The following is a 72,089-nucleotide window of genomic DNA, read 5'->3' as shown; positions in this document are numbered from 1 at the left end:
GCTTTTCCTTTTCAGGAAAATGGAAGGGAAAGGAAAAAAGCACTTTTAACTTCACTGTAACTTTTAAAACTATTTCTTATTATGCATACAGAGAATAGATTCATGCACATTTGCTGGCCCATATCAATATGAAACTAATGGTTAAGTACTCACACCCCTATATGTTTACTTTACTAGTAACACTCAAGGATCCTAGTCAGTTTTGTAATAGGTCTGCAGTGGGAGCCTTAGTAACAGAAAAAAATCTAAAGTACCTAAAAATGTTTACATAAAGCTCAGGATATGATGCAGTCAGTAAATCTGACAAAGTAAAACAGCTGAAAAAAAGCAGCTAGGTAGAAAAATGTAATATTATTTTTCCCTATTTTCTTTTTTAATGATTTAAATTTAACATAAATTCAGCAGTTAATAAAGTGAGCACACCAGGAATCCATTTTTTTTACTAAATTCATATGTGAATGCTGGATTTTGATCTCTTTATCTATAGTTTGCAGTGATAGAGGGAATACGGTAGAAGCTAAACTACAGATGAGATCCAGAATTAGCAAGGAGGAAAGGCAAAGAGCAAGATTTCAGGAGAGAGTTGAAGGTTGAGAGAAAGACAATCGCCTCTCTCAACCAGCTGGTGATGCTTTGCCTGATGTCCCCCAGGACACAGTTGGCTCTCCTGGCTGCCAGGGTGCTGTTGACTCATGTTCAACTTGCCATCAACAAAGATCTCCAGGTCCCTTTCCACGACACTGCTTTCCAGCATCTCATTCTCCCATCTGTATGAACATCCAGAGTTGCCTCACACCAGGTATAGAATCCAGCACTTCCCCTTGTTGAACCTCCTATGGTTGGTGATTTCCCAGTCCTCTAAATTGTCCAAGTCTCTCTGCAGGACCTCCATGCCTGCAAGGGAGTGAGCAGTTCCTCCCAGTTTTGTGTTGTCTGACAGTTTGCTTAGTATCCCTTCCAGTCCTGCATCCAACTCATTTACAAAGATATTGAAGAGTCCAGAGCCCAAGATGGAGCCCTGTGGAACCCCACCTGTGACAGGTCACTGATGTTACATCATGCACCATTACCCTCTGTGCTTGACTCGTGAACCAATTGCTCACTCACTGCATGATGTGTTTATCCAGCTGTGTGCCAGATATTTTGTCCACAAGGACACTGTGAAAGACAGTATCAAAAGCCTTACTAAAATCCAAAAGGATTACATCATCTGGCTTCCTTTGATCAGCTGTGTGGGTTACCTTGTTATAAAAGGAAATCAATTTTGATAAGCAGGACTTTCCTCTCCTGAAGCTGTGCTGGCTGTGACAGATGACTGCATTGTCTTTCAGGTGTTTTTCAATACTTCCCGGAATAATCTTCTCCACAACTTTATCAGGCACTGAAGTGAGACTGACAGGCTTGTAGTTTCCAGGTTCCTCCTTCTTGGCCTGCTTGAAAATCAGGACAATGTTCACCAGCTTCCAGTCAGCTGGGAGCTTTTTGGATTCCCAAGACTAGTCAAAAATCATTGAGAGAGTTTTTGCAATGACATCAGTGAGGTGTTTGAGGATTCTGGGAGGAATCTCATCAGGCCCCATGGATTTGTAGGGATCCAGTTGGAGCAGCAGATCCCACACAACTTCAGGGTTGACTGGGAGATGATCATTCTCACAGACACAATCCCTCAGCTCAGGGCACTGAGTTCCCCTTAGTTCATCATCCATGCTGAAGGCAGATGCAAAGAAAGTGTTAAACACCTCTGCCTTGTCTCTGTTTCTGTCTGGGAGGTGACCACTCTCCTCCTGTAAGGGCCTGCTATTATTTCTACACTGTGTATTGCCATTAAGATATTTGAAAAAACTCCTTTTATTGTCCCCCACACTTCTGGCCAGCTGCATCTCAGCTGATCTTTGGCCACACGAATTTTTTCCCTACAGTGGTAAGCAGCATCTCTGAATTCATCCAGTCTCACTTGGCCATGCTTCCACAGGACTTAAGCCTTTCATTTTTGCCTTGTTTCCAAAGAAAAACCCTGATCAGACAAGCTAGCCTTCTGCCTTGTCTGCTTGACTTCCAACATTTGGGAATTGCCTGCATCTATGCCCTTAAAAGGTGGTTTAAAAAGTGACCAGCACCGATGGACCCCAGCACCTGCAACAGTTAAAAAAAGGTGAACTACTGAGGTAAACTATATCTCCTAGTTCAAATACTCTAGAATATAAAAATGCAAAAAAGATTTTACCAACCTAATCTAATTTGGTTGAGAGGCACCTTCAAATAAAGAAACAGACTAAAGGTGGTTTTCAAAGATTTAATGAGTGCATTTCAGAAAACACTAGAATCATGTCAGAGATACCAAATAATCTTTTAAAGTGAATTTATCCACCTTATGTTTGCTCAGATAAAGGCCCAAATAACCCCACATATATCCAGGGACACTTTTCTCTAATTATATTTTGCCAAATTGCATCACGGAACTGAATATAAGACAGTGAGGTAAACTCATACATTAGGCAAGCAAATATAATTTTAACATCTGGCTCAATTAAATGCTACTGTAAACTGTGAAAAGAAACAGCAGAAACAGAGCAAGAAGAATTCTGCGATTTCTCTCATCTATGCATCAAAACAGGAATTAAATACTGGATTCTCCCATATGGGAATGACTTGAAGAACACTGCAGGCAAAGAAACCACTTTGTGGGTAGAGGGGAAAGGAAGTAATTTCTGGTTTCTTCATCAAAGTGGAATCAAAAAGAATCTCCCCTTGTTGTTGAAATCATACACCTGTATATGAAAGAAGGAGAAGGGAGACTTATATGAAACTATGTAAACAATCACTGAGCCCTTAGTGCTGATCCCATGTGTAAAAAAAGTCCTACAGGTCAGAAAAGGACTGCCTGGCTGGGCTGCACTTTCAACAACACTAATTAAACAAGAACACCTCCCCTTCTGCCTTAGTCACAGCATGACATAGTGTAATATGTCCACCTAACACACAGACATATATCTCATATTTCACAGAAAGCAGGTGGATATATTGTATGAACAGAGAGGATATACGAACATGCTGAGCCTTTCCTGTCCCAGCTATGGGGCATAAAGGAGCAGCAGTTGCAGATCTGGGAAAGGGTGAGAAGCCTCTCACCTCTCAAGCAAGTAGATAGGATGGCAGCTCATACAAAAAACAGATCCTGCTTCTGCGTGACGAATTCGTCCCATGGGACATGGCTGGGCGAGCTTGTCACCAGGGTAGTGTAACTACAGCCACCACCACAGTGCTGCACAGAGAAGGGAAAGAAAGTCAAATCCCTCGTCTCATTAGTATCTGTCTGCTCTCTCTTGAGCCTGCTACATCCTTCCCCTGAAATATCACTGAAAGCCTGGCACAAAGGGGAGCCAAGGTTAGAGACAGCTCTATACTGACCATTGATGTGTTTGTATCTCCACTAAGGGAATCTGCCAGAAGACAGCCCAGTGATTTAAGCCCTCCCTGATTTAAGGTAAAGGTGGAAGCCTGCAAGCTGTTGACCAGGAATCCCAGTGCCATCAGCACCCTGGTGGGGAGGGATTGACTGGCATAGAGGAGAGCTGTCTACACAGCCTGCCTTAATCACAGGTTATTCAGAAAACCCCTGGGAGACCATACTGAAGCAGGAGAGAAAACCATATATAATAAGGAAACACATAAGGTGCTTTCCTTATTATAGCTGATGTCCATTTTCTAAGCTGTCACAGAACCTAGGGCATACACTGTATGCCCTATGTATGTACATAGATAGATAAATAGATAGATGGATAGATTTATTCCTAGTCCTACCTAATGATGAAAGTAATATATAACAGGTAGATGGTGGGCACTCAGTTTCTCTGAAAACTGCTGTTTACAGTAAGTTGTCACCATATCTCAGAGTATCTCACTTCCAATGCACATTCCTCTGTGTGTGAAAATGACAGAATAATTTCTTTCTACTGTGGAGAAAAGTTCATTTGGGGAAAGGAAATGCTGAACACCAAGGATCTTATTTTGGCATATAATATTAGACACTAAGTTTACAAACTGAGAATACCCATCTGCATGATGCTATTCAGCAAGCAGGAGCAGCAATGGAACAGACAGAGCTGTCAGTCTGCTATTGCATGGTAGGACTGAAGCCAATCTTGACAATAGGAAACTGCTTATCAGAAAAGAGAAATACACTCCCATAACTTTATTTTAGTTGTGGTTGGAACATAGCTGATTTATGCTTCACCAGCATTGTTCTGTGTGGTCATCAAATACAGTGGAAGCTGTCAGAATAGTGTTATACATGGGCAACAAGTCTATGCTTTTAAAATTACATCAGACATTTTAGAGTTTTAATTTTTTACAACTGTAAGGACCTAAAGAGGTCAGCTGCCTGTCTAAAACACTGTGAAGCCACAGAAGAAACTTGTCATAAGATAAGCCACCACAGATAAGAAATTATGAAAGAAAAGTATTAATTCCAGGCCTGGTGAAGTGAGATCTGATTAGAGCATCCTGGTTAAAGTACCCAGATAAAAATTCCCACTGTGGCTAACTGTGGGAAAGGAATGAACTGCTTATACACACACCACTCCAAGTTATGGGAATGGCATCTGTTAACACCCTGTGGATACACAGAACTTGGACTGTATACAAGTGGTACCCCCACCAGGATGGCACAGGGACCCCCACCACCACAAAGCCCAGGGTGAAAAAGGACTGATGGGATGCTGCTGGATCCATGGCTGGTAACTATCCTCTGCTTTATCTGTCTCTCTCTGTCTCTGTCATTTTGTCTGTCTCTCTTTTCTACTACTTTCTCTCTCTCTACCTCACATTTTACTGTTAAATAAGATCGGTACTATTGACTTCAGTATATGGTGTTCTTTGCACCTTAATTCAGGCAGAGGTATCTGTTGCACTCTGGATTAAGTTATAAACTTCCCAGAATGGTTACATTTTAATTTAAGACTTTTTAAAAGCCTTTTGTTTCATTATAATCTCTAATTAGCATACAGAGAAAGAGTCATACATTCTTCTCTAAGAGAAATCCTTTTTAAGTTAGTGAGAAAAATAAAGTATTTTGGCAAAAGGTTTTTACAGGAGTAAAATACAATCAAGAAAAGGATTTCACTAAAACATTCATCAGAAAGACCGATTCCACAGGAAACACCCACTGAAACCAATCCACATGCCAGCTTTAGTAAAACACAGTTCATTGGTTTTAAGTTATTCACAAGAGAAGGAAAGGAGTAACAGAAGAAAACAGCTTAAAAGGTTTAAAGAAAGAAAGAAGGAGGGAGAGAAAGGAGAGAGAGAAAGAAGAGAATAGTTACTGATAAGATTTGAAGATTCTCATGATGCCGGCTGGAGAAGGAGAAGGGAGACTGCATGGAGTCTCATGTAGTTATAGAGTTCAGTATTCCCTCCCAGGCTGGATATCCGGGCAGTGCCTTCCAGGCCAGAGTGAGCTGTGCTGTAGCAGTCACAGGCTGCAGGGGCGCAGTGTGGATGGGCTGCCAGCCAGGTCTGCCTTGACCGACAGCCCGGCTGCAGGGCCTGCAGCTCTGCCCTGCCCTCTGTATGGGCACCAGCCCTTGCCTTCAGCTCTGCTCTGTGCCCTCAGCACAGCCTGATGTACAGGTTTTACCATGTTGCTGCAGGTCCAAGGCCCAGCCCTTCCCCAGACACACGCACACAGTGAGTTGGTTCCTACCCATATCCAGGATCTCACAGCATCTCTCACTAATTGGATCATAACAACAAGCAACACCATGGCTTACAAGGTGTTGGGAAAAAATATCCTCAATGTTTTTCATATGATTCCTTTAAACCAATGAATGAAACTTGCAGACTTTCTAAAATAGCCTTTATCCAAGATATCTGGATGCATGGCTCTATTTGCAGAGTGGTCATTAGGTAATTGAAAAAAAAAAAATTAATTAAAAAAAAATTTATGAAATATCATATTTACCTTCAACTACCAAGAAATTAACCCCATGTTAATGAAAATGACATTTTGCTACATGTTGTCACACTATAAGGATCAAATTTTTACTTTAAATAAGTTATATATTAGATTGATATGATGTTATGAGTGGATATTGGTGTTTTCCTGGAGCACTGGTCTTCACACTTTAGGAATTTCTGAAATTATTTTATAAGATTTTGTTTCCTACAGTTATTACATATCCCTTTTTATTTTTCTTCTACTAATTTTTCAAGGCCTTAAAAAAGTTTTTATCTAGTTAGAAAACTAACATATTCCCTATCAGAGACGCAAACTAATGGTCTTAATGCTTGTTTAGCCCATTCTCTCTCTTTTGGTTAGCTCATTCATAAAAGTAGTTTTTAGTTTGTGGATTAATCACTTGACAAAACTACCTGTACAGTTTTGTAGTCAGAAAATTCAAGATTTTAAAAAGATTGTTTTCATGGGTAGAATTGATATTGATTGAAAACTATTGCTCTAAGGTTTATGCAATTTAAATATCTCCAATGTTATTGTTTTGTTTCCTGCTCCAGCATTTTTAGACAGTTGGTAATAAATATTATTCACTACTAACTACATACTGTTTGCGTTTTTTTCTTATCTATTTGCAAAAAAGAGAGGGAAAACATGTTCCGGTTCTATTTTTTTGGAAGTTCTTCCCAGTGGATTAAAAATTTGCAGTATTAAAACCTCTACAACTGTGGAGAGCTGCCAAGGACACAGACAAAGAAGTTAAATGGTAAGTGATGAACATTATTTACTGAAAACCTCATTAGTTATATATGATATCATTTACACATTATAACAATGAATTTAAGCAGCAAATCAACCACAAGTTTTGAAAATTCTCTTTTCTTTCACAATTTCAAAATCAAGTCAACAATATTTTTCAAAATGTACATATCTGTGACATTTCCAACACAGACAATACATAAACAAAAACAAATACACAAAACTTTTCAACTGTAGTGTTTCATAATTTTCTATGACCATGCACTGCAACTGAGATATCCTATCTCAAAGGAAAATAAAATATTCTAATGTCCTGTATGAGTTCTTTCCTTTAAATCTTCATGTTAAACAGGATAAAATAATCAGACCCTTGAAGTGCAGTTCTCCAGACACGCAGGAAGACAATATTCATTTCTACCTTGAATTATTATTAATACCAAACATCTTTCAGCTCTTTAAACTAACATGAAATATTCTAATAATGTAAATACAAACAAAAACTCCAAGGAGAATGTTTACACCCAAATATGACACTAGTAGTGCTTTTGGGTCCTAATCTTAGCAACATTTCTCTTTCTACTCTATCTGCAGTCACAGCTTCAAGAATCGGAGCGATGAAACACCTTTTCTTATAAGTACCAAATAATAAGAATAACATCTCATTTTCAGTAATAGCAGTCTGATGAGCAACATCTAGTCTTGTTATTGCTATTCATATTGGCTGTTACATGCTCTTCACTGCATATACGAGTATATTATAAGAACACATTGTTTGCTGAAAATCAAAGTTCTTCACAATAATTTCAGCTGGTGGATTCCTTGCCGTGTCTCCTTTCTATTCATGATAGAATGAAATACTAAACCTGTTAACAATGAAAAAACCTTTAATATCTCCATATAATTTTCACTCCTGACAGAACAAGAAACCCTTATTAAGGTCTGTACATGGCATAAACATGCCCCTACATTTCAGGGAATGAGACTGCGCTAAAACTGGTTTACAAATCCAATTTACTCCAGTACTTCTTAAAAAACTGAGCAGGATAACCAAACCATAAAACATTTTTAAAATCAGTTTCTTCACTTGATCTATAAACAATCTTCCATTTCCCAAGGAATATCCAATGTTTTCTTATTATGAAATTCTAACAAAGAGTGAGTTAAAATCTCAGTGCAAATCACTGCTTAAGGGTAGATCAATCCCAGCTTGTAGGAAAAGATTTATCTTAAAAGCATGGAAACATTAGAATGCTGGGTCTCATGTTTCACTTCAGTAAGACTACTGATAGTCTTTTCTTTCTGGTCTAGAGACACAAGCAGCCCAAAAACTAATCCTATTAGAAGATTTCAAATAATACACAGTTCAAATTACTTTTTCCACATCTGAAGTCCATAGACAAGAAATTTTATCTAAGAAAAATAAAACAACTTACACTGCATTCATCTTTTCTTCCTCTAATTTATAATATAAGATGCACAGCACCCCAGTTGCACATATGTCTAGCAGACACTTAAAGAAGCAGTACAAAAGTCAAGTATAAAGCCTACTTTCCTTTGATTTATCCTACCAGGCTCTCACAATTGATTTAAAGACTGTTTGAGCTGGAAGTTGTTTCTGGACCATTATGGTTTATGGGGATGCATATATGCTGGGGAGTTTTTGCAAGCTTTTTTAAGTAAGTGCCATGATTTAATTAGGTGGAGGTTGCTTTGTGATGTCACAGAATTTTTTTATACTCAGATATGGGTAATGTTTTTCTACTATACAAAATGGAATCTCATTATACAGAAGTGGAATTCCTCAGTGGAATTACATTTATTTTTTAGATGACATTCAGTTGACTAATTTTGTTGTTATTACAATTGTGAGTTATTACACTTGTGAATTATTGAAATCCAAGTTCTGAAAAAGGAAATAAAATCAAAACATAAAAGTCAACCTATCTCATTGGAATAAGTGACATCAGCTCGCACATCTATCCTGTTTTTCCACAAGACCTGTCAAACTATGGATCTGTTTTACCTTGGACCCTGTGGAGGCCGATACAAGTATCCAGTGATAAATTTACAGAGAAGATTAGACAGTAGACATTCTTATGCAATATTGAGTGTCTCTATGGCATAACACAATTCTGGTGACTATTTGGGAGAAATTAGTGCATATCTGTCTTACCTCTATTCCCCATATATGTTTTTTTGCACAGGAGATATTCCTTTACCACTCTGATTTTTTAAATTTATTTCTAGTCTTTAAGAATGCATATAAAGCATTGCTAGCTAAAAGTGATATTGTTATAGGAGGTAAATTTTCTTCGTAGTAACAGGCAAAATATTTCTTTTCTTTTTCCTTTTTAATACTTCCACAAAGACTTTATATGGAATCATGCAGCTTTCCCTGGGCTTGGTCCTAGTTTTCCCATGTACAATTTGAAACCTTTGGCCAAGAATATATGACCTGCAGAGAACAAGATACATGCAGGATTTAAATATAACTGACTCTCACAAACTTTATATACATCTGTGTTTTCAGTGAACTGCTCTTCTAAGAAAAACAAAAAGATATTAGAGACAAAGTTTCAAGCTTTTAAGGAAGCAGTTAACTGAATACAAAATGCTTTCTGTTCTAAAAAATATCCCCCAATAAATATCCATAATTTGAGTAACCTGTTGACACAGATAACACATTTTCACATTGTCTTCAAATGCAAGACATATGCAATGTTTTCTTCTGAAGCTTCCACGACACAAAAACTGAAGGACGTGGGCTAATTCCATGCATAGGAAGATTTACAACAAACCTAGTCAGTTCTGCACTTGCAGGAACGTGTTTGGGTTAAGATCCATGCTTCTGTCCTTCATTCTCCTTCATCGCATCACAGTGTGCTCAAGTCTCCTTATCTGCAGTTGTGAGGGCCCCTGGGCATTCCCGGTTGAGGTCCTGGGAAGCATGGATTTCCAGGTGGATAGCCTGGCACTCCATACCTTCTTGGCCCTGGGGGCCTTGTCACAGCTATCGATGGGGGAGGAAGGTTTCCTGCTTGGCTCTGTGGGGGATAGTGGCTGCCTGGTGCAGAGCCAGGATGCTGGAGTGCCTGAGCGGAGTTGGCTTCTTGTGGCTGTCCTGTCTTCTTGGAGTTGTTGCCATCCTGTCCTTTCTTGTTGTCTGAAATATGTTTGGAGGACAGAATTAACAAAAGAGCTTGCAAGTCAGAAATTCCCTGACAGGGAAATCCTGCAGCTGCCTGACCACCCCAGAGTGCAGTAGAAAGTGTGGACCTCCCCTGTCAAAACCTGGGGTAATACATCTTCGTGATCTTTGTGCTGTATTTTCCATTCAGTTATTTCAGTTAATTCTGTGAGAAACTGAAATGGTTAATGGCTTAAACACTATTAAAAGCATTGAAGTATTTGTCCACTGTAGCAAACCATAAAAAGAACCAACTGCTGATCTGTGACTAGGAGCCCACCTACCCAATATGCCTCCTAACTGGAGGACTTGAGCTAAGATAAAGGTGATATTGTTGTCCAGTTATGCCAGGTCTAAGGAGAGGTGAACAAGGCTGGGAGGAGAAGGATGTATTCACAAGGAAAGCCAAACTCAGCTGAAGCTGGCTTTCAACTCAGCTCAGCTGAGAAATCAGCTCTGGTTTGCTTTGGCAGAGGGAGGCCATAGGCCACAAACTCATTTGTTGAGGCAAGGTTTGCAGACTCTTCCTCTCCTGTGAGAGAGTGGACTGTCAACGGTTAATGACTCAAATGGTTCAAATGGTTAACAACTCTCCCACTGGTGAAGGCACCAGGTTGCTTTGCTGAGGCCAGGTGCACATGCCCCAGGGGAGGCTATAAGTGGGATAAGAAGTAGACTCTGCAGAGAGGGGATGATGCTTTTTATCGGTCATTTTCCCTCCATTACACAACTGGAAAACATCCCCCTCTGCCCAGTGAAGGTCTGATGGGGCATAACTGGCTCAACTGAGAGGCAGCTGTCGTGTCTTAGAAGGTGTTATAAACCATCAAAGACCCCCAAAGTGCTCCCCAGAGCCATTCCTGAGGCATTCCACCGAAGGACTGTATGTGACACAGAAGTGTTGCAATAAATCCCAAGTCTGTTCCAAGAGACAGAGTAAAACTTCCACCCCCCTCCCCAGGGGAGGTGTTTGGGCATTCTCACCTAGCCTGAATGTATATTAATCCATTGAACTCTATGTTTCATGAGACACTTAACACTAAGAAGACCAGAGGAAGAGGATCAATGGGACACCACTGGTACCCACATGGTGGCAATACTTTCTGCCTAATCTGTCTCACTGTCACTCTCCTTCTGTTTCCCCCTTTCCTATTTCTTTTTATATCTCCTTAGCTCACATTTACTATTATAATAAAATCCACACTATTTCAGCATAAATCGTGTTTGTACCTTAATTCAGGCAGAGTTATCCCTCTAATAACTTTAATAATCAGATCATACAGGACCCCACAGGGAAAAGTGGAGATTTTTCCCAAGATGCACTTAAATATCATCTGTCAATGGTGATAAAGGCAGTAATTAGACATGGCTCTTCCAAAGACAGTCATCTCTAACCTAGGTTTTCCTCCTTGGCTTGAGCCAGTTTAGCAGCTGTGCGGCATGCATGTATGATGAAGAAAAGGAAACAGACAGCAAAATCCCTTAGGACAGACTGAAACCTGCCTGCCCAAGCTAAGTTTTCTGTTAAGGATTGCTACCATACTGTGTTCTGGCTACACCTTCTCCAGGTGAACCTGGCACAGAGGACCAAACTATCCTGAGTATTTCTGGGTCAACAAAATACAACAGAAGGGTACAAGATTTAGACTTCAAATGATTTGCGGTAGATACGAGGCATCACTGACGTTCAGACCATTCTTCAAGTGGTTTTTTTCAGTGGGACTGGGACCTTCCATTCAGTATAGTTCAGCTTTTTACTTTGGTGCTGCCTGGTGTGGAATAATGTTACGAGATTTCTTAAACAAGCCAAAGAAAGAAAAGAGAGAGATTAGGCTAAGATTACTTGTTATTCAGTATCGTGAAGATATTTCAGGAGTTTAAGGCAAAGGGAGCAGTCAAAGCAGCGAGGAAGACTAGGATCACACATGCATGAATTCCTCATACTTAGACATTCAAACCAGTCCTTACCTTGGTTTGGAGTGGATTCATCTTTCTTGCCTTCTTTAGGCTTTGGCGGTTCTGTCTCAAAAGGATTTTCTTCTTGTTCATTTGATTTTTGTGCCCTTTGTTTATTTCTTCTTTTATTTTCTTCTGCTTGCTAATGATGGGGAGAGAAAAGGCATCTTTCAGTAATCCAAACGGCTTCTCTAATATTTAGTAAAACCAAAAAATCAATAATTCTCTATTCCTTACACTTTGTAACTTCTTTTTAAGTTCCAGGTTAGCTTCCTTGTAAGATTTGGATGTCGCGTTGAGATAATAAATACTCAGGCTAAATTTAAAGAAAAATAGTTTCTTGTTAGACAAGGATTTAAATAGAAAGACTCAGAACATTCCTACATACAGTTGTGATAATATAAAGTCTATATCTTTATGTATCGTGCCTAATAAGTACTAGTATTTTGACAATGAAAAATGAATTATGTGTTTCCTTACAGTATGAAGGCACTGTTTTTTGAGGTGAAAAAATAAAAGAAATTATCCTCTCTATTAATACTCTACCTTCAACCTTACAGTGGGTAAGGATATTCCATAAAGCAGTGCTTCACTGTGAAGTATCTCTTGAAGAATAACTTATAAAAGTTAATTAATTTTTATGATATACTTTAAAAATTACTGTTAAATTAATACAGTAGGCAATCTGAAATACTGTGGTGAAAAAAAGCATAGTTTTTTATTTTTGCTTTTAATTATAACCTCTTTGTTCTAGTAAACAAAAACAATACTGCATAACATAATGCAATTTTCATTTGTTAGTGTATGGAATTACTGTTGTGATAACTAGAGAATTAATAGTTTTCACCATCCTGATTTAATTAGAAATTAATCTGATATGCAGCCTTTTGTTGACATAATCAGTACATAATTAATTATATATATATTATATTATATATATATATAAATATATATATATATTTATATATAAGTATATATATTTATATTATATACATAAATAATGATATATTAAATATCATATTATAAAGATAATATGAATATATGGTATATATGGATATATAACATTTACGTTTTTATATAATAGATAGTATGTTTATTTTATAGTTATATTTTCTATGTATATAATTAAATAATAATAATGATGATGACGCATATGCTGTTTCCTCTGCTTTGCCTGATTTTGCCTTGTATTTTTCCTATGTTTTTTTTTCCTCTCTATTTATTTTTGGTGTCTTTGCCCTTTATAGCTAAGGTTTAAAATAGAATATGGTGTTAAGTGAACGTTGGCAAAATTTCATCTCGTAATTTCGTTTTGCTCATGCAAAATCCTTCTGCGAATTTTCTTGTGTGTTCTTGTTTCTACTGAACTTACTAAGGATATATGATGCGCTATTCTGTGTACAGGACTAGCTGATCTATGCTACAACACTTCAGAGCCCCTACAGCCTTTTCATATTTTAATAGTTTTGTCATTATTGTGGCAGCAACATTTTTAAAAAGAATAACAAAACCAAAAAGAAAGCTATTAAACAAAAAAGAGATATCAAGGTTTCTGCAAATGGACATTAGGAATGATCAAATAAAACACTCACAAATTCTTCAAGTCCTGACCTCTGGACAATCAGTACTGTACTTAATTAGATATTCAGGCAGTGAAGATTCAGAGTGAGAGAAACTTAACAGGCCTTATAGTTAATATTCTATACATACACCATCAGCAGTATAAAGGGTAGGATGAGTCCAGGGTTAGAGGCATAGCCAAATACTTTCCCAAACCAGGAAGGGAAGTCATGCTCCAGAGTTTCTGAGATGACTTCAAACATTCTAGTCTTCCCACTATTAAACAGAGAAGTTGACAATATGTCACATACTAATATTATGGCAACTATGAATATTTATGCTAATCACATCACATCGAACTTGGGAAACAGACAATAAACTGTATGTTAACATTATTTAAAATTTTGCACTCTGGAAGGAATAATATATTAAGTAATATTTATGTATTCTAGAGGGAAAATAGACACCAAAATTCTTATTGTATGCTAATAGTTTTCACCTACAGTTGCCACCAGGATTACTCCTCAAAGAATCAGTGCACTGAGTTGTGAACTCCTTACCACCAGCCAATGAATGAAGTGAAATTTGTGCTCTGTGAAGACATGGGGGAAAAAAAAAACAAACCCAAAGAGTCACAAATTTCAAAATAGATGAGACACTGAGCTACCAGCAGGAAAATGTTTTCCTTTTTAAATGCAGAGCCATGTCTTAGCAGTATTTGTCCACTGGTTGCTCAACTTTGGCATTACCCATACATAGTTTGAATGAAACTTCACTACTTTGAAGTGCTCCTCATTAACAGTTACATTGAAGGTTTCACATTTTTTATGAAGAAAAGCTTATCTCTCATATGACAAAGTGGCAAGCATCATCTTTCTCAATTTGACAAGTAATCTTACCATTTCATTAATATCTTTTTGAATAACTGCTTCTACTCAGATCTGACTCAGATGTCTCCCTTTGTATTTTTTTGCTATGACTCAAATAAAATATCTTAATTTGTATCTTTTGCTCTGTTATAATTTCTTCTGTAAATTTAAACGATTTTCTGTTCTCTCATAATTTTTGTCATGTCATGCAGTTCTCCCTTTTAGGTACCTGCGGCTGTTGCAGGTGCCTAGAAACAATCTCATTTTGCCTTTGGCCAAAGTGAATGTGTTGAGACTTCTGCTCCTTTACAAAGTGCACTGGAAATCATGCAGATGTCATTTTACTTTACTTACAACAGTAATGTATTATCTAAACCGTTATTGCAAACAGAATATCTCTTTTACTATTCCTCTACTGTTGCTTTGTTAATGTTTTGTTTAAAACCAAAGACTAAAGACTTTTAAAATTTTTAATTTCATATCCTGGCTGTTGTTGTGTAATCATTATATAGTATTTCATGCTACCTGGCAGGTAAAGATGATGAAAATGGTCTCAGGCAGTGTGCATAGCAGGAGAAAGTGTGGCAAAATCTAAACTAACTTGAATGCAAGGCATATGTTTGCATAGGGAAGGTGTGGTAGCTTTAATCTAGGCCTTCCTTGGTGACCAGTTTGTAACCAAGGAAGGGGCAGTATTCCCAGTATTCCATGTGATTTTTACATAAATCGAGGTATAAATAAAAAAGGGCTGAGAGGCCATTGCTCTCCTCTCTTCCAGCGAGGTTCGGGAACAGTGGGTCCCTACATTAGTCTCGCTTATCTAAGGCTGAGGCCTGCAGCATCTGCTGGCCTGCCAAGTGAGGGATTGGAGAGTGTTGGCTGTGTCTACCAATCCTGCTTTTCTAAGGGATGTGGTGAAATTTGTTTTACTAATTATTTTGTTAGTTCTCGGGTTTGATTGCGCATATCTATTCGGTGTCCTTTTTTGTCCCCTTTTGTTCCTTTTTCCCCTTTCCCTATCCCTTTGGGGAGTGTTTGGATTCCCTTTTGCTGTGTACATAGCATCTTAACTGTATATAACTGTAATACACATAAAATATGTATTTTTTATATAACTAGCTTGATTTTTGAGTTCTTCAATTTGCGTAGTTTTTTTCCTTTGCCCTGGGGGAAGAAGGGAGGGGGAAGGGGGGGCTACTCCTGTTGGTTTGGACATTTGGCAGGGAGCCAAGTCCGAACCATCACAGCAGGGCAAGCCAAAGTGTATAGAAGGAACTAATGAATATGGAGATCTTGAAGACTTCAGAAACAAATTCAGCTTGACAGTGGTAATACAGACACATGAAATTCTGATTTGGAGAGAGTCAGGACAGTCAAAGACTGAAATCCCAATACCTTTAGCACACCATCATACATTCTGATATGCCCTTCCTACATGACACAGATGTTTCCTAAAACCCATCTCTTTTAAGCCAACAGACTGATATTCACAGCAGGTCATTGCTCTACTCCTTAAGAATAGTTTGTCTTTAGTGCAGCAGTATTGATAATTTTTACATTAAAATTAATTAAAAGAAAGGATCTTCTGTTCTACACCTCAGATAAAACTTTTTAAGGAATTACTCATTTTTCCAGGATTTCAGCTTTAAAATTATAACACTTAGGCAATCAGGTGCTAATGCTTATTATGGAAGCACTTCTTTACTGCATTCACTGTAATGTTACAAAGCAGTTCGCTACAGCAAGTACAAAAAATGGTTGTAAAATGCAAAGAACCTGAAAGGACCACAGTCAAAAGATGGTGGGATGGAGACAACGGTGTATACAACAGGCAGTGTGGAGAGAAAGAGGATGAAAAGCAGCATGGCCATGTAGAAGTTATTGGATCTGGAAGCTTTGAAGACCCTCTCTTGGGGGACATTGCAGCACATCACCGCCCAGCACTGCAGGTACATCGATGTATGGAGGCGAAACACATTGATTGCTGGGAGACATGGAGCATAAAAAGATCCCATCCTAGAAAAGAAACAAATAAAAAAATAAACACATTGTTACAGGACTTCTGTCTTCCGAGATATGCCACCCATTCACTACGTCGATGTGCTTTGTAGCAATACAAACTGTGCAGTAAGAAATTCATAAAATCATCTATCTGGGGTTTTGTTACTGGTCTTTGCTCTTTATTTAAGAACTGGAGAGAAATCTCTATATGAACCTTTTGTTTCAAAGTTTTAAAGTCCTCTTTCTCTGCAAATTAAATGATCACTTGATGAAAAATCATTTACTCTTAATTTGTCCAGTAGTATCTTGCTTGTTTTGTGTAAAAACTAAATATTGCCAACCCTGACAGCTAGGAATAAACAAAATAATTAAGTTTAGTATTTTTTTAATACACTAACACAATTTTAGGAAGGATATTTTTAGTTAGTTTAACTTTACTTACTCTAACTTTATTTTAACTTCTGTTGTCATGATCATTTAGCCCTTCAGGCCAACAATATGTTTATAGATTCTGCTAAACATTGTTTCTTTCCCTATTACATGTGGTTGCATGGTTATGACACTGACACAGTTGGCACCATTTTAGTTTTATCACACCTTGTTTCTTGTGTCATGCTGACTGAAGAGCAGTTACATTCATTAGCTTGACCCTTTCTTCTATTCTGTTTGAGATGCGAAGAAGCATGCAAAATACAAATTTGACAAGCTCAAATAAAAGAGAAGCTAATTTATCTTACACGTGTATTAATTATAAATACGTTTTGGGCAATGTGTGCTTATTATAATTCAGCCAACCTTTTTTAACTCATCTGATATGTTTGATTCAGTTTAAATTATCAGATAATATTTTGAAAAACAACACAGCTCTAGTGCCTTAGCCCTGTAAACATGAATTAGCATGAAAACGTCATCCCAGCTCTGCAATAAGCAGTAAAATAGCATCACAAAAGCACAAGTCACACTTTATGTGTCAGACAGTATATATTGGAGCATGGCAGCTTAGAAGTGCATGCAGAGTCTGTACATGTAATGAAGTATAAAAATAATAGACATGTATAGAAGTTTCGTTAGGGAATAATCAGGAATCAATTTCCTCACCCAGTCTCCAGCATCTGTCTGGTAGACAATGGTTTTCAGCCTATATTCCAAAGTGTTTATTATAATAGCCAAAAGTATTAGCGACATCAATTGGCAAGTATCAAATGGAAAATAGAGTTTATGCTGCAGTCTCATCTTTTTGATAACTAGCAGCGTGCGAATCGTTTCCTACCAGAAACTGGAATGGCAGTTCCAAGGCAGATAACAAGATGCCAGTTGCAAAGCTGAGCTGCTTTTGTGAGATGCAGGACACAATGTGAATGCCTCAGATGCTAACAACAGCTATTTACAATGTGCCACTGCAAGGCCAGGGGTGGTGCCATGCTCAACCCCAATGATAAATCCTCAAATCCTCCATGTGAACAAGCCCACAGCATCACTGTCAGGCTCCCAGTGCGACCTTGCAGCGGCGTTTGGTTGCAGGGACTGCAAGATATTTGCAGCTCTTGTCTGTATTTCTGTGGCATTCTAAGATTCTGCAGCAGTAGCATCGTTTGCACATTCACATGCCGGCACAGTTAAGTGTAACTACATTTGTTTTAAGGCCTTTCTCCACAGGAAACGTGAAAAGAGTGGTAAGGTATGTTGAAAGGCTGAAATTCAAAGCAGAATAGTACAGCAAGCAGTCAGACAACAAAAGTATAAGATTAATCTATGCAGCTTTTTACTGGTTGGTTTTACCAATTCAGTGCAAAATCCTGAAGCGTCTGGTCCCACAGTCTTAGCCCAGAACTAGTTTTGAAGTGTTCTCACTGATTGCAGTGTACCAGAGTTCAGTGCATATTTCATTATACTTCCATCAAACTAAAGAAATGGGATACGAGCAGGATTTCAGAAGGATCCTCCACAGAAACAGCCAAATCCTGCCATCCTGCAGATGCAACATGCATTGTCACACCTACCATATCATGCCTTGGTTAAAGATCAGTCCCAGCACATTTCCACTTATATCAAACTCAGAATATGATGGCTGAAAGAAATGATACAGGAGTTTTCATTAGGTTTGCAGAAGGGTTTTTAAGATGACTTACACAAGATTAAAACTCTCAATTCCAACATCAGCAGTACACTGGCATCATTTTACAAGGCTTCTTGTTGCACCTTATTAGTGAATCACAAAATAAATGTTATAACTCGAGGTCAGAAGGCAGTCTTTTATGTAGTTTGCAGTATTTTACTGAAAATCTTTCTGGTATTTGTTCAGAGGAAAGTGTTAAGAGAGAATTAAAAAATATTCTGGTTACTGGGTAAATTTTAAAGAAACAACTCAGAAATTTTCCACTGGAGTGGTTTAATATGAATATCTTATCTATAAATTGAGGGTGTTTGATTTTAATTTTTACTTTAAGATTCAGCCATGGAGTCTTGTTATTGATTTGTCTGTTGAAGAAAGTCCTGTATCATATATTTTTATTTCCAGTGTAGACACATGCCACAAAAATTATTTAGTCTTATATTTCTGAACTGAATCCAAAAAATCCAGTAAAAGAACTCTCCAGAAGCTTTGAGTCTTTTGAGCAGCAAAGATATTTATTTGTTGACTTCGGGTGCAAGTGTGGTTTGCACCACAAAGAACTTGCTCAAAATGGCACACAAAAATAAGAGTTTTTATACAATTCTTCCTACATGATTCTTTACATATGCATATGATTGCATCATCTATCTATACATACTAATAGTAGGTGGAGTACAGGCGGAGTTCAGGTGGAGCTTAGGGCAGTGCTTTACATGGCCCTCAATTTTGGTGGTACATCCACTTCTTCGGCCTCTGAGTCTGGGGGCGCCCAGAAGCCTTCCTCGATTTGACCTTCCTAACTTTCCATTGTCTTTGCCCCAGTCACTGAAGTGTGGAGAGCGCCTTGGCTTTAGGCCTATTTCTCCTATGCAAATGTCTACCTTAGCTTACTTTACCCTAATTTATGACCCCTAGGTCCACTGAATAACGTTTCTAGCATTCATCTTAAGGTTAGGTCAAATGAACAAAACAGAACAAATTTTTCTTTAGCAACATAGACAGAGCAGGTATGGGGGGCCTTCTCTCTGCCGAGTAAGACATTCCAGTTAACTCTTAGGTCTTACTCTCATTTCAGTGCTCTTCATTTGACCCCTTCATTCTGTTTTTCCAAAGCTTTCATCATTTCTACATCTGTTCTTTTGCCCTAATTATTAATTTCTTATTGATGAACATTTCCATTTGCAAACTTTGAATACACTGAATTTAAGAAACAATTGAAATGCATCCATACACATTAGTATGTGTGCATATGCACCAGAACAAAACTTTCTGGTAAGAAATTGTGGCTGTAAACTTTTTTGTTTGCACCTAAATGTGTGTTTCAAACATATTGTTTATATGATTTACATCACAAGATCTTGTTCACTCACCTTTCTCATAAAAGAGTATTGCTACATCACAGCTGGTGACTTGCATGAATCACCATACTGCTGGACAAAAAGACCATAATGTCTGACTGCCAGATACCAATTATTCTGATGACTGATAGAAGGAGTAAAGAGTATGAAATGCAAAACTAACCATTCCCTTACGGCTGAAAAACAAAGTTATTCCATTGAAATCATCAATTAAAGCCATAATTTTGACTTAAACTACGTTATGTTGTGGGAACATTTGAAGTCCCTACAGGTTTTCTGTGTAGTTTTGTGTATGTATACACATATATATGCATATATTTACAGTTATCTGCTATACTTATGTTGTGTGTATTTATGAATCTGCTTCCATACAAGTAAGAGTTCAATATTCAACTTGAAAAGCAGTTGACTAATAAGATCTATATAGGATATAATATCAAAAACAACATGCAGAGAATTAATAGTATCACACAGAATCAAATAATGTATGATTGCTCGTCATAACATAACATAGGGCCTAGAAAATAACTGGAAATCTAATTTTTAAACAAATAAAAGGAAGTAGCTTTCCCACACAATGTATAAGTTAATTTCTGGAATTCTTCTGCAAAGGATATCTTGATTGTCAAAAATATTTGGGATATAGAAAAAGTCTAAAAATTAGTGGATTCATAACCACTAGCCAGAGAAACACAGATATAGCTAGTTTCTAAGAAGCCTTTTAAGATCAGATATTTACAGAAATTCAGTGATTTCCAGTTTCAACTTCTACTTTGGGCTGTTGTTTCAAGCACTTTACTGGTTGCCAATTAAAAATGACAATTATAAGCTGGTTCCAGGATCCCCTATGAGCAGATGCATTGTTGGCAATTTGTCTCTCCATGCTGTATTCTAACTCCTCCATTTGATTTTGATGTCACAAGCAGGTTATAATTTGTATGTGCACAACCTGGCTGGCTGGTAGTCTTCGTCTCCAGCCCTATACCAGTACTATTTGAGACACAATGTAAAACCTTTAAATAATGCTGAAATTTTGTTGGATCCAGTGAATAACAATGTGATTGCAGTATCAGATATCTGAGTTTTTTAGTAGAAAATACCAAAACTTTCTCTTCCTCTGGAAAATTAACATTTCCCAAGGTGCAGTTTTTAATAAAGCAAGAAATTTCTATGTGTAGGAAGGCAAAATTTGGAGGGAAGAAGGGCATAATTATGGCAGAACAGCTACAATGACTGTTCATGCAGAGGTACCTATGATAGTCTTAAATTACTTAACTCTTCTCTGTTCTAAAGCTGTTACAATACTAAAAATACTATTTAAGAGATGAAAAGCAGTATTAAATCTTACAGCAGTAATTAAATCCTTATCTTAGAAGGAAAATTTAGCCTAGATCAGGTCAGAGTAAAAGAGTGAAAGTCTCAAATCCCAAGTGAAGAGTTCTATACCTTCTTATGTTACTAACTTTACTGAGTTAACAATCTTAAGCTAAATTAATTCTATTAAAAATATGTATTTAATAAGATTTCCTGAACAGGATCTTTCCTATTTTTCCCAACAAGTACTGTGTGTTAGAAGCCACTATCCAAACTCCTGTAGAAATCAAGGTGATTGTATTCTGTGGAAGAGAGAATGAGTCTTCAAACTGTAAACGTGGGGAAAATATGTACTCAATGTTCTTACACAATCAAATTTTAAAACTCCTTAAGTTACCGGAATCTAAATAATAAGACAAATATTAGTGCATATACGAATTCCAAGAAAAACTAACACAGGGATTTTAAAGATAAGGTGTCTAGGCACAAATTAACTGTAGGATTGAAAGGAAAATGCAATTCATTATATAAATGTGAAGTAGTAAATAACAAAGACATTTAAAATCAGATACTTACGAATCCATACTCCAAGTCCCAGCACCAGCAGTAATTGAAAAACCTAACAAAGACAGCTCTCAAGAAATCGCCAATTAAAATTGTGATGTATGTTGTCATCGTGTCAGAGACTGTCAGGCGCACAAATTCCTGTTTAGAGCAATATTTTCTTGTAAGAATACATTTCTGCAATTAATAGTTACAATAATAATGAAATACTGGATGAGATCTGTAATTGTGGTTATCCTGCTTCAACATGGAAAAGACTCCGATCCTCCTCTACAATCACTTATTCTGTAATATGCCAAAAGAAATACTACCCCTCATTTGCTAGAGGTATCCTTTGCTCTAATTTGTGTTCATATTTTCTGACGAGACTTCGTAGATATGATTAGACAGGGAAAGACTTCCAGCCAAGGTTTTGGCTACAACAGAAATATGAGCTGATATCTTAAACTGCTTTTGGTGCCTTTGACTTTGAGAAGATTATTTTAAAAAAAAAAGTGACATCTTCTTTCTCAGGGAGTTACTGTGCCCAGTGAATATGAAGAGGAAAGAAGAAAATCAGGATGCAAATCCTCATTCCTCTACTTTTATATTGGTATGTTCCACTAAAGCCTCTTGTAATAGGCCTAATAGCCCAAAAACTACCCCAGTAGTCCAAAAAGCTATTACTCTCCCTGATCTGAAATTAAGGGGAAAGTTAGTTCAGTCATGAGCTCTTGGTGTTCACTTATTATTCAGCATGAGTGAAAGAATAGAGGGCCTGGTGATTTATTCATTAAGGAGGACAAATTGTCAGATAGATGGAGAAACAGCAAAAGTGATTCAATATTGAATTTGTTTTTGTGGATAAAGCAATTAACAGCAAAGTATGATCAAATAGAGGAAAAGAGTATGTTAGAAAATTGTTAGGAAACCACATTTTATATTGGTGGGTTCATATGAATAAATACTCAACTGAGTCAAATAAAATAATTGAGCAGATTGACCATTAAATCACTATTGTTCTTTTACATTATTTTACTTATACTAAATACAGAGACAACTTCTTAAAATCATACTGCTGTAAGAGCTGACTTACTTGTTTTTCAAAATCACTAAACAGATTTCACAAGACAAAGATGAAATCAGGAAGAAGAAGATTAGTCAAGAGAACAGCGAAAAGGAGATGGAAAAAAGAAATATTTTCAATGCTGTCAACTAACAGGAGAAAGAATTCCCTGCTAGATAGGGTTCAAAATAAAATAAAATAATTTTTTTAAAACATTTTAGTTCAAGAAGAAGTCCCACATCTGCTTCTGCTCATCTTTTCCCACCTTAGTGACACACTAGCAGAAATAAAAAGAGGTTAGATATCATATTCTGTAACTGATATATTTTCAAATATGACCTCAAAGAAGATATATTACCTGTCCCACCATTGTTTCCCAACATGGCCCTCTGGGGACATCAGCAGGGTCCACCTGTATTGGAGGAGCAGTCGAATTTTCTGGAATAGTACCATTGTACAGATTGGCTTCCCATATTGTCATGTTATACTTGACTATCTTTTCTTCTTCCAACTAAGTAAAAAAAATAAATTGGGAGGAAAAAAAAAACACAAAGAAAACCAATATGAGTTTGTTACAAACTCTCAGTGTGTTCTGTTTCAAGATTCCCATGATAGTTCAGGCATGGATGTAATTTAAGTATAGAAAGAAAAGTATGCCTTTCGTTGACATGTCTGTGACTGACTGGAGGTCCTCATTCTTGCCCAGCTACATGTTAAAAATAGTGAAGGGTAGTAAATATCTTGCCTTGAGGTTGATTTCATCCATTAAGGCAATAATGAAAGTGTAGAGATTGCCAAGAAAAAGGGCGAAGATTCGTCCCAGCTGCCATCTTAGAGCTATTCGAGGGTGGTAATTTTCCAGGGAACTGATTACATCAAACAAAGTTGGACAGAACATTCCTAAAAGTGACATAACCATGTTCACCTGTGGAGAATGGGGAGAAAAAAGTTTACAGAGAAATGTTAGAAACTAATTCTTCTGTTATTGTTGATTTGGATGACGAATCTATTACTACTTTATATTAGGGTTTTGATTTAATAAAAACCAAAATCCACTCTTAAGTATCACAAGTTGTTTTCACAAAGGAGGAAAGGCTTGAAAAGTCAGTTACAACCTTCTTTAGAGTTTTTTTTCATTTTCCATTTCACAAAAATTTCAAAAATATTCAAACTTTAATTATTCTGACTAGAACCTACAATTTAACTAAAATTCTACTATAACAGGACTTGACTAAATCTATTTCTAGTACTGGTTTACACTATCTCTTTACCACATCTTCCCTAAAGACAGACAGCTTTCCTGCAAAAATATTGCACTAAATTCAATTTATCTGAGATCTCACCCAAAATTAATTCTAGATGTCACAGAATCATAGAATCACAGGGTGTCTCAAGTTGGAAAGGACCCATAAGAATTATCAAGTCCAACTCCCTGATCTCCACAGGACTACTCAAAAGTAAACCAAATAAATAAGACTGTCATCCAGACAGCAACTGAACTCTGAAAGGCTTAGTGCCTTGACTACTTCCCAGGGGAGCCTGTTCCATTGACCCAACACCCTATCTGTGAAGAACTTTTACCTAATGTCCAGTCTGAATTTCCTCTGATGCACCTTCATTCCCTTTCCTTGTGTTCTGCTGCTGGTCCCCAGAGTTCAGCACTTACCCTTCTGCTGCTCCCCTTTGGCAGGATCACAACCCGACCTGTTCTTCTCCAACCCCAATAAGCCAAGTGACCTCAGTTGCTCCTCTTTAGTCCAGACCTCAAGGTCTTTCACCATCTTGGTCACTCTGGACATGCTCTAATATTTTGGAGCCTGTGTATTGAAGCACCCAAACTGCACACAGGACTCAAGGTGGGGACACACCAGTGCAGAGCAGAGCAAGACAATCACCTCCCTCGACTGGCTGGTGATGCTGTGCCTGCTGCCCCCCTGGACACAGCTGGCCCTTTTGGCTGACAGTGCACTGCTGACTCATATTCAACTTCCACCTACCCAAACTCCTGGATCTCTCTCTGGAGCTGCTCCCCTGCCTCTCATCCTTCTGTTGGTACATATACCCAGGACTATCCTATCCCATGTGCAGAATCCAACACTTCTGCTTGTTAAATTTCATGTGGTTGTTGATTGCATATGGCACAGCTCTCTATCTTAAATCCCATTTGAGTAGTTCATAATCAATCCCTCTTCTTTCTTCCTGATTTTCTTAGAAATCTCTAGTTAGATTAACTTATCATCTTAACAGTATGGAAATGGAACAATTTCACCAAAATGAAACAAAACAAACAAAAAAAACCCCACAAAACATAACTAGCTTTTATGGAAAACCAAAAATACCACATAGCTTATAAATGCTACAGATGAGTGAGTCATTCCAGTAATGTAACATTCCTAAGTGATTGCTGAAAGTTATTTCAGGTCTACTTGAACCTTTTGGTTCTAATTCATTTTGCCAGTCATAAATGAAAAGAATTGAAAAAAAAAGTTGAAGAGTGCAGTTATTCAATTCAATGTGAAATAACACTGTATTACAAAAAATGTGTCTTTAAGGGACTAAAATCAATAAACAAGAAACAGGAGACATTTTCTCAGTCTAAGTCATAAAGGTTGTTAGAAAGCATTAAGATGTTTATTTGAGATTAATAACATTAGAACAACTAAGAAAAATTACTTGATTTAGTCACAAAAAAAATTGATTGTTTACAGGACTGTAGTCTTCTGATTGCTCTGCAACAAGGTTTTCCAAGCCATGGTTGAATCCATTTTGCTAGAACAGGTATGAATTTTTAAAAATTTCTGATTTCTGCCATCAAGAGAGTTAGGACTGCTCTTGATTCTCAGAAATAATCATAGAATCATAAAATCATAGAATCATAGAATCATAGAATCATAGAATCATAGAATCATAGAATTAACTGGGTTGGAAGAGACCTCTGAGATCATCAAGTCCAACCCTTGATCCAACCCCACTGTGATTACTAGATCATGGCACTCAGTGGCACATCCAGCCTTGTCTTAAAAAGCTCCAGGGACGGAAAATCCACCACCTCTCTGGGCAGGCCATTCCAATGCCTGATCACTCTCTCTAGGAAGAACTTCTTCCTAATGTCCAACCTAAACCTCCCCTGGCAGAGCTTAAGCCCGTGCCCTCTTGTCCTAGTGCTGATTGCTCGGGAGAAGAGACCGACCCCACTTGGCTACAACCTCCTTTCAGGGAGTTGTAGAGAGTGATGAGGTCACCTCTAAGCCTTCTCTTCTCCAGACTAAACAACCCCAGCTCCCTCAGCCTCTCCTCATAGCACTTGTGCTCCAGTCCCTTCACCAGCCTCGTTGCTCTTCTCTGGACCCGCTCCAGCACCTCAATGTCCTTCCTGAACTGAGGGGCCCAGAGCTGAACACAGTACTCAAGGTGTGGCCTCACCAGTGCTGAGTACAGGGGAAGGATCACTTCCCTGCTCCTGCTGGCCACACTGTTCCTGATCCAGGCCAGGATGCCATTGGCCTTCTTGGCCACCTGGGCACACTGCTGGCTCATGTTCAGCTTCCTGTCAATTAGCACCCCCACATCCCTTTCCATCTGGCTGCTCTCCAGCCACTCTGTGCCCAGCCTGTAGCACTGCAGGGGGTTTTGATGGTCAAAGTGCAGGACCCGGCACTTGGCCTTGTTGAACTTCATCCTGTTGGAATCAACCCATCTCTCCAGCCTGTCCAGGTCCCTCTGTAGAGCCCTCCTGCCTTCCAGCAGGTCAACACTCCCTCCCAACTTGGTGTCATCTGCAAATTTACTAATGGTGGACTCAATTCCCTCATCTAAATAGGGCAGCAGAAAGGCATTGGACCAACAAATACATTGGCTCACTTGCAAATATGTCTGTTCCCACTACTAAAAGTTTACATAGATTTGACTGGTGTTCTTAATGAATAGAATTAAATAGTTTCCTTTTAGTTGTTTTTATATTCTTGGTTTTTTATGACTTCTAGAGCCAATAAATGGATTTTTTTTTTTTTTTTAACTTGCAGGCAATTAGTAGTGTTTTCCATGCATGGCTTGTGAGACCCCCTGGGAAACATATGTAGATATTTTATTAATGATTATAGGCATTCACTGAGGTTTATTTATTTATTTACTTAGGTAGTATTATTTGTAATTAGGATTACCTCATAACATTGAAGATAGAAACAACCAATCAAAAACTTGTAGCTATTGTCTGTTGCATCACTTGGATTTATAACTTCAAAAGACAGGATTTACACTTTAGTGACCTGCTACCTTTTACTTTATTATATTAACAACTCTATTGAGTTTCATAAATTAGTGCTTTGAATAAATTTTCTCATATGAGAATTGCTGATATTCCTATTTTTTTTGTTCTTATAGTAGATGATAAGAGTTTGCTTGTAAAAGTATTAATTAATTTCTCTTTGTAATGAACTTCACAAGCTTTTTGATCTTCAGGTCTTCAAAGTACCTAACATAGTTTATAACACATTGTCTCAGTCACCATCAGACCTAAGAATTTATGCTCAATATGGCCCAAATGGAAAAGCTGCAGAAGGCAACTGCAGACAATGTGACTAACCACGAGTTCCTAAAATTCAGACTACTTGTAGCCAGATGTGTATCCTGTTTATCAGTAGAAACATTGGATCTTGCTGGGGTGCTGAAGAGTATTAAATCAAAATCCTCACTGACTCTGGTGTCTCATATTCTCCCGAGGGAACAAGTCCCAGGGCCACATGTGAGCATAATAGGAAATGTTCTGGGTCATACCAAAGGCTGGTTGAGGTCAACAGGTACCCAGGATGAGTAATAACAAGGTAAACATATATGAACAAGACATAGACTACAACTACATTAAGTTTGGGAACTTGTTCAGTCACGTCTGTTCATTATGCCTCAAGTAACATACAGATGATTTCTCTTTCATGCTTTATATAAATCTTCTTTCAGACAAAAGTGAATTTCAGCACCATAGCACTGGCATCCACTATTTACCATTCTTTCCCTTTTGCTTTTTCTGAACCTGGTTTCTACCTAATCTATTTTATGTCTCTTAATTTTCATACTGGAATACATAGTAAACATGTACTTTAATAGAAAAGGTGTGTCCTTTGGGCAGTATTACATATAGTACCAGTTAATTTTATCGAAAGTTTTCTTTTTGTTGCATTTGAGAGGCATGACAGAAGGCACTGCTTTTTTTTCTCTCAAACATTCCCTTTCTATATTTTTATTATTTTCTGTATTTTTTACCACTTATCTGAAGCATGTATGTTTTTTCTCATAACCTTTCTGTCTCCATTTTTCCATGCCTTGACTGCCCATGCTCCCCATCTCTAAAGCATTTCTAATTTTGGAGAACAGATGTTATTAAGACAAGAAGTGAAATGAGGCACAGCAATTTACAAAGTTTAAAAGTGAGAAATTATTACAAATGAAAATGCAAAGCTTTAATGAGACAGAATGCAGCATACTGATTTTTCAAAATACAAAAACCATGATGGGGTTCTAAATTTCAAAAGTATAAATTTTCCCATATATTTTCAAAGATATAGTAACATTATACTTTTATTGTTATTGTGAAGGGTTTAACTGACTTGTGGAGAGTTTTACTGAAAAAAACATCATCCATTAATTTTATCCACTGTTCTATTTCTAGTTCAGTTTCAGAGAAGGAGTTTATTTATATTCTGGGCTTCTTGTCAACTTGATGCTCAGTTGCAGATTTTCTTCCCCTCATTTTACCACTGACAGTTTCACTGTTCCTGTGGCTTAAGAAGTGTAGAATGATGTGCCAGAAGAGGGGCATCATGCCACCATGCGTACAGGATAGAGTTATTGTTAACAGCCAATGTGGTTTTATATTCACTATCTGCTGAGTGAATCTCAAAAGCCCTCTTTGCCCCACTGAGACAGAATTTTCTTTAAAAAGGCAACAACAACTAAGAGGCACCCATTGATTATTAAAATTGTGGTTTGAAGGACATTTTTTCTCTCTTTATCATTATCTGGTCTGGATACCAAGTCCTGGTATTATATCTGAAAGCTAGGAATTTACTTCTTAAAGGGGCTTTTCCAGCTGCTCTGAATCTGGTAAGAAATCCTGTCAGTATTTAAATCACATCTAAATACCAGCCCCACTAGTATATCAAACTGTGCCAACACAACATTAAATATTGAACAGTCACTGCTTGTTGGTTGAATGTTAACTTCATTAAGAGTAAGCAGTCAAGTTAAAATAAATCATAATTTCCACTAACAATGATTGCAGCAGTCATTAGCTTGTCTAAAAGCTGCTGCAGAAACATTTAAAATGCTTTTCTAGTAAATAATTTCAATTTTAAAAATAAATTAATTAAGAAATTATATTCCATAATAATAAAAGCTGTCTAATTATTTCTGGAATTAAATAGATCATTGACAACATGGCAAAATAATTTAGTATAAGTGTACTCCGTACCAAGTTCTAGGAACATTAAATAGCAATATATTTTTGATTCTGATTCTGATTCAGAGGAATCATTCTGTCCACTCATATGTTTTCTCAGCTTTTAAGTAGCTTTATTTTTAAAAACTACAATAACATATTTGAGGGAAAAGGGTACTCAGTACCAAAAAGATGCTCCTACTACCTATTAGCACTGCAAGCTGTCTTCTATCAAAAAAGAAAAGTCAATGTCATTTGGCAAATTTTATCCAATTTCAGAACACTTTGCCAAGGGAATTGGTGGCTTTATTCTCCTCTTTACCAAAATTTCCAGAGTCATGGGAAAACTGGCACACAGTGTAGAATCATCATTCATCCATGACCAACCACCAGGCCACAGCCACACAGCAGGAGGGATGCAATGGCTGATGAAATCCACCAACAGTCCCAGTCTGCCTATTTCCACTAACTTCCTCCTCTCCAGGACACACAATGAAATGGGATTTGGATTGATTTCTGACAGAACTAGGTACTGCCAATATGGAGAGGGAGTTAAAAAATTTACAATATTATGAAAGAGGAGGAGTCAGAAAGAAAAAGTCATCAGCAACACTTTATTACGGTGTGAGCTTCAGGAACTGGTGACAAAAAATTTACCCTGGATTGCTCCATGGACACTATAATTGCATGTAAACTGTTCAATATCTGAATGCATCCACTGTGATGAAATTTCCTAAAAAGGAGCTTAATAATTGAATGAAGAAGGTAAATTTTTACATACTGCCACTTGTATTGTATGTAAAGAGCTGCACTTTCATTTACTCTAAGTAGTACAGTAAGTGTTAATGGGATTTTTTTTATCAAAATCTCCATCTATTAATGATGTGAACATAAGGAAACAATTTACACAATTAGAAAAATGTGTAAATATCTGCTACATAGAAGTCAAATATGTTTATGTAATTAAATATTAATATCCAATCTAGTGCAATGTTTATACCTCATAATCATGTTAATTACCCATCAACAGGAAAAATTCTTTAGCCAAATAATGTCAGTGTTGCCGTAATGATTCTCCTCTAGAGACACAGCTGCTCTGTAGCTCTGTAATACAGTGTCTTCTTGGCAGTACTTTTTTGTTATACAAACAAAACTAAAGCAATGAACATAAATACACGTTACCTGCTTTCCAGATTGCAGTATAAAGTAATATAACAGCTTTTGGTAGCATAGGTCTTGTTAGCACAAGTCTGTTACCACACCTTTCAACTGAGAAAACTGAATTCCTCCTGAACTATTTTCCTCTGCTAATCTGCTGACTAGCTTAGAGCTTGTGTCGCCTTAAAGCAGTTTTGTACATAATTTTTCTTCCCATCAGATCAACATGTAATAACAAGTAACTTAATCCTGTCTCAACAACCCTACTTCTCTGGATTCCAGAGGTGGATTACTTGAGATTTTAATGTTACTTTCTCAGTCATCTTTTGATGTTGAAAATCCCAGATTGATTTACCTGGTTCCACTGTTGCCCATCTTATCAGCTTTGTGAGGTTACCTTATCTTAAATCAAGTATATACTTTACACTCCAATTTTACAACATGCTCAGCAGAACCTTTACGAAGAAAATAAAACTTTTCCAGGTTTGAATATGACAACACTGACTTCAGATGCATGCTGCACACTGTCATGGCAAATGCAGTCACTACCATCATTATACAGGCAGGCTGCATCTGCTGTAGAAGAAAGCATTAAGCACAGATTAGGCAAAAAGAAACGGTATAGGACCCTTGGACAGGGCAGATGGAAATGGAAGGCTTTAGTTTCAACCAGCTGCTACACTGCAGAGTTGTATCTATGAGGCCCCAGACAATTTTGTGCCCACACACACTTTGCTTGGGCCAGTCTCAGAGAAAAGCATCAGCAAACTGGGTTCCTTGAAGAGACCTTGTGAATCCATAGAGTATCTGGAAAACAATCTTAAGAGCACAGAGGAGGAAACATAGAGGCCTCAAATGAAAACTAAATACAAAGCGCTGTATCGTTATTTGAAAGAAGCAACCAAGAAATTTTATGAAGCAAGAGTAAAAAGCAATTCTTTCATTAGAGATTTACCACCCACACTCAGAATACTTAAATTATCAAGGAAAAAAATGGCAACATGCAAAGCAGAGGAACACAGCTTCAAACCACATCTAATATAGAAATGTGCTAGCACGAACTTCATTTCTTTCCCACCACCCGTAGTTCTCCAGACCTTCCAAGGCAAATTGCTGGGATCTTCTGACAACAAAAAAGATGAGGTAGCCACTTCCAGCAAGTGTGCATAGGGCTAAGAAGTTAGCAAGAACCCTCAGAAATCGAGTCAAGTGAATATTTTCCTCTTTTCGGCTCTCTTGCTCCTCCAAGATTGATTCCTGCGCTTGTTAGAAAGAAAAGAATATTATGAATACTTTAATGGTCAAGATCCCATATTACTTCCTAAATTTTTAAAAGTCAGTTAAATAAGTTACAAAGATGTAAATGCACATCTCCACTTCATGTTTTGAGATGAGCTTATATTATCTCATAAAATCTTGTTTAAATCCTGGCAAATTCTGGGGTTTTGGCTCCCCATGGTTTGCTTTGCCTTTGTTGAGTGTGCCCCCACTGAGTCTTGTTACACTTGTACTCATCTGCCAAAAAGAAAACGGTATGTTCTGTTAGCTTGCAAGGTGATAGGAGGCTGAGAGACACAGCAGGATAGATTTGTGATTATTTGTCAGCAAAGGAACTGTCACAGTTTAAAAATGTGCACTTGTGAAAAAAGAGGAAAAAGTTTTATTCTGAAAGTCAGCAATTTGAAAGGAATAAAAAGACAGTCCAGACACAGGAATCTCAAAAGAGGCAAACAGTGCAAACCTTCAGACTTCAGAATAAAATATTTGCCCCACATTTACCCTTGGCCATGACTGATAAATATTAAGACTGGTGTAACTGTAGTCTCCAGTTTTCTCTGCAGAAGGAGCTTTTACTGTGGAGTGTCCTTATGAAAGGGAGTTTGGTTACAGAGATCAATTGCCCAGAGGGGAAGCTGAACTCCTGCATTGTAATAATTGCCCTGCATGACTCTGCTCGTTTTACAGCTTATGTTTGTCACATAAATGAAAGGAAATTGCAGCAGCTTTTGAACAGAACTCCAATGACCTCACCCAAGCCAAGACTTCACCCTATATCTGAGGTTCTTTGCTCATTTGCAAGTGTCACTGTAAATCTTCATGAGTTTGTTTCTCAGAATTAAGCCTGTGTCTCAACTGATTTGTTATCTTCCCCAAATAGCTTTCAGTATCTGACCCTAATAGGCAGACAGGGCAAGCTGACACAGTTTCAGTGCTTTCAGTCCCTATTTCTTCAGTATTTGTTTTCCTAGGATCTTTTTCTTCATGACTTATGCTGACTTTGAGTGGATTTGTTATTGAGTTGCTTGTCTCATGCCTGCAGTTGAGGAGGTGGGCAGGGTGCGTTGGTAAATGGGTAATATCACTACTGCAGACAGGAAAGGTGGTGAGTGCAAATGAGCAGTGCAGCTGGTGCTTAGTCCTCCAGCTCCCCTCGTGTGTTGTCAGTGACCCTGCAAGCTTAGCATCTTCTTCCTGAAAAGCAAGTGTACACTCAAAATTCTGAGGCCAATTCTTATGACGTGATAAATTGCCCTTTATAGATGATTCTCTTACTTTATTTTATGATATTTCTTCTCTGTAACAAAAGAAGGTGGTAATGTGAGGTTAGCAATATATGAGCAACATTCAAAAAAATTTTTCTAGACAAGCACCGTAGAAATTTGAAGCCATCAGAGATGAGAAAAAGGAAAATAGTAGTTTTACGTTAGAATAATCTTCCTAAATCTAGTGCTATCAGCATAGGGGACCCAAAACATGGTAAACCTTTTTCTTCCAAAATTAAAATGAAAAAATAGAATGGCTAGGCACAAGACTCAGATTCAGAAGGGTATAATGCCAGTTCAAATTCAAGTCTCTAGGCCCCAGGCACAGCTTATACTTGACCTTAGTTCCATCTGATTCACATTAATGTGAAAGTGTTACCTCTCCTTACTGAGCTCTGTTTTACCTTAAAGCTTGTTGTGATGGAGGCAAACTTATTATCTGCTGTCTCAGGATTGCCAATCAGGTAGTCCCAGCTTGTAAACATTTTCCAACTGAAAATAAAACTAGTATCATCTCCACCACCATCTTCATTTGCATTCCTTGCCATTCTACAAAAGGCAGAAAGACATAGGAAGACCTTGTTAGAACCAAGTTCTACTTTGTGAGCATGATTTTTAAATTGCTCGTAAGTTTTAGCATTTTTCTGGAAAAAACAAACAAACAAACAAACCAAACCCTATATCGTTCTTGCTGTCAGTTGTTAAACTAAATCTTTTCTTGAAGCAAAAACAAACAAGAGAAAAGGATGGAGGTTTTCGTATTTAGACAAGTTATGACCTCACAACACACAATTTGATAAGGAAGAATGAATGTACTTCATTAGCACCTTGACAAAACTCTGCTCGATAAGAAACACAGTAGAAAAACAATATCAAGAAATCTCCTAAATAGAAAGCTGCAGCACATCCTGAACAGCAATAGATTTTATTAGAGACTTTTCAAAGAGAAAAAAGAGAAAAATCCTAATAAATAAAATATTCTAAAATAACAATAAACAAAACAAACAAATACAAAACCCCAAAATAAAAAAACATAGTGAAGAGGATAATATATATTCTAAAATAATAAACTACAATAAAATCTGTTTATAGCATATAAAATATCACTACTAGAGCTTTCTGTGTCCTATACACATACAAAAGAAATTTATGATACTATGCAGAAACATCAGATTATTTCTTCAGAGAAATATTTTTTTTTCAAATTTGACTTAATCTGAACTACAAAATTCTCTATTTCAAAGGGTTTTCATTCAGGTAATAACCATGGTCTTGCTTCTGCATAGTTTGTCACCTAATTCAAATCATTATTCACAAGGATGGAGTGAATTAGTAGGGTAAAAATCACTTAGCCTGCAGTAATGTATTTATTTATCAGTGACAAGGAGGTAACACCTATTTTACAGCTCACTGGCACAACAAAGTTATTGATACTAATGTTAATGCATTCTACATACCACATTTTCAACAGTCCACGTACTCTCAAATCCAGGAGGAGAATAGTAAGTAAATAATACAGAAAATCCTTTTTAGCTGCTGTAAATCAGTAGCAGGGTTGGTCCTATGCAGAAGGATTAGAGATTATGGAAGATTCTTGGTAGAATCTGCCCTGTTTCTAGTTTGTAGACAAAAAAAACTCTTTCTGAAGAGTTTCTAATTAAATAATGAACAGTCTTGTGGTTAGAATATAATTATTTTGAGGCCAGAAATATTCCAATTTTATGTTGTGCAATTGAAGAGCTGAAGAGAGCAACCTTTTATGTAAATATTTCCCCTAAACAGAATCACAGTGTTTATAATCCTGACTATCTCTTTCACACAGATATTTCCTTTCCCAGTTCTCAGTCAGCAGCAGAAATATGGTAACACCTCCTGTTACACTGCTCTTAGTTTCTCTGCCCACTGTGCTTCTTTCTGGAAAAAGAGAAGAGAGCAGAAGTCTGCAAGAAATCTAGTATGATTACCTAAATGTTGGTCAGCATTAATGTCATAAGGCCAGATGGAAAGTTAGCACATACAATGTATTTTTGATTCAAGGATATTCCTTTGTTTGGGCTACAGGGTTTTTCTGCTAGAAGGTATTTATTTATTTTTATCTGAGTGACAGTCATTGAAATAAAATTGTGTGAGACTAAAACTATTCTAATCGTTACAAAAAATATTTTAAAATACATTTTTTGCTAAACAAATTTCTCTTTTATTGTGGTAGTCTATTTTTTCTCCAAAAATACATACATGTGACTGAAGACTTTTTTTTCTTTTTTTTTTAATGAAATGCTTTTTGCCCTCTATAAGAACCAGTTTAAAAAGCAGAATATTAATTAATCTAGTGCTCATGCAAATGAAAAATACTGCCTTCAGCATGAAAGTGTGGAAATAGATTAACTGCATTTTTCTCTATATTTACAAATGTCTTTGAGTCTTGACCTGCAATGCTCTGATTTTTTTTCACCATAGGCATTTTGTGAAGCCACCACTAGGGCTAACCATATTACTGTTTTAGGTGGTCATTTTGGTTGAATCAAGGGTACTAAAGACTATAATAATTGGCAGCATTTACCTCTGACCGTGAGCTACACACAAAATTATTTACCATATGTTTCTTTCTTGCTTTGTAAAATAGTTTAGCTCACATAAGGTATCATTAAAAGTAGAACAATTTAATTTCCTGGATGTTAGCTGACAAGTATCATGAAAAGATGCCAAGTATTATGAAAAGATGGGCTGACACCTGACAGTTCTCTTCCTTACTTTATGCATTCATTTTTCATTCTGAAGTTCAGGAGAGAAGTGGGTTTTTTATTTCAGTAAAGATTTATTCCCTCTTTCATAACACTGTAACACAAGCTTGTGGTGCAGAACAGCAGATAAATAATATAGGTTGAAGGAATCTTACATAACTTTGGCCTTGCACTTGATCTTGCATTGCCCTGTTCTTACAATTACCATATTTTCAAAAAGACAGTCTCAGGGGTCCACAGCGGAATTATCTGCTTCTTTGAATATACTTTATTCCAGAGCCAAGGAACACTTACGTTCGAATGACAATCATAAAGCTGTAGCCAATAGTCCCAACCCCAACAAGGAAATACGAAAGAGGCATCCTGAACTTCAGCCATCCAATTGTCCTCTGGTTATTGTAATAACCATAAAAGAGTACCGAATACTGTGCAAGGCCCTGAAAAGACAACAAAAATTATAATGTTACATTTCTTAATTATGCTCATAGTCACCAACTGTAGCGATAGCAATGTACTGAAGCACTCATTTCAATGAAATCAAATCAGTTGTAAGCAAAACTATAATAAATCTAATAGGATAGAAAAGGTCTCCTTTTTTAAAAAAAAAAGACATAAAACATTTCATAGCAACTTCAAAATCTTTTATCTTTAAAACTCTTTGTGAACACTCGATCTACAATTTAATGAGTCAAAACTTTTTCATCCACAAACTTCTTGTAAAGACAAAAGCATATTGGTTTACATAATTTGTTTTTCAAATTAGGTGCAGATTAAATGCTAGATTTTTAACTTAATATTCACATTCCTAAAATTTACTTGCATAGCCTATTTGATATGGAATTCTTGTATGTGTTCGTTGTCTGCTGGGTGATCATTCAACATATATTAACCAATAAGTAGCTCTATTTTATGGGTGATTACTCAGTAGGTAAGGTTTTCACACACTTAGAGTAAACTCCAAGGCTATAAAAATAGAAATATGAGTGCACTGACTTTCTCAGCAATTATATCTTCTAAATATCTTAATATGATCTGCCCTCTCTTCTACAGCTCAGACTGTAAGAAATTGTTGGTATCTACATGGATAAAATATCTAAAACTTCTTGATAATTCTCAGAGCAAGAACTCACCTCCTAGAAGAAGACCAAAGCCAGAGCCTAAGGACAACTTAGCTCATGCAAGTAAAGGCAAAGCTCCAGCTGGATGTGAGGATTTCAAGTCAAATACATAGTATTTGAACATGTAATTGAAGGATGGACTATGCATTATTTTGATAGTAATATAATAAGCTGTCGGGGTTGTGAATTAAAAGCCATTTGCTTCCCTTCTGTTTTTCAGTTGCCCATTTTCCTTAAAATTAATAACATCTTTCTCTTATATATTATCATAGAATCATAGAATTTGCTGGGTTGGTAAGGACCTCTGAGATCATCAAGTCCAACCCTTGATCCACTACCATCACGGTTACTAGACTATGGCACTCAGTGCCACACCCAGTCTCATCGTAAAAACCTCCAGGGACAGAGAATCCACCACTTTCCTGGGCAGCCCATTCCAATGCCTGATTATCCTCTCCGTAAAGAATTTGTTCGTAATATCAAACCTAAACCTCCCTTGGTAGAGCCTGAGACCATGCCCTCTTATCTTATTGATAGTTGCCTGGGAGAAAAGACCATCCCTTCCTGGTTACAGTCTCCTTTCAGGGAGTTGTAGAGAGTGATAAGATCTCCCCTGAGCCTTCTCTTCTCCAGTCTAAACAACCCCAGTTCCCCCCACCTCTCCTCACAGGACTTGTGCTCCAGTCCCTTCACCAGCCTGGTTGCTCTTCTCTGGACCCGCTCCAGCACCTCAATATCCTTCCTGAACTGAGGGGCCCAGAACGGGACACAGCACTCCAGGTGTGGCCTCACCAGCGCTGAGTAAAAGGGGAGGAATCACTTCCCTGGTCCTGCTGGCCACACTGTTCCTGATCCAGGCCAGGATGCCATTGGCCTTCTTGGCCACCTGGGCACACTGCTGGCTCATGTTCAGCCTCCTGTCGATCAGCACCCCCAGGTCCTTTTCCGCCTGGCTGCTCTCCAGCCACTCTGTGCCCAGCCTGTAGCACTGCAGAGGGTTTTGATGGTCAAAGTGCAGGACCCGGCACTTGGCCTTGCTGAACTTCATCCCATTGGAGTCAGTCCAACTCTCCAGCCTGTCCAGGTGCCTCTGTAGAGCCCTCCTGCCTTCCAGCAGGTCAACGCTCCCTCCCAACTTGGTATTGTCTGCCAATTTACTAATGGTGGACTCAATTCCCTCATCAAAATCATTACTAAAGTATTCATACATTATGAACTTTTTAAGTTGCTGTGTTCTGAAAAGTTAGAGATAATTCCTTCACTATATGTCATTTAGTGTGTTGATTCCTGGGCTTTGTCAATGGCATTTCACTGTAAGATTTGAAAAAACTTTAGCTCTGTAAAGGTAGAAATGCATGGAAGACATCTTTCACTCCTTTCTGAGCCAAGCATGAAAGAGTATTGATCAAATATTTTATTTTAATGAGCTTTGAGAACATATTTCAAAAACTTATGTTAAAATTAAATTCCAATTAAATCTATTAAAAGCTGAAAGTGTTTCTCTTTACCATGTCAATAATATGAATACAGTTTCAAGAGAAAAAAAAAAGGTAAAAGATAGGCTGAGCTTATCTTTTATTTACTGTCTTACAGACTAGTGGGGTTTAGGGTTTTTGCATTTTTGTTGGATTTTTTACAGGAATGAAATGATGATTGGCAATGTGTGTTCATATATTTGTAACTTACATGGTAATATACAAATACTGCTAGCAGATGAAAGGTATTATCTCCTGTGCTCTTCAAAAAAATGTCATTGTCTTAAGGGAATATTTGTCAATCCATTATGCTTCAAGAAAATTCTCTTTTTCCCCTCAATATATGAGGGGATCCATCTCTTTCACTGATTGCCTTATTCTGTGTTTATTGCATATGCGTTTGCTCCTGTCTTTCCACAATGTCTCCATTCATGTTTTCTCAAATACATTTATTTTAAAAACATTGTTCCGATTTTCTGTATGTGCTTTGTCTGAAGGAAACATGTATACAGAGAGCTTGTGAAAAAAAATATGTAAACTAATTCTATTGCCAATTATCTCTAGAAATAATTCATATTAAATCACTGAATATTAAACAATGAAGTATTTATGAATAAAAGAGTCATATGAAAATGAAGTATTGCAAGATTATGCACTTACACTAAAATCCCAGAGAGTAGCAAAGTTCATAGCAGTTGCTTCTTCAGCTCTTGGGACAGTTTTTCTAGGTAAAGAGCCATATGGCTTACCCATCAAAGCCTGAAACCAAAAAATGAGAGTGATTTACATTTTAAAGCAAAATATTAACCAAGGGAAGGAAGGGACAGTGATTTATCATTTCTTAGGAAGACTTGTTTTATTCTCCTAAACTCCTTAATGACAATGACCTATTGGTACAACTCCTTTCATGGATCCTCACATTACTGATTCAAACTGTGCCTAAAATATACATTTAATTTAAATTTTCAAATTTCTAAATTTAAAGTTCCACTAGTATCACTGGATTGTCAAACTATGCCTCTTACATTTAAAGGCAGCACAGAAGCCCAAATTTCTCTGATGAATGGGGTTTTTCTTGCAGAGAAGAACAGAAGATTAATTTTTCTTACATTATGGATTTTATTGAGTGATTTTTTTAATTGAAATATATGGGAAGATGGCAGGGAATCAGTTTTCGGATTCTGACAGTCCCATTGCTACTGACAAGATGCTTGCTCAGGCACAGTATATGTCCTTTTCCAGGGTTACCCTGAAAACTATTGTGCGTTTAGTTTGGTTTCGGCTTCTAAAGAAAATGGATCATGCTACTGAAATGCTGTACTAGGAAGTTATTGGAAATTCCTACCTAATTGTTTCCCATCTGCTTACTAGAAAATAAGAAAATCAAGAGAATATGGAATATTCAAATCAGGGAGATGGCACGTAATTTTAATTCCATAAAAGTCCTGCTTTTAGGAGGACAACATGGTGGCTCAAAGGAACACAAAAAATAATACATTTCATAGATATAATTTCAGTTTGAATTATATCTGCTCTAAGTACAACTAGTAACGGTAATTCTGCAAATAGTACAAAGCATGGCAGGTCTCTCATATGAATTTACAGCCTAACTGTGCCTTAACACCATGTGAGTATTATGTCTGAAAATATCCTCTGAACCCCATAAAGAATCCTTTTACTGCAATGCCCGTTGCAGTCAAGAAACTCCAGGTGGCTTCTTCTTAGTCTCAGTTCCTCTACTTAGTTCTGCATAAAATCATCACAAAACAACCAAAAAAACCCAAAACAAAGAAACAAAACTATACCTATGTCATCCCAGACACAGGAAAACACTTTCAGCAGTAAACCCTATATACATTTTACTTTTTTCCATCATGTCTATTTCAAGGCATCTCTCTGTAGAGACAATTGTCTGCAAGGAAAGTACCTCTTTACAGGCTTAGTACACCTTAATACTTTCAAATGGATCACAAAGAGATTAAAAACTTATTTAAGGGTCCAATCCTATGAAATCTCACAAAATCACAGGATACACTGAGCTGGAAAGGACTCACAAGGACCATCAAGTCCAACACTTAACTGACAAATGTTGAAGGTGGATGGGGAGAGGGAACCCCAGGCAAAGGGCTTTTCCTTTTACCCCTTGCTCCAGGGGTGAGCATGCCCTCCCCCTGGCCCCCCACCTCGCAGCGCTTCACGGCCCCCAAAGAGACCAGGACGCCAGCAGCAAGCAGGGAGAGCAGGCAGAGAGAGCATTGTTCTGGTAGTTGCTTAAATAGCTTTTGGGGGAATTACAAAGTGACCATTAGAAGTCCAGGAGGTCTTACAAACAACCAATGATAACAAAGGGTTAGCAACCAATAGGTAAGCTTTCAGTTATCTCTCAGGACATTCCAAAGATACAGTGAGGGATCTTGGGAAGGAGAAGGTAAGTTTGCACAAGTTACAAAAGCCATTTTGGAAGCATGGTCAACATTAAAACAACATTAAAACTTCAGCATACTTTTCTATCCCAAAAGCATACTGCAACACTTAACCCTGCACAGGATCATCCGCAGCAGTCACACCACATGTCCAAGAGTATCATTCAAACACTTCTTGAACTTCGGCAGGCTTGATGCTGTGACCACTTCCCTGGGGAGCCTCTTAAAGTGCCCAAACACCCTCTGGGTGAAGAACCTTTTTCTAATATCCAACCTAAACCTCCCCTGACACAACTTCAGGCCATTCCCTCAGGTCCTGTCACTGGTCACCACAGAGAAGAGATCAGTGCCTACCCCTTCTCTTCCCCTCATGCGGAAGTTGTAACTGCAAAGAGGTCTCCTCTCAGCCTCCTCTCCTCCAGGCTGAGCACACTAAGTGACCTCAGCCACCCCTTATTCGGCTTCTTCTCAAGGCCCTTCACCATCTTCGTTGCCCTCCTCTCAACACTCTCTAATGGCTTACTATCTTTGTTATAGTGCAGTGCCCAAAACTGCCACAATATGCAAGGTGAGATTGCACCAGTGCAGAACAGTGAGAGACAATCCCCTCCCTTGACTGTCTGGGAATGCTTTGCCTGATGCCCCCCCAAGACACAATTGGCCCTCCTGGCTGCCCGGGCACTGCTGACTCATTTTAACTGGCCATTTACCAGGACTGCCAGGTCCCTTTCCATGACACTGCTTTCCAGCATCTCATTCTTCAGTCTGTATCAACAGCCAGGGATGCCCCATTCCAGGTGCAGAATCCATCACTTCCTCTTGTTGAACTTCATATGACTGGAGATTGCCCACCTCTCTAATTTGTAGAGGTCTCTCTGCAGGAACTCCCAGCCTTTGAGAGAGTCAACAGCCTCTCCCAGTTTTGCATTGTCTGCCAACTTGCTCAGTATCCTTTCCAGTCCTGCATCCAAGTCATTTACGAAGATGGTGAAGAGCATAGGGCCTGAGATGGAGCCTGGCAGAACCCCACTGGTGACAGGTCTCCAGTCTGATGTTACCCCAGTCACTGTTACCCTCTGTGCTTGACCTATGAGCCAGTTGCTCACCCACCACATGATGTGTTTATCCAGCTGTATGCTGGACATTTTGTCCAGAAGGCTCCTGCACAAAATCAAAATCACTGCTGAAATCCAAAAATCTTACATCTACTGGCTTCCTTTGATCAACTAAATAGGTGGGTTACCTTCCATAAGACTAAATCAGGTTTGATAAGCAGGACTTTCATGAAGCCATGCTGGCTGTGGCCAATGACTGCATTGTGTTTTGTATGTTTTTCAATACCTCCCAGAATAATCTTCTCCATAACTTTACCAGGCACTGAAGTGAGACTGAAAGGTCTGTAGTTTCAGGGTCCTCCTTCTTGGTCTACTCAAAAATAGGAACAATGTTCACCCGCTTCCAGTCAGCTGGGACCTCTTCGGATTCCCACAACCACTCAAATGTCATCAAAAGAGATTTTGTGATTATATCAGCCAGCTCTTTGAGGATTCTGAGATGAATCCCAGGCCCATAGATTTGTAGGGACCTATTTGGAACAGCAGATACCACACAATTTCTAGGTCAACACACAATTTCTAGGGAGCTGATCATTCATGCAGTTATGGTCCTCCAGCTCAGGGCACTGAGACTCCCTTGATCTATCATCAGTATTGAAGACAGAGGCAAAGAGCATTAAACACCTCTGCCTTGTCTCTGTCCCTTTTTGTGAGGTGACCATCCTCATCCTGTAATGGGCCAATAATATTTCTACACTGTTTATTACCACTGACAGATTTCAAAAAAACTCTTTTTATTGTCCCCTGCATTTCTGGCCATCTACAAGTCCAGTCAAGCTTTGGCCATATGAATTTTCTCCATACAATGGCAGGCAGCATCTCTGAATTTGTCCAGTCTCACGTTGCTTTGCTTCCACAGGGCATATACCTTCTTTCTTTGCTGTCTTTCCAAGGAAGATCCCTACCCAGCCAAGTTGGCCTTCTGACTTGCCTACTTGACTTTCGACATCTGGGAATTGCCTGCTCCTGTGCCCCTAGGAGGTGCTTTAAAAAGTGACCAGCACGGATGGATTTCAGCAGCTGCAAAAACATTTTCCCAGAGGACCTTCCTTACTAATTCTCTGGGCACCCTGAAGTCTGCTCTCCTCATGGCCAGAGCTGAGGTTTTGCTGGCACCTTTCCTCCTGTCAACAGAGACTTTAAACCCGATCACTTCATGGTCACTGTGGCCAAGATGGTCACCAGTCTCCACCTCTCTCACAAGATCCCCTCTGTTGACAAGCAGCAGATCAAGCAGTGGGAGACCTCGTCACTCTCTACAACTCCCTGAAAGGAGGTTGTAGCCAGGTGGGGGTTGGTCTCCTTTCCCAGGCAGCTATCAGTAAGACAAGAGGGCATGGTCTCAAGCTCTGCCGGGGGAGGTTTAGGTTGGATATTAGGAAGAAATTCTTTACAGAGAGGGTAATCAGGCATCAGAATGGGCTGCCCAGGGCAGTGGTGGATTCTCCATCCGGAAGAGACTGGATGTGGCACTTACTGCCATAGTCTAGTAACTGTGGTGGTAGTGGATCAAGGGTTGGACTTGATGATCTCAGAGGTTCTTTCCAACCCAGCTGATTCTATGATTCTATGATTCTGTGATTCTATGATTAAGTAGGGTATCTTTCTGAGTCAGCTCCCTTAGGACTTGTTCCATAATGTTGTCATCCATTTTTTTCAGAAATCTTCTGGCCAGGGTTGTACCAGCTGTACGATGCTTCTGGTTCATTTCTGGCAAATTGAAGTCCCCCACAAAGACAAGGGCAGTTGACTTGCAAGTGTCCCATAGTTCCTCAATGAGTAATTCATTTGCATCATCATCCTGGTTGGGAGGTCTGTAGCAGACTCCCACAATACATCTGCATTATTTGTTTGCCCATTGATTCTTGCCCAGAGGCTCCCAGCTGTGCAATTTCCAGCTGTGGGTTCCCTATATTCTATCCCCTCTGTTACATATAGTGACACTCCTCCACCTCTTTTGCCCTGGCTATTCCTCCTGAAGAACCTGTAACTGTCCAACAGGGCACTGCAGTCACAGGATTCATCCCATCAGGTTTCACTGATGGCAATGATATCAAATTTCAGGGATTGGGCCAAGGTTTTGAGTTCCTCTTGTTTGGTCTTCATGTTTTGTATGTCGGTGTAGGAACATTTCAGGTATGTTACATGTTAGCCTACACCTCGTGAAGCAAATTGAGGGATCCCATTACTGCTTGGGTTTTGCACGCCATCCCATTGCTCATCACTGGTGTGCCAGGTTTTGTCCCTTTCACTCTTCCAAGGTAGAAAGCTCTGTCAACAAGGCCCACTAGTTCCTGTGGCTCAGACTATCATTACCCTCTGAGACAGGTGCAGTAGACCAGGGGTTGAGTAGATTATTTTTCTAATTACACCAGCCTCGGACCACTCATTGACCTGATGGATCTGTGTATTCCTATCAATATTATTTCTTGTTGCCAGAAGCATTGAGGAAATCACTATCTGTGCTCCTGACCCCTCTACAAATCTTCCCAAGACATCTTTTGATGTCCTCAGGATTCTTTGTTATTCCATCACTGCCAGTTTGAACAACCAATAGTGGATAGTATTCAGGTGGCCTTATTAGACTGGAGAGTTTTTCAGTAATATCCCTTACCCAAATCCCTGGGAGACAGAAGACTTCCCTATGAGTTGGGTTGCATCTGCATATCGAGCCTTCCTTTCCCCTTATAAAGCACTTTCCTATAGCAATTTTCAATGAAAATTTAAAAGATTCCCACCTCGGGCACCATTACAAGTCCAAAGGTCAATCCAAAGAGAATCATGTTTATTCCATACATCCAGCGCAAGAATATGAAATAAGATGCTACTGATGAGCCAAAGTGACCTGTGAAAACATCAGATGTGATAAAAAGGCAGACAGATTAGCTGTTTGAAATTATTTTACCTAGGGAAGAAGATGCTGAAAGTTTATGTAAAATAAATAAAATCAGTGGAGGTTTTTAATCTTCTTTATTATGATAATTCTAATAGCTTTTTTCGAAGATTGCACACTAATATTCACAGACCCAGCTGAGAAAATAGAAATGAAAAATATAAAAGTATTAGTTTTATAGACTACCTGGGATCATATAAAAGCTATGACACTTGCTACTATTAAGTAACCTCTGTAAATACATTTCAGTGCTTTTTATTCTTTTTTTCTGTCTGATGTGGATTTTAAGCATTCTTGACATGTTAAGCCAGCACCTGCCCAAATTTAATAGGAAGAAGCACAGAATTAACCAATGGGGATAGTTTTTCCAAGGCCACAAGACAGTTGTCAGTGCTCACCAGATTTTTTTCACAAGGGAGAAACAATATTATCTGCAAGTATTTGTATACTTTCTTTCTCTTACTTTGCTGTTTATGTGTTCTACCAGTACGCAGGTGTAAAGGCAGTCCCATCACCAGCTGAAGGCTTTCTTAAATTACTGGCATTCTGGCAAATGATCCTTTCTGCAAGTAAAAGCAATTGCAGCTTTCCCTACCAATATATTGAACAGAACAAAAACTTAAAGAAAAAGAGTAAACTTTGCAATCCTACCCTTTGAGATTACAAAATTATCCCATTGTGATTTTGGGACCCGTCAGCAAAAACTGAACTTGTTTCAAATGAAAAGATAAATAGATACAAAAGTAAGTCTGAAAAAATGATCTTGTTCCATTTTTGCATTCTTATTTTAAAAGGAAAGAAATGTGCCTGTTGGAAGTTATTCTGCACAAGCAGAAGAGCTTGTGCAAGGATTACTCCTTTAAAGAATCTTGCAAAACTATTACTCTTATAAATCCTCAAGATATCTATTATGTATCCATTATAGATTACATGTTCTAAACTCCACCTCAAGTGAGTAGATAATCTGTTACACAGTCTGTAGACCATTGTTTAAGTACGTTATATAAATTCTCCTCAAAGTGGTTTTTTTTTCAGTCCAAAGCCCCACAAAATCCACAATTTATCATTTTCCTGTTTTTCTACTATTCCGGTTATTCCTTTTGATGCAACTCACAGGTCCTTTCAAATGCAGCTTTTCTAAAATCAGTTTCATTGCATTTTCATCTGCATTTCATCAGTGGCAGAACCTCATTCAGGTATCTATGCAGTTAAGTCAAATATGCTCCAAATAAAGGGCTGCAATTTAAAATTAATCACTGGAACTGCAATGCAAAACTGACTGGTGACAAACATCTACTATCAAACATACCTGTAGGACTAATTACATTGCCTTGTTTATATTTATGCCCAATGTAATAGAAGGGTTAACTTTGTTCATAAAATCTTATGTGTATGAGGGAATAAGAAACTTTTGTTGTAATTAAACAAGATAAGTCTCACAAACATCCTGTTAAACAAACAAGTGTCAGTATCAGTAGAATTTACAACTGATAAGAACTACAGCTTTCATCCCTGAAAGATTCCAGAAGACAGATAACAACAAGCCATACACTCGCAACCACAAAGCAGATTTACAGTCAAAACCCGGGACTTGAAAATGAATAAAAAGGGACATTTGCTACATTTTGATGTGTGTCTTGGGCAAAGCAATGACTTCCCAAACCATCCAGTGCTGTTTTGCTTTATTATCGCTTGCTTAATAAATTTATCAAGGTTTAATTGGAATTGAGGTGTCTAAATTCTTATACCAATTTATAACACCCAATACATGTGGACATCCAAGACTGCTATAATTTTCTCTGTGTTAAATTATGTGGCTGAAAATGGGAGAAATACATTTTACATGAAGATCAAGATAAAGAAAAATGCCAGCAATAATTACAATATAATCTGTACAGTATAATCTGTATATTATAAATACAGACAAAATAAAATTAAGGTAGGAAATAGCTAAATCCCAATTCCACCTTTCCAAGATTAACTTCAACACTGGCTGTTGAATTGTTACCTGCGAAATGAGGATTTTTTTCCATAAAGTGACTAATACTCTCTCAGGGAAATTTTCAATAAGCTGTAATATCAAGCTCAACCAATATTAATGAAAAAATAAATACTCATGGATTTAAAACTATGGGCTGAATACTGACGCATATTCTGAAGCAATTTATCATTTTAGCAGACACCAGAAATATGATCATTGATACTATTCTTATTTACCTACTTTCAATCTCCTTAATTTTCATTTCCCAGGGTATGCAGGCTGTCTTAAAATTCTCAAAGTCTCTTTGAAATTTCATCCATTTCTGAAAAGAGTTGCAGAAAAAGAAAATAAAAACCAACACACCATCATCTCAGTGTCCAGATGCTCAGTTCTCCCTTGAGCTAATGTAAGCCTTTAGTCATGCACAGCATCCTTTGTCAGAGTCTACAAAGTAATAGCTTGTGAACAAACATCTCCTTTTGTTTGTTCTGAATATGTCTCCTATTGGCTCTGCATGAAGTTTCTATTTCTTTTTTTTTTTCTTCCACAATTATTAACTAATCACTTCCTTTCATGTCATGCTCTTTCTCTTTTTCCTTTTGCTTTTTCTCTCTCTTTTCCTTTTACTCCTTTTTTCCTTTTTCTCTTTCTTTCTCTTTTATGTTTTCTTTACTTTTTCTTTCTTTTTAGAATTGTTTCTGAGTCTTCATTTCTTATTTCCTTTGCTATTAAACATTTAAATCTGAAGTTTAAGCTGTGACATTTAATTACAATTACTCTACCCAGTAGTTCATCTATTAATGAGTTTAACTTCTGTAAGTGACCTTCCTGAGCCAAGCTGAGTTTGAAAATCTGATATTTTTTGTGACCATCAATGCTTAGGAGATGTGATCACACAGCTGCTTGCAGAAAATCCAGTCTAACTAAGGGTAAACCTTGCCATAGTAAATGGTCCTGACAAATATTTTTAGCCTTTTTCTGCATCAGCACCTTAGTTTGGGGTAAAAGTGTGCTTTTGAAGTGAATCTCCCAAACCATTCCAATTCAACACGGTTAGATTTGTACTGTAAGGGAGAGTCAGAACATAAAACTAAGTCAAAATGTGTGTTTGGGAGCATGCTAATCTCAAGAGAAAGACTGAACTTTAGATTCAGTCCACACAAACACCCAATCTACTCCAAGAGAAATTAACTTTTACAAGGTATTAAATTCTTGAAAACTCCTGTAAAACACTTGATTTTTGTTTTGATTACAATATCCACCTGTGAGCTTTCATTAGAAATACTTTCATGCAAGGGCAGTGGAAACAAAAGTTTTAAAATGCAAAGAAAGACAAGGAACTCTACTTTGGAAAATGAGTACCTATGGCAATAATTTACAAAAGGTTCCTCATTAGCTTTACAGTAAGTTAGTCAAACAATCAGTTTACCTTGGTCATCATCACTTTGTATGCATAGAATTTTTTTCCTTTTCCTTTTCCAAGAGCACCTTCAAACTTTTCAACAAAAATCTGGGCTTCCCTAGAAAATGACAGCAGAAGAGAGATATAGACCATGGTACAGTAAATGTTATATTTTCTCTATTGTATTAATTTATTTTTTGTGTTTCAGCTCCTCATAGAGTTTTAAAAAATCTTGTCCCCTTAGTGATGTTAGGAAAGAAACTCTCCGAGATTTTGTATTTCATAGAATACTAATCATATGTAGTGCAAGCAGTACAAGCAACTTCAGACATCTGCTCTAATCCAAATGTATTTGGAGATCTGAAATCTGTCTACATCCAGTCAGTGTTATCAAATATTTTTAGTCATAGTGAATTTAGCAGTTCAGCTGCTGCCCATTTGTGTGATGCACAAACTGTTATTTCTCCTGGTCCCATTTAATATAAATTGTTGTCCAGCTACCTAAGGAAAATCTCTTTTCATTATTTGTTTTGGAGGTATGTATACACTAGAGCATTGGTTCTCTCGTGTCTATGCTACTCAACTCTTGAGAATTTCTGCATATATCTTCTCTAGCTGTACCATTCCCAGAGTCATTCTTAGAAGTGTAACTTCACTAGCCCCCAAAAGACTAAAGTTTTGCTTAAAAAATACAGCCCACATATTCACCACTTCAAAGTTGTTCTTTGAGGATAGAGTCAGTGTCATTTCAGGGGTCTAGATTCCTTGTTCCAAATTCTATGCTTCTGACTGAGTGTTTCTTATTCTCTAAGCCACTCTGAGTCCTTCAGAGATTTTACGGTTCAGTGGTCACAGATCATTCTTTCATTTTGATACTTAAAAAAAATCTACACTTAAATTTCAGCCCTCCCAAATTAGTCAGAGAAAATAGATTGGTTCAGCTTCAGGAAACCAATGTCCAGGAGACTAATTTAAATCCAAGTGTCAGGATTTGAAATTTTGCTGCAGTCAGCAGTTATAAGGCAGTCCTGACAGCAGATGGCAGCTTCGTCCTAAATTCAGCAGCCAGTGCTGGAAGGAACACTGCCATAAAAGCAGCCAGAATCAATAAACTGAACATGTGCCAGTCTCCCAGGTCAACATATCATATTCTGAACTAAAAAGGAAACCCTTTTACTATCACTTCTATCTCTAGGTAATTCAGACTTGTTCATGAAAAATTTCTGAAATCAAAACCTACAGAGCTGTAGAAAACTCGAATTTTCAGTCACTAATTATGTTATGCTGCAGAATACAAAGACTTCAAATTGTAAGCTGAGGTTTTTTTACAGTGAAGCAGTAAATTAGAAATTTAAGGAGATAGTAAGAAAAACAACCATTAATAAGTTAAAAAATCCTCTGTAGCAAGTATGAGCACACCTTACCTCTGTAGATGAATACTAAAGCTCCCCACAAACTTGTTCTGCTATAAATCAAAGCTGAGCAAAAACAGACAGAATTTTTCACAATGAAATTCATAAAAGTATCTATTTTAAATGCCTAATTCAAGCCGTCTTCTGACTTGTTTTAAAATATTTTCACAATGCATTCTACTAAAACTAGGGGGTTTTTTTATCCTACTCTGCCTCCTTTACCCTCTGTCAAGCAATGCTTCAAGTTAGAGTGTCATCAGTATTTTAGTTTTTTCTTAAGGACAAATCAAAACATTGCTTTTTGAAGGTAGTTAACTGGACCTAGAGGTTTATGCTGCTGACTCTCCTAGATGCTTCCCTTTATTTTGCTTCACCAGTGTCTGAGGTTTCATCTCTCTTTGCATCCCTTCTTCCCCAAACTTTTCTGCTTTATAACCTATTTTTCTCTGATTTTCATTTTGTTTCTGTGATTGGACTAAGTTCATCGCTGCATCACAAACAAACCAGTTCCTTCTTACTGGGTGGTAATACATGCATCCAACTCAGTTTCCAGTGCAAGGCTGGAATTCAAAACCAGTTGGATTCATGCACAGTATTTGTGAAGCTACTTTCATGTTTCATGAAAGAAGTATGAAGCAACTCCTTTCATTTTTCTAATACATTGTTTTACTATACTTATAAATTTGTTGTATAAACCTGGGAGGAAGTCAGCTAAGTCCAAATGGTGGACTTGGACTATTATTTTCATTTTCCATTTACACTGAATTTTGTTCTAGTTAGTAATAATGCACTTTGATTTTTGTAACTAAGAGAACTGTTGACATAAATGCATATATTACACTGACCATGAGAAGATGTTTCAAACGTGCATCAAAAACTGTGTCCATAATATTTCCCAATCTTAAAAAGTAATAGCCAAAATAATCACATAGTTAATAATCATCACATAATTAATAAAAAAAGTAGCACAGGTTAGTAGGCCCAAAGAGTGGTGTGAATGGAGTTAAATCCATCTGGTGTTCAGTCACAGGTGGTGTTTCCCAGGGCTCATCCTGGCTTAACACTGATGATCTGGAGTAGGGGATCAAGGACACTCTCAGTTTGACTCCTGAAAGGAGGTTGTAGTGAGGTGGGAGTCAGTTTTTCTTCCAGGTACAAGCAACAGGACAAGAAGAAGCAGCATCAATTTGTGCCAGGGAAGGTTTAGACTGGATATTAGGAAAATTTTCTTAATCAAAAGGGTTGTCAAGCATTGGAACAGGCTGCCCTGAGAAGTGGTTGAAACACCATCCCTGGAGGTTTTTAAAAGAAAAGTAGATGTGGTGCTGAGGGACTTAGTTTAGTGATAGACTTGGCAGTGCTGGATGAATGGTTGAATTCAATGATTTTAATGGCCTATTCCAATCTAAATGATTTTATTACTCTGCATTTGAAAGAATAAAAATAAAATCAATTATTGCGGGAAAGAAAAGTTGAAGTCTTCTTCCACTGTTGGAATAAATTAAATCAAGTTACTTTTGATGTCCTACAAGCATGTCTTATGTTTTGGTGTGTGATGGATTTCACCAATAACATTCTAAATAACATGTTTATATTGCTGTTTTAGAGACACTAAGTCTTACAAGAGAACCTCACCACATGCCAATATACAGAGGAGTTATTAAGGGCCCCACAGCAGCCCGTCTGTTAGTTGCATCCATGAATACTTGCATCACTTATAGGTCTTATTTAATTGGTAATTAAATGCAACACTCAATAACAACTTGATACTATGAAAAGTTCCCACCAGACCTTTAATAATATATCTGAAAAGCAAATTCAATGCAGAAAAAAAGCTTAATAACAGTTCTATGACTAATGAGGCAGAAACATCTGTACAGTTAAGTGCAAAGAATTAATACAGAAAGCATAAGTACCAGATGATGCTGAAATCATCAAACAGAATATGTTTTAGTTCTACTTCTCATCTTTTCTTTCCCCACCAGCTCTGCAACAAACTAGTCCCACTGGGTTACTCCTGACCTCTGCGATTCATGGGTTACTTAAGCTTCCTGGCCTTAAAGTTCAGCAACAACTTGGCATTGGTTAGAGACTTCAGTCAGGGACCAGGCTTGCCATGTCCTTTCCATGTCTGTGACATATACTCTTTTTTTGTTAAATATAATTCAATACATTACTCAATTAAGGTTTATACCTTGATGTCTGAACTATCTCACTGAAAGATCTCTATTTGAACATCACTGCAGCCTTTTGTCACCCTTTGTCCTTTCCTCCATTTCTTTTTTACTATAAATAAAATGTGAAGACAGGAAGAATGATAAAGCAATAAAAAGTAGCCTTGGAACTACTTTAGAAACCACAATGAAACCAAACAGCACATACATACACACATGCATATTCACGCCCACTTGAAAGTAATGAGACTTCACTAACATGAGGATGTGTCAAAATCAACACAGAGCAACAAAACTGAGCTTTGTAATTACTGGTATCGTGTTATAGGTAAATTATCTATATCACAAGATAGGCCAAAGTGTGCCCTTTTAGCTAACTGTGAGTTTAAAGAAGCTTCAGGGAAAGCTTATTAAGTGAATTACAGATGCAAGAACTAGTAAATGTTTCATGGGGCCAGGCATTATTGTCCTGGAAAAGCCTGAGTTAATTATTAATATTAAGTGTGGAGTTACAGCTTCCTAAGTGCTAGGTGTACAGTACCTCAGGCACTTCTGTGTTGCAGAGAGAGGATGAATTACAGCTCTCAGAGGTTGTTGCTAATGAATTGGATTCAAGTGGATTGATCACATCTTTCAGTAACAGGTCAGGAAGGTTTCAGACTGTAAGATCTAGAAACTCATTAAAAAGAAATGTCACATTAATACTGATCATCCAGGACTTCTCCAAGTCTTGAAAAGATTGACTAAAAACATATTTGAAAAGAACTGTTGTCAGGCACAGATCGCTTGAAAACCTGTTCAGCATTAATAATGGGCAAATTACAGTGTTATTTAATATCCAGCTGGCCTCCAGGACAATCAGTCTGGCCTCCAGGACTGCCAGTATGACCACAGTAAGAGAGATAAAATACTGACTAATGGGAGTACAAAGAGTCCATTAAAAGATGAGAATTTTTCACCATCTCATACACACTTCTTATGTATCTTTGGGGTTTCCATGTTTATCAAAATAATCATATTTCCAATTCATCAGTCTTGATGGATAATCTGAGTCCTGTAATAAAATAAATGATGCAAAAAAAATAGTGAAAAATCACCATATTATGTTCTGTCCCTAGCATGTGGCCTTCTATGATGGAGTGACTAAACCTGTGGACAAGGGAAGGGTCACCTGGACTTCTGTAAAGTCTTTGACATGGTCTCCTACAACATCCTTCTCTCTGAATTGTAGAATATGGATTCAATAGGTGGACTGTTAAATGAATAAGGAATTGCTTGGATGGTTACACCCAGAAGGCAGTGGTCAACGGCTCAGAATCCCAACAGACATCAGGGATAAATGATGTCCCTCAGAGGCCCGCACTGGGATTGGTGTTGTTTAGTATCTTCATTAATGATATAGATGAAGGAATCAAATGTACCCTCAGTAAATTTGTAGATGCACCCTCAGTAAATTTGTAGATGACATGAAGTTAGTGGTGCTGTTGACACACCTGAAGGACAGGATACCATCCAGAGGGACCTGAAGAAGCTCAATCCTTCATGAGAATCTCATGAAGTTTAACAAGGCCAAATGCAAGGGGCTGCATCAGGTTTGGAGCAATCAAACAGCCTGGGGGACAAACACGTCAGGAGTAGACCTATTGAAAAGGACTTAGGGGTGCTGGTGGATAAGAGGCTGCACATGACCCAGCAATGTGCACTCACAGCCCAGAAAGCCAACCACGTCCTGGGCTGCATCAACAGCAGCATGGCCAGCAGGGTGAGGGAAGTGATTCTGCCACTCTAATACACTCCAGAGAGACCCCATCTGGAGTGATGCATTCAACTGTGGAGTCCCCAGCACAGGAAGGCCATCAACCTGTTGGAACAAGTCCAAAGGAGTGCCACAAAGCTGATTAGAGGGATGGAGCACCTCTCCCCTAAGGAAAGGCTGAGGAAACACGGTTTGTTCAGCCTGGAAAAGAGAAGGCTTTGGGTTGACCTAAGTGCAGCTTTCCAGTAAAAGAAAGATGGAGAGGGACATTTTACAAGAGGATGTAGTGACAGGACAAGGGGGAATGGTTTCAAACTGAAAGAGAGAAGGTTTAGATTAGATATTAGGAAAAAAAATTCTTTACTATGAGAGTGGTGAGGCACTGGAAGAGGTTGCCCAGAAAAGCTGTGAGTGTTCCAACCCTGGAAATGTTTAAGGCAAGGTTGTATGGAGCTCTGAGCAACCTGGTCTCCAGTGGAAGGCATACCTGCCAATGGCAGGGAGTTGAAACTAGATGATCTTTAATGTCCCTTCCAACACAAACCATTCTGTGATTCTATGTAGGCTTTGTACTGCTCTGATTCTCTTAGGGGGAAAAAAAAAAAAGAAACAAAAAGTTCTCATGTCTTTCTTTATGGTCTGTGTTTACCTGGAAGTCCTTAAAAAAGCCTAAGCTTGACATTTTACTGTCTTTTTATATAAATATACCTTTTACTTTTTTATTTATGTTTCACATGTTTTCACAGTTCACTAACTGGCTAGTGGTAGAACTTTAAAGAGAGACCCCTGTTGGCACATTTCTGGATTCTTGTGCTCAATTCTCTGGTTATATGGTACCATGATAAGCTTTGCTCTTGGATATAAACTACATACTTACTAACAGACTTTGTGATCTTATTGTACAAACTTTTGGCTGTCCAAAGTGTATGAGCATTAATAAGGGGAGAAAGGTTAGTATATCAGAAGCAAATACAGGAGCATAGCATTTAAACTCACCCTTTTCCTTCATATTGGTGCAAAACTCAAACAGAAAAAATGCACACGCAGGGATGAAGTTCCCAAAAGCAGACTCTCAGAGGTAGGTTGAGATAGCTTTCCCTGGATGTTTACCAATTTGCAACAGCTGAAGTTGTGACCCATGAGTTTTATAATTTTGTACCTTCTAATCAAAAAATCTAAACCTAATAGAACCATAGACTGGTCAAGGTTGGCAGAGACCTTTAAGATCATCCAGTCCAACCATTAACCCAGCACTACCACTGTAACCCCCAAACCATTAAGCTGTATTACCCAGTGCCAGATCCACACACCTCTTAAACACCTTTGGGGTGGTGCCTATGCATTCAACAAATGATGGAGACACCCCCGACTCTCCTTTTGCTGTCAAGGTATTTATAGAAACTATTCTAGAATGACTTTGGCCATTCTAATCTTCTCTCTACATGACCTCATGACTTCCTTGCAGTCCTCCCAAGTTATCTGACCCTCCTTCGCGAGATGATAGATTCTTCTTTTTTAAGTTTCTTTTGCCTTCATTCAATTCAACCTTAAGTTCTCCATTTAACCAGTCTAGTCTTTCACCCAACAACTTGACTTCCTACACATGGGGAGAAAGCCAACTCCTGAATATTTGACAAGCCTGGTTCTGAATATTTAAAAATTTCTTTTTAAAGCATATCCAGCTTTCCTGGATGCCTTTTCCTTTCAGGACCGATTCCCAAAGGACTTTGTCAATCAAATCTTTTCAATAGTTTACCTCCCTCTCTAAATCTCAGGTGTGTACGTAACGATTGCTGTTCATTATCATCTGATGGTTCTTCAAGAAATTTTGTGCTGACCTGAATGGGCAGTGACAAGAAGAAATGTGCACAAGTTATCATCTCCCATAGAAAATATAAAACATCAGCACTCACAAACCACGTAAACCAGTGGAAGGAAAATTAATAGATCAAGAAAACTTTCCTGAAGGAGAATATTATTCTTGGAATTGATAAAAACTCTTTTTCTTTCAAAAAGTTAGAGAGATAAATCCTCTTTTCTCCCCCCAGTGATCTTGAGGTAATCATGAAATTTGTCATTTTTATAAGAGATATTAATGAGATATAAATCTTACCAGTGGAAGAATTTACCAACATCAACCTAACCAAAGGAAAAAAAAAAAAAAAAAAAGGAAAGATTTTGCATGGGGTTATAATGGAAATTCCAAAACCAAAAATATATTAGCTTTTCATATTTGATTTCAGCACTACAGGGACGAGAAAGCACTGATCTGTAATACCATTTACCTCTACTTACTGTGAAAACACATCCTGAGAAAGAGAGATTAAAAATGCTTTGAAATAATTTTGTTAGGAGGTCGAAAACTGAAGTAACAATTCAGAAAAGCAGTACAAAATGCAAAGCAGGATAGCAGATATTCATTATGGAAATCAAACCATACTTCAGGACAGACAACTTCTTTTTCATCTTCCATGGCTTGTTTCGTAGTGTGGCAATTAGTTTCTTCTTTTCTTCTACCTCTTCTTTCAGCTTGGCCAGTTCCTCCTCTGTAATTGGCTCCTCCTCAGAGTCAGAACCAGAGCTTCAAACAAAAGCAGGAACAAAAAACATCATCAAAACTCAGATAGAACAGAAGTTTTCACAGAAAAACATACTTCATGTTAATTTTAGTTAACTTTGAGACTAGATAAATGCCTTTACACTTGCGCAGAATGGAGGACACACTTCATTTGGATATGCTAATTATTTAAGTACGAAAGGCGAGGCCTGCACACGAAGTGCAGAGCTGCAGGTGAACCAGCACTACACCTTCAGCATTCCATGTAGAGCAGGCAGAGCTCCTGGAGGAACAATTGTCAGCCACTAATTGTTCCTGCAAGTGTGACCGGCTTCCTAAGAGTTCAACTGAACTCACAGTGGTCAAGTGATGACGCTCTAACTGCAGCCAAAAGATTTTAGGCACTCTCGTTGGGAAAGGAAATGAAGTAGAAGTATATAGACATGGGATACTAGATAAATTATTACAACAATATATCTCATTGTGGTTTTTTCTTTCCTTTTACTCCCACTGTGCTCTCCAGTAATGTCTCTGGGAACAGAAGAAGTTGTAGTAAGTGCTGAATGTGGGATGGGATTTTCTTTTCCTTTCCATTGAGATAACCATGCCTAGCTCCATTTGCTGTGTTATCCACCATTCCCAGGGGTTGCTTCCTTTCAAAAGCACAACAAGGGACAAGGAGCAAAGGAATCCTAGGATGGCAGAAAAATAGAAATGATTTTCTGAAGTGCTCCATGTCAGTGGGATCTTCCAAAGACCCCTGGGTTGCATTAGATGTTTTGAAAAGTTGAACAGTGATATTTAAGAGGAAGTGAGTGAGACAGACTGAAAATCCCATCTCAGTCCTTGGTTCTAGGTTTTTGAAATTTTGGCACCAATCTTTAATAAAAAATCTGGCTTAAACCTGGGTGGGAAAAAAAGAACATGAGAAGCATCAAGATTTAAATTCTAAACTGGAAATAAAACTAGACCCTGGCTTTTTGTTGGGTTATCAGTTTGGAGTTTGGGGGATCTTAGTTTTCTGGAAAGGAAAAAATACGGGAGATCTCACCTGTTATCACCTCTCTCTGCCATTTTCTTCTGTAATTTTCACTCCCTTTCTCTAGAGAACAGCTCATAAAATTTGGATCTTTAACTACAATAAGAGTGTGCCTGACCTGAGTTCCCATTCAGCCAGATCAGATTTGACCTAATCCTCAGAGTATCAGCAGTCCCAGAAGGGTCTGGTTTGTCATTTCCTGGCGTCCCACCACGGACCTGTGACAAAACTCTGACTTATTTCCAGAGAATTAGATATGATTCTGTGAAAAGTGTCCATTTCACTAAGTCAGTGCTTCCTTACTGAAGGAAAAAAAAATATCTATCTGGCCCTAGTTCGGCTGTATCAAATAAGGGAGTCATACTGGCTCTTGGTATTTCACGTCTGTAAATGAAAGCAGGTTTTATGCAAGGTAACCATGGTTTTACTGTAAGAAAAAAAAATTACTGAATTACCCAGATCCTGATTTCTTTTTGTCTTTTTTCTTCTTATTTGCCTTCTCCTTTTTCCCTTTCTTATCAGTCTTTTTGTCCGCTTTCTTCTCTTTTTTGCCTTTCCCACTCTTGCTCCCCTTCCCATCTTCTTCTTCTTCTTCATCTTCTTTGGATTTCTGATTTGCCTCATTCTTCCTGGCTTTTGCAGCTTCCATATCAGAATCGTTGTCCTCATTTCCAGCTGCTCGTCCTCTTCTACGGTTTCTGTGCCTACGATGCCCAGCTCTTCTTGTCCCATCTTCATCATCCTCATTCTCTTCATCACCATGCCTGGCTCTTCCCCTGGCGTGTCCCCTTGCAGTTCTTGGTGTTGCTTTCTTCCTCCCTTTATTTGTGATCAATTTAAAAAATTAAAAACACATGATAGAAGGTAGTATGTTAGAAGGAGAGCTTTCCTACTCTTTCATTCTTACTGACAATCAGAAAACATCTGAGTCTGCCTCAAAATAATCCACATTACTGACCTATTCCTTTGGCATTTTCTTCATTTTCAGCTGCACTGCCTTCTTCATTGTCACCGCTGCCATCTGTGGAGTGAAAACACAGGCCAGTGCACATGAAGTATGGATTGCTCATTAGGAATGCAGAAGTTTCAAGAAGTTCTTGGCAATTACTGCTTTGTACTCCTTTACACCATTTCATGAACCCAAGTTTTTGGAACATGGCAAATAGTTTTCAAGAAATAAGATGGAAAAGAAAAAAATAATTACCCTTTTCTTCAGCACTCAAATATATAAGCCTTAAAGTGATGCCATGAACTCTCTCTCATGGAAGAAATAAGTAGTATAGGAGAATGCTAAAAATATCCTACAATTTGAAGAAGAAAGAGGAGGATGAAAATACTTCTCAGAGAATTCTCAAAGATTTTCTTAAACATGAAAGTAAAAGGACTGGCTGAGATTAAACAAGAAGTATCATTTTCTGATTTGTCTGACTGGAGGGCTTGAAGATTCATAGCAGCAGCATAGCTGAAGAAGGCAGTTCCAGAAGAAAAAGGAGATTTACACTCAGTTCCAGCAACCAAATCTCTAAGCATAGTGACAAAACTTGACCTAGCTCACTTGTATGCTGTACCACAGTCCTACTCTACCACTCATGGGACAATGAAAATCTTGAAGGCTTTAGAGAGATAGGCTGTTTCTGAAGAATGCAGTGTTTTGCCATAGAAACATCTTTGGTTTGGAGTGGATCTCTTGCCTAATTTTTTCAATTTCTCAATAAATTCAATAAGAGATGATGTCTCTGCTGCCCATCAATAAGCAGAAAATTATCCAAACTGAAACCATGCATATATAAGGAATAAATTAAAATACTCGTCTCATTTGTATCATATCCATCACAATATCTAATTGATATCTAATTGATATCTAAATGATGTGCTCTCCAAAAACATTGGTATGAACATATTACTCAACAGGTCATTTTAACTGCTACTAATGTTTCTTAGTGATGTTTCTTCAGAAGCAACACCTGAGAAGTCAGGTGCTAATGGACTCTCTTGAGGTAACTTTGAGTTTGTGCATGTGGGACATCAGCTTAGACACATCTATAGAATTTATAGAAATAGATGGTAGTAGGAAATGAATGAGAAGATTAAGAGGTATTACCATGAAATAGTAGAAATAGGTAGCAGTCATTCCACTCCTATACACTATGCATGTTCCACGTGTATGTAGTCTAATTTCTCCTCTGCACAGAGAGGACAGGTGACATGTAATAATCCCTATAATCACATTTTTCATGCAAGAAGAAGCTACAGATATCTTCCTTTTTCTTTCATCTATAACAGTTCTGAATTCTTCTTTATATTCTTTCTTCAGCTATTCCCTAGTTCCCCAGTTTCTTTCACAAATTTTACTAAGCCACTTTACTAAGTGATTCATTGAAAATTTTTATACAGCTGGATTTATTTAGGGACTGCTGTAGATAATTGTGAAGCACAACTTCTTGGCTTTACTTAATATCGAAGAGAAGCAGTAAAATATGTAAGGCTGCAAACAACAAAGAATCTAGGGAGTTGTTTCACTCTGTGCAGTAACAAGCAAAGATTTATTATCCAGAATTTGACTGGCGTTTTACTACTGCAATATATGTATTTCCTCTGCAAAATATTCAATTGTAATTAACACTTTACATCAGTTCCCCAGCATTTGCACCATAATTTTTAAGATTATGCAAAAATATTATCGTTCAATATCATCAGCGTAGTGTGACAATTAGTGCTCCTTTGTTATGCCTGGACACATACCTTCTGCTGCTGACAGTAACAGGATCACCTTTTGATAAAGATCATTGTGTTGCTATTGAAAGCTTGCAAAGATGAAGACAGACATCCCTGAATAGATACTTCAAATGCAACAGTAGGACACTATCTTTTATTGAAACTAATGGTTTTGCTGATCTCCTACGGCTGAACAGAAGTTCACAGAAAAGCACTTTAATGGTAAAATACTGGCCTCAATGCAGAGTCTGATGAGCTTGTACAACTAGCAAACACGTGGAGGTTTATCATGTATACTGAAACATGCACTAGCAGTGAAGTGTATTAAGCTTTAGTTGACACCATGTTAACAATGTATTCAGGTAAGAGAGAAAGTGACAAGAGACTACACAACACAGAGACTTAAACAAGGTAGAAGATTGTTGCTGGAGTCTGTTTAATTCTAATAGCATAAGGAAAACAAATTTACTACGCTGAATCCAACATTTGAGATAAAGTCCTAAGCTAATTTACAGATTTCAGTCTGCTTGAAGAAAGTATTGAGAACACTACTACAGAGGAGTGTATCTGAATATTAACTTATGTGTGGTTTTGTGGTTTTTTGCATCTAAATGATCAGGCGCTTGAGCGATAAAGAGGAACTTTTAAAGAAATAAAAAAAAAACATGAAATCAAACAGAAATAGACATAGTCACAAAACAAACCTAGAAAACGTGGGCAGTGATTATATGGAATCATGCAGCTAGAAAAATAGGTGCTATAGGAACACCCAGCAAGAACAGATGCAGCTTAAATTGTTTTTCTGCAAAAACTTCAAATTGTATCTCCAAACTGAACTTCATAGAAAGATAAAATGTGTTGTTATGAACATTAGATGTGTGCTCTTCTCCTTCTGGTGTATCTACAGAATAAGACATCTCTTTCAGGTCTTTGGGTATGATGCAGATGCAGAAAGCATTTTACTAGAATTTATTTTTAAAAGGAACTGGAAGCAAGGACTCTCCAATCCTCCGGTATTCTAGCTCTCTATTCCATGAGCTGTGTCACCAGCATAAATTTTTAAGCTCAGGATAGAACTCAAAGTTATTCACTTGTGACAGCTGTGATAGCAGTTGGTGCTGTACATGAGGGAAAAAAATCTCTGAGGAGAGGGGATAGAAGAGCTTTACGACCCCGAGGTCTGTCCTTAACTGTGTATAGGTATGAGTTCATATAAGCTATATCACCACCCCATACAACAGCCACATTGCAGCTGGAAACTTCTATTTCAGACAAAAGGTATTAATAACTGCCTTTTTCTGTCAGTCTGTTTTGCACTTACCAATAAAAGACCTGTTGTTATTTGGTCGGGTATTTTTGCAATAAGAGATAAGAAACATTAGTGTGCTTAATTTTATCATCATTATTAGAAAGCTACTTCAGGTAATAAACTCCTTGATACTTCTCAAAGAGGAAAGGAAGAGGCCAGGCAGCTCATAACTCAGCAATTTAGGTGTTTGTGGAAAACCCCGTCTTACTGAATTACTGGAGAAGCATTTCGACAATACACAAATTACTTTTCTTGGTGACACTATATCTAAATGCAGTGTAGCACTTAATTTAAATACTCTGTTATAAGCCATGCCATAGAGAAACAGTAGAGTGCATTTCTCAGGCACTGTATTAGAACGCTATAGGAAGCCAAATAGCATTTTTGATGCTCTGGCTTGTTAAAGTTAAAACATAGTATTTGATGCAGGAACAAAATCCTCACCATAGGGGAAGTTCATATACTGGTCCTGGGATTTTTTAAACAGATCTTCACATGTTTCCGCTTAGCAGAAGTTTGTTGAATCCTCCAATAAAATTAACTAAGTCTCACAAAAGCACTGTCTAGAATTACTCATTTTTCCAGAAAAGGGTTGATGAGACCTCTTATCTTCACTGTATTAATATTCATAGGGGTAATATCAGCTTTATTAGCCTTTGACTCACCTAATTTTGAGTTTATGTGACTCAGAGCAAAAGCTCAACAGCTACATCTTCCAGGATACATCATCTAGTCCTAATGACAGTATATTTCTATATATCATTAAGTAGATTTGAAGATATACTCCAGAACTCTTTTGCTCTAGGAAATACAAACACTTTCTTTTTTTCCACAGTAGTTTAAGGGAAACTTTCTCATCTTTCTAGATTAAGGGCAATGACAGTGTAATCTGAGTAAGCTATCATTTTACCTGAAGTCTTATTTAGACTATAGCCACAAATGAGCCAACAAGGCTAAAAGAGGGCGTCCTGAATATGGGCTCAGACTAACCTGCATGTCACAGACACAAGGCAGAACATTAGACAGCTCAGGAGAGAGCTCCAAGCGTTAGCGTGTTGGCTGCTGACAAAACTAAGGACAGAAAAAAAAATTCGTAAGACCATAGTCTTTGCTCTGTGAGGTGTCTAGCAGATCATGGGGGCTGGTTTATCCTTGTTTCCCAAGTTGTTTGTACACCTTCTATCAGAGGCTACTACTCAGACTTCATGGTTTGGATCTTTTAAAAACTTATTCTATACTGACATAATTTTCTTGATTTTCACTGTGAGAGGTATAATGATTCTTGAAACTACCTTATATAACGTGACTCACTAATATAATACTCCTGCTCCAATTACTGCTGTGTAAAACCGACTGCTGCTAATCAATTCTGCATTTTGGTAGTATTAAAAAATTCAGCGCTATGCAAAGTAATCTGTTATAAAAAAATGTTGTAGAGTTTTTGTATATGTTATAAAATAAGTTTCTATTTTATTAATTGTTAAGCCAATGAGTTGGATGGTATACCAATAGAGCTGTGCAAGTATTTACTGTGTACTCCTCTGGACTGGACCATGCTGGACATTTTTCAGTGTTGGAAAGACATCAGCCTAGGTACATAACAAACTGGCTGTCCAACATATGGAAATTTCAGCAATCCAAAATTCTATTAGATAATAAATGCATGTTACATACTAGTCAAAAAGAGGAAAGAGTTGCGCAATGTTCAATTCTACATATTTACATACATTTCCATATTTTTCTTTCTGATCATGTAAATATAAGAGTATCTCAGAACACTTTAGGGAGAGTAAATATCACTAGAAGTAACAGCTATGAAACACACCAGAAATAATACATTAAGCTCAGACAAGAAAGTCTGTTGCAAGAGTGAATTAGTGTAGACTTCTATATCCGAGATTTGAAACCTTAACACTAGAGATCTCATCCTCTTAATCACTTTCCATTGACATTGGGAAGAAAACCTTAGCCCACCTCAGGCCCAAAAGAAGGGAACTTGAAACACTGAAATTTCAAATAAACGTTGCCTTTATAGAACAACTATTTCACTCTTACTTGAGATCATGCTTGATTTGTCCTCTCTTTTTCCCACTTAGTGATGCAATTTTTTCTGCCAATGGACATAAGCAAAAATCACAAAACCCCAAAAATTCATCCTGTCCAGCAATAGCTGTGAATTTATAAAGTAAAACAATTCCTACACATAGCAGCTAATATCATGCTTATCTTTCCCACCTGAACTGGCAAGATCTTAAATACTAAAGTAGGCAGAATATTTATACTACAATGTTGTAAAGACACGAGGGTCTTGGAAGACTTTCTAGTCTCAGTGTATATGCTGCGTCCCACAGCCTCATGCACACAAAAAATTTCCAGGAGCTGGCTCAGGGGCAATAAGCTTTCCCTCTCTGCAGACTGCCAGTGAAGAGAATTTGCACAGCTAATTGTAGGACAGTCAAAATTTGAAAATTACAGATGCAGACCACAGGGAGCAAATGGAATCCATTCAATTCACAACCATGAATGTCTCATTTGCTCTCCATTGGTAAGGAAAAATTACTGATTACTGATGTTCTACTAAAATGACAGAGACTGAGCTCACATAGGTCATGTTGACACAATGGCTGACATTGGATACATCATCTGATTACACTCTCCTCTTTTCAGTTTCCTTCTGGACTGTACTTACATATGCCGAGGTTTGAAAACTTTCTCTCAGTTTGTGGGTCAGAACGTCTCCTACACAAATTTTCTCTTCAGGGATGAATAAGTTTATTGCACAATTTCAGTTCAAAAAATTTGGGCCAAATCTGATTGCACTGTTTGTTATAAAACCTACAGAAGGTAGAGGAGGAAGATAATTCACTGCAAAACCCCTCATATTTCACCCCCTTCAGGAAAACATGCATAAAAGTTTAGGGACCTCTATATCTTACACCATCTCTGTGTACACATCTGCATTTCCCTACCTCTGCTCACAAAGATCTAACCATGTAGTGTTTTGCCTTAACCAAGACTAGAGAACTGATGAGCTTGCAGGACCCATTGGCTGCTCTAATTAAACAACAAGGAGACACCACACTTGCATTGTGTCTTCACATTGGATTGTGTGATGGTGGGCAATTTTTCATTCTCGTTGCAATCTTTACTGCAAGAACTAGGATCAGAATATTAAGTGTTCAGTGCACTCCGAGAAGATGGAGACTGCAGTAAATCACACCAATCTGACCTTTTCAGGTTCTAAAACAGAATTTACTTAGCTTTTTGTCATGCATTCACAGTACTGTTAAAATTAGAAGAACACATGATAATATGAAGGAAAGAGTTTATGTTCAAGTAACAAATGTAGTGTTCTTAGTGGATCTGAAGTCAGTTGTATTTTTCACAATCTCATGAGAAGAAAGTTCTTTTAAGGTGCATAACTAGAGCTGGCCAGTTCATCACATATTCTCTTTATAATATTTAGAGAGTAATAGGCACTTTCCAACTGCTCCTTTTTAAACATCCACTCTGAAGACTTTTTACTTTCGTTTGTTTTTCCTGCATGAGATGGCAGGAACAATGAATTCACAGTCATGAATTCAGTGTAATGAACCATACATCTCCCACTATCACAGATTTTGCAGAAGTCATATCATGAAACAAGAAGAATGGCCAAACCAAGAGCGGCTTCACTAGAGAAATCAAAAAAACCCAAAAGTATATGGCTTTAGAATGCATTTTTTGCATATGTTGCAAGAATATTCCTCAGGACTGTCAGCAGTGATGAAGACAAACCTATTGCAAACGAAACCACAGCTAGATTAGCTCATCGGCCCTGTGCTACGTAACTCCAAATGTTGGTACTTCTTAAGTCGGAAGTGGATTGAGGACTACATTCTGAAAGTGCCTCATATTTACTTGTAAGGAAGCTCCAGTTTTTCAGGTGTTCTAAAATCAGAACACAGTCTTGACTTTACTCACATGATCTTATCTCCAAATATTACCCATAACTGTAATTAAGATAATTAAATTTTATTATAAGTTATATATGTAGCGTAAATTTTCATGCAAAAAAGAAAAAAGTGTCGAAGAATGATCATGATTCTGCAATATAAAGATGTCCAACAGTTACAAAGTGGCTCACCATGGGAATGCTATCCTCTGCAATTTGAATGAACAATAAAGTCACTGAATCAGAAGATAAGTCAATTCAGTTAGATATTTGCAAGTAGAAGGCAGATGTTTATGGTAAACTTAGAAGCTCGATATTCTTAGAATTTTCTTATTTTAAATGTTTATAAAAAACGTGCATGTTCTGTCATCATGTTCATATTGTTTCTTACTCAGAAATTCTGTTGAAGCCAGTAAGTAGTTTCTCATGCTGCATTAAATTTTGTGCTTGTCTCATGTTGAAAAGAACGCCATTAGCATGAACTGCTTGAAAATTAAATTCATCAGTAAAGGGTCTTGCAGTAAAAAAACTGAGGGGAGGAAAAATAACAGAGCTCATACAGCACAAGGGAAAAAAATAGGATGCTGCCAAAAATGCTTCTGATGTTTTCTATGGAAGCAGAAAATATTTTATTACTACTGTGTTGCAACTACGGATTAAAAATATAGAAAGCCCTATTTAGTAGTAACAGTCCTGTTACTTATCAAGACCCAATGAATTCATTCAAAAACCAGCCTAGAAAAAGCTCCCTGACAATTTTCCTCCATGCTGAAGATAATAAATGTCATGCTTGTTCCATATGAAAAAAACCTGTATTTTAGAAAAAGTAGTATTGCTCATGAGAACTGAAAGTACTTCCCATATTAAATAGTTGCCTTGTACATTGCCAGAACAAGCTGTCGGGCATTATTTTCCTACGGAAACATTTCTTAGATCCAGAACAGGGTAGTATCAGTATTGAAATATTATTAATCTTACTGTCAAGAATGTTTGACATTTCATAACAAATTTTGAAAGCAATAAGAAAAGGAAGCATTGCTATTGTGCAGCTTACAGAAGCCACAAAATACATCTGTTTTTTTCAGTTTTTTCTGTAAATTACATATAAATTTAAGACAAGTAACAGGGCTGTGGTTGCACTCTTTTGATTTACTAACCAGTGGAAAGCCACCCTTCCATGCTACAACTAGCCAATTTCCACAATAAAACACATTTCTGAGCAAAAGACAGGGAATTACTATTAGCAAGATTTTATACAAAAAAGAAAAAGAAGAAAACACAACTTGCACACTGTTGAACTGCATGCAGAAAATGAATATGTGCTTCAATTGCATAATTATATTTGTAATTACCATTTTCTTCTGTTGAGTTTTCATGTTTAGGCATCGTGACTATTTCACAGGGCTGCTGCAGGTGCTGCCTATTCAGGAGAGTGTCTGAAGGTTGAGTGGTTCAAGACGAAGTGTACCACAGCATCATCCTGCCTGTCAGTGAAAGGATGGCGCTGGTGAAGTTTCACTCACTGAAATATAAGAAGATACTAATTTCCTAAGTGATTAATCTTTCATGATTGTTTAGCTTACTATTTAGGGTTGGCATGTTAGGATCAAAAGAATCAAATATGTCATTCACCTTCTTTATTATGATGCCTTAGAGTTTTTGAACTTTTAATTTTAGTAGATTTTGGAAGTAGTTGTATAGTGAAGGTAGATTTTAATATATCTGTACTTTCACACTATTAGCTGTAGCCTAATGTTTACACATACCCAAGCCAGCTGCCCTATTTCATATCAATTCCTCTAGCATGCTTTTGAGATAGAATAGTGGGAAAAGCATCCTGAGGCCTCTACCAGGAGATATCACACAGGCATAGTGACCCTCAAGCCCAGAACTTGAAGGAACTCCAAAGACTGCATGTGAGGTGAAGAAGATGAAGATGAGGAAGATGGGGTCCCAAACACCCCCAGACTCAATTCCTGAAGGGGTATGCTGGGGGGCAGAATGGGGCAGAACCATGGACAAATTCGGATTAGTTTGACATCATTATAAAATCATTTGACATCATTATAAAATCATAGAACCTGTTTTCAAGGGCATGCGGCAGTTTGTATTCCTGGGGCCTGGAGGCTCATGAAAGCTTCTGCTCTCTTTATCTTATCTCCCATACTAAATTGTCTCGGAGTCTTTTCCCCGTGGTCTTTTAGGCAACAATTATTATTGCTGAAAATAACAAAATTCCCCTGAAATGTACTTACTTATGACCAACATCAATATTTAAATACTTAAGTGCCTTACTGAGCAAGGATGTTGCACAGTGTGCACAAGGGCAGGCTCTTATGCTGTATATGGGTCTCCACTTCCACATGTGGGGGAGGATACAGGGATTATTTTTTTGTCAGGGAAGTCAGTCTATACCTTAGACATATTTAAATTGCACAGCTTTAACAGAACAGCATGACACTGATTTAAAGAATCTTAGCAAAATGAACAGGATGCTGATATATCTGCTGGTTTATGTCCTATTAAGACTCTGCCTTTATCCAGATATTACATCCTAAGTTTATCAGGTTCACCGTGATTGACTTTTTTCTAAGTTAATGGTGAGAGAAAGCAAAAATGTAGTTAACAAGACAGGTGAGGCTTGGAAGTAAAAGATATGAAAGAATATATTACAAATAATAAAATATGTTAGAGATAAAACAACATAAAATGTAATTTTTGATCTGCGTTTAGTTAGATTATTCCTTAATAACTTCCCCATTTGTTGTGGTTTTGCCCAGTCAGCTAGCCCTTGGGGCTGAGAATGGTTTTGTCCAAGTGAATTTCCGGACAAGAAGCCAATTAAAACTCTCAGCAACGCCTTTGCTAATTACATATTTAAGAAAACGGAAGAGAAGGTGCATTGCACAGTTAAAATTAGGGGCAGCAGCCGTGTAGAAGAGGCAGTGGCCTGAGGTGGGCCAGGCCCCCTCCTTCCCCGGCTTGGGCCGGGGGGCAGGTGTAGCACTGAAGCTCCCCCTTCTCTCTTGTAAGAGAGTGAAGAAAAAAAAAGTTTAAAAGGCTAATTGCTTGGACAGAAACCGCAGCAGAAGAATTCCAGCAAAGAGATAACGGAGTGTCTAGCAGCCAGAGGAGAGAGGAGAACCGTGCAAAGGGGATTTGTTTCTCCCTCTTTTGCTCTCTCCCTTCAGCAGGGAAAAGACTGAAAAGTAATCCCTGCCACCTACGGAAGTCTGTGGGGTGAGGAGACCCCCATGCTGCTCGTGGAAGAGCCTACACTGGAATAAGTTGATGCATGAAGAAGCTGAGACTTCATGAGAGACCTGAGGTGAGACAGAGTCCTTTTGAAGACTTTGTGACCCTTGAAGGGGACGATGCTTATGCTGGAGTGAGGACGGCTCAGATAAGGTTGGGATCTCAGTGAGAGATCCATGCTGCTGGTGCTGGAGATTTGTGACCCTGAGAGAACCTCATGCTGGAGCCAGAACGGCTCAGGTGAGATGTTGGGATCTCAGTGAGAGATCCATGCTGTTGGTGTTGGAGATTTGTGACCCTGAGAAAACGGCTCAGGGAAGGATGCTGGGATCCATGCAAGGGATCCATGGTAGACCCATGCCGAGAGGTCTGTCAAGGACTGTTCTCCCATGGGATGGGACCTCCATAGGGAACAAGGGTGGACTTATAAGCCATTATCCCCTGTAACCCCATGGAAGAAGATCCATAGTAGGCAAGTGTCCCCTTGCAAGCCTATGGAAGGAAAAACCTTCAAGGCCTGGGTAACCCCCAAGCCTCCAGTCTTAGCCCAGAAGGCGGGTAGGCCCAGCCCTGGAGGCCAACACAGACCGAGAGAGAAATGAAAGAATTCCAGCTAGGATGAGAGTGCTGCAGAGTTATTGAGGAAACCTGGAGCCCCGAGAATGGAGAATGAGACTGCTTCTCCTCCTTGGACTGATATAAAGGAGGAAGAAGTATTTCTGTAAATACATAGTACTTTTACTTAAGTAGAATTGTTGTAGATATAATTCTTTAGTAGTTTTTATTTTGCTAGTAATAAATGGTCATACTATTTTCCCTAAATTCAGTCTCTTTTGTCTGCATAAACCTTCTCTCAACTAATAATAATTGTGTGAGGAGTGTAAAAGCAAATTGACCCAGGGCAAAACCATGATACCACACTCTTCATCTGAAATTCTTTCAGTGTGACTCAGTTGAAAAAAGTGTAAGCATCTGCAGAATACTCTATATTCTCAAAAGCTCCTGAGTGGTTTCTGAATCCTTTTACCCACATGGTTATGAAAGCATTTTTTTTTTCCCTTTGGAGCTTTTGTTCAGGTGTCTGAAGGAAGTTTATCTGGATGCTAATCCAGTGATGCTGGCTACCTTACCTTTTAATTTTCAAGTTTGGGGTTTTGGGTTGGGGCTTGTTTCATTCTGTTTTGTTTTTGTTGAAATGCATTCCTATTTCTGTTAGAACACTAACATTCTGTGTTCAAAATATTCCCAAAGAAATTAAGCTTACATATACAATTATAAGATTTCCTAGGCAAAGGTTTTCTGAACTAATATTTCCTTTATTGCATTGTCATATTAGTCATTACAAAACATCTAGATCCTGTGCTTTTAGACACTTGGGAAAGACTTCTAATTCAAACAAAGAAATGTAAGAAAACATTCAAATCATCTTTGAATATCTGTAGTTGGAACTATGTTTCAAGTTTCAGAAAAATAACAGTCAGGCTCCAAGGATCCAGTTGGTAGACTTCTGTACTTTAATAACAGAAAAAAAGAACATCCTGGGAAGAATGGTGAGCACGGAATTCAAGTTAATGGTTCTGCAAGCATTTACAAAAAGAAGCAGTCAAAAAATTCTAACAAGGTGTTTTGCAGTTGCAGTCAAATCAGGACCATAAAACTGATGGAACTGTATAAGCCTTCATCAGAATTTAAAATTAATAATACCTCACATCTATTAGCCACATTGGAAAATATTTTATGGATATATGAAAAGGAAAGAGACATATATTGATGGTTGATTTATTAATCTTGCCTGAAAAAGAAAATTACAAAAAAATTATGAAAATCAAGGATGCAAAGGTAGTATTTAAAAAGACACCTAAGTAAAAGAATTAAGGTCATATATGCAGTGTGAATGTGATCTCTGGGTGAATATTTGTTATTATATATATGACATTATAATATATATGACCATTTCATTTGTTGTTCAAGGTGTCCTGACTCAGTCAGTGATCAGATTTAACTAAATACTTTTATCACAGTACAACTTCTTAGTGTAGACAAGTCAGATCCAGTCTGGTTTGTGGTTTATATTTGTGGCTGAAGGAGTTAAGTGTTTCTTTGAGTTCCACTACTTTCTCCCCTCAACAGTGTGCCACTAAAGATGTCCATGGGTCTGCCATGAAGACTATGTCACTAATCAAAGCAAATAATCAGTTTCTTAAGTCAGCTTAGTGCAGTGATCCCATCCACAGCACAGTCCACAAACAATCATATTAACACAGAAGACGTAATCAAACTGTGACGTGATGTGGGAAGGAGCAGTCTGGGTCAGGAGACAGAAAGAGACAAACTTACCACTGGATATAACATAGCAAGGAGATAGGTACTGTATTTCTCTTTACCCTTTGAGTTCAAATAGTATTCAGAGATTGAGAACCAACTGTACAGTTTTCATTCATTTACACAGTTGTCTTTACAGCACACCAGGCTTAAAAGACAAAAAACCCCAAAACAAACTACCAGACAAAAAAAAAAATAATAAAAAAAACCCACACTCTTAAACTAATTTAGCTCTATTTAATAGTCATAAAATCAGAATATATATACATTATTAAAATGGCCTCAGTGTAGATGGGTTTAGAGAACTGGTCTTATTCCTAACTGGGTTTGTTGAATACCGCAAAAGTTTCCATTAGTGGCAAATATGCCATGTTTTTCTTTCTTATATTCCAAGAGCTAAAGCATTCATGGTATGCAAAAGTTGAGGACAGAAATACACAATTACCTCTTTACCACAGCTGAAAACCCATAATGAAGAAGAATTGGAATGTATTGGTCCACATACTATCCACGTACTGAGAAAGTGATAAACCATTTGATAGCTGTCTGCCAAACAGATAAGTCCACCCAGGAAGAATAATAATGACACCAAAGAATGTTGCCATAACTATGTTTGGTACAAACATTAGTGCCTCAGTAAATCTGCTAGCATCAATTTAGCTTGTAGTCAGCTTCTAATTTACAGTGCCACAACCTATGCACAAAGAAAGAACCATTATAATTTCTTTCCTCACACTTCCGCACATCAGCTCTAATCCCTTTCTACAACAACAAAATGCACTGAACGTTGATTTTTCCATGTTTCAAGGTGAATTTTTCCTTAGTTTCTAAACTTACTGCAAAACTTAGGGCAAGAAATCATTTTCTGATGTTTCTGCTAAAGGTGACTCTTTCAAGGACAGGATTTTAAAATACCATTTTGTTTAGAGGTATACAAAATGTATATTCTGCCCTGTTGAAGGACATAATAAAATTAGTCAGTTCTGGAAGTAGGTATGTAAAGAAGCTGAAGTCATGGTACTGCAACCATACTAGCAAAAATGCCTTTTTATTCTAATGTGATACTTAACATTGATCTTTCATGAAACTGTTGCATTCAAATGAGTCAGATGAGTCTGAACAGCATTAACTGGTAAGTCTGTGCCTACCACCCTCATTATTCCACATCTTTTCACAGCCGAGTGGGTGATTTTGCCGATCAGGTCTGGGAGAAGCGGGAGGCTGCACAAGCAAGGGCCTGAGGCAGGATGGGGGTCAAAATCTCCTTTAGGGGCACCAGCCTGCAGCAGTGCTAGCAGAGCAGGGTAGTGACACTGGCACTGGGGGGACCCTGGTAAGGGTGAAAAAGCACGGTCAGATGACAGATCAGATTGATTGATTTCATGCCAGAAACTTTCAAAATCTGGCTTGCATCCTTTTCAAATATTAACTCCCAAGTCAACAAGTTCAAGTCTTGAACATTGATTAGGGAATGTCATGTAACAGAAACACAAATATTGTTGTTCTGATGCTGCACTGGTCTTCACAGAGAAAATCCTTACAGCTTAAATCTACTTGTAGACAAAATTTTATTTCTGCAGAGATCTCTGAGCCACTCACGAAAAGGAAGTCTAACAACCACGTAAAAAAACTATATGACGTTCTGAAAATACTGTATA

At 37.8% G+C, this 72,089-nt stretch overlaps 1 protein-coding gene across 1 annotated transcript; it reads right to left on the bottom strand.

Moving 5' to 3' along the window:
- Positions 1–11,968: 11,968 nt before the first annotated feature.
- On the bottom strand, positions 11,969–66,240 carry TMC1 (transmembrane channel like 1). Its single transcript, XM_027881377.1, is given in 19 exon segments — positions 11,969–11,997; positions 12,095–12,171; positions 13,566–13,691; positions 16,061–16,300; positions 18,286–18,353; positions 21,647–21,775; positions 23,038–23,190; positions 23,425–23,604; positions 31,330–31,524; positions 33,215–33,359; positions 35,846–35,988; positions 38,805–38,903; positions 44,421–44,527; positions 46,797–46,878; positions 47,986–48,076; positions 55,741–55,881; positions 57,352–57,721; positions 57,855–57,917; positions 66,207–66,240. Coding segments are annotated over 19 exon segments (2,472 nt in total).
- Positions 66,241–72,089: the final 5,849 nt, after the last annotated feature.

This window comes from Empidonax traillii, unplaced genomic scaffold (genome assembly GCF_003031625.1).
Source record: "Empidonax traillii isolate 1590-97213 ecotype Southwest subspecies unplaced genomic scaffold, ASM303162v1 scaffold7:size3022706, whole genome shotgun sequence".
Classification (NCBI taxonomy): Eukaryota; Metazoa; Chordata; class Aves; order Passeriformes; family Tyrannidae; genus Empidonax; species Empidonax traillii.
The sequence above is the reverse complement of the archived record's forward strand: the minus strand, read 5'-3'. Positions and strand labels throughout refer to the sequence as shown.